Here is a 72089-nt window from a genome sequence, read left to right on the forward strand (position 1 = left end):
CATCACCCAGATATCTTCTGTCACTACCGACTCCTTCAACTTTGCCTCACATGAAGAAGTAGTCCTCCTCCTTGCCCAGACAAAACCATTTACATGCACGAGAGAGCCCTTTCTGTTATCCCTTTCTCCAGCCGACTAAACCCTCTATAATCTTTACTCTCTCACTTATCTTAAACCTCTTCCTGACTGCTGGGCTGCTTCCCTTCTGCCTACAAACATGCCCATGTCTCCCACACGTGTTAAAAAAAATTCTTATTTGATCTTTCTATCCCTGCTAACTACCATCTCTTATTTCTTCTTCCTTCTTTGGCTAAACTCTTTAAGAAGGCCATCTACAATAGGTGCTTGTACTTCCTTTCCACTTAATCTTTTCCTAATTCTGTATAGTCTGGCTTCTAACCTCTTCCTTCAACTGAAACTGCTCTCCTCACAGTTGTTAATGATGTCTTGATTGCCAAAGCTAATGTCCTTTTTTTCAATCCTTGTCCTCCACCCATCTTAGGCCTTTGACACTGTTGATAATCCTCTTTTTTTTAATACTTTCTTCCCTCTAGGTTTGTGTGAGACTATTCTCTCCTGTTCCTCCTCTAACCAGTCTGAATACTCTTTCTTAATGGCCTTTGTTAGATGTTAATCTAACCATAGGTGTCCCAAAGCACTCTGTTCTGGGGCCTCTTTTCTTTATACATTTTCACTGGGTGATCTTGGCTCCTATGGATTCAGTGATCATCTCTATGCTAACGAGTATGAAATCTATTTATCTAGCCCTAAACTCTAACTGAACATCTCCAACTGCCTGTTGGACATCTTTACCTGGATGTCCTGAAGACATTTTAAATTCAACATGGTCCCAAACTGAACTCCTTATATTTTCCCCCAAAACTTTCCCCACTTACTAATTTATCTATTACTACTGAGAATACCACTATCTCTCCAGTCACCCAGGCTTACAAATTAGGTGTTATCTTTGACTCCTCACAATCTTTAACCCCCACCCCACCCCACCCCACCACTGCAAATATCCAATCATTGTTGAAACCTATTGTTTCTACCTTTGTAAGGTCTTTTTTATACAGCCTCTTTTTCTTCAGACATTGCCACCACCCTAGTAGGGAGTTGAGAGGTTAATTGGCTTGCTTAGGGTCACACAACTAATGTATCTTAGAAATAGGACTTGAACTCAGGTCTTAGTAACACCACCCTCTGCTCCCTATCCACTAGACCCTACTTTCTTAAACTGTGACTTACAACTCCCTATAGGGTCACATAACTGAATGTAGGAGTCACAAAAAATTTGGTGACAGTAAAAGGTTATACATACCTATTTTATATATCTATATACCCAGTGTTGCATAAAAATTTCTTAGACAAAAAGGAGTTGAGAGTGGAAAAAGTTTAAGAAGCCCTATATCAGACCATGTCACCTCTCTCTTCCTCTTTCTGTTGTAACAAGTGCATTGTAAATGTAAACTTACATTATAATAATTAAGAAATTGTTTCCTATCTTTTTTTTTCCTTTTAAGATCAGCAAATTGCATTATTCCTTACTAATGGAGTAAAAGAGAATATTATAGTAAATCAATTAATCAATACAATTGACCTACTATCTGCCAGGCACTTTCTAAATGCTGGGGATACTAAAGGATGCAAAATATTGTCCCTGGCCTCAAAAAGTTGACAATCTAATGCAAACAAATATATGAAAACATGCTGTATACAGGATAAATAGTAAATAATTAACTGAGGGAAGGCACTAGAATTAATAAGTGTTGTGAAAGGCTTCCCACAAAAGATGAAATTTTAGTTGAGATTCCAAGGGTGCTAGGGAAGTCAGGAGATGGAGTTGAGGAGAAAGAGCATTCTTGGCATAGGGGACAGCCAGGCAAAATGCCTGGAGCCAAGAGGTGAAGTGTCTTATTCATGAAGAGCCAGGAGGCCAGTGTCACTGGTTAGAAGAGGATGTAAGAAGAAGATGTAAGAATATTGAAGATCTATAGGTGAGGACCTCCTCTGTTCAAATATACTACTCCTGTATTTTCCATTGATCCTTTTTGTAGACAGTTGAACTTATTGGGTTTGCCTAGAAGTAAGAAGGATAAAGTGCCTACCACAGAGTAGGCACTTAATAAGAGCATATTAATTCATTGATTTTGGCTCAATGGAAGGAAAAGCTTTCTAATAATTTGAGCTGTCCAAAAGTGGAATGGGTTGCTTCATGGGGGAACCAACATCTGGATCATTGGAGGACTTTCAGCATATATTCAGTGAATTATTTGTTAGGAGTATTACAGATAGGGTTCATATACTAAACAGTTAGACTAGAGCAGGGCTTCTTAAACTTTTTTTTCCCACTTGTAACCCCTTTTTGCCCAAGAAATTTTTACATGACCCTAGGGTATATAGGTATATAAAATAGATATACAAATCAAAGATTTACTGCCAAATTTTTTGCAACCCCCACATTCAGTTAGGCAACCTCATATGGGGTCATGGCCCAAAGTTTAAGAAGCTTTGGACTAAAGAAATTCTGAAGTCCCTCATAGTATTGCAGTCTTATGGGTCTTTGTTTCTGTGACTATGCTATTATTGCTGCAGAATTACAAGTTAGAGGCATATTCCCACAATTCAGTCTGATATAAGTGCCTTCTTGACTAGTATCAAGCATTTTCCATAATAGTTGGCCCTGAAGTAGAATGTTAAGGGGAAATCTAGCCTGTCAAATAGAAGTTAAATTCAGTGTTGATCTGGAATCTTTTCAAATACGGACTTCACCTGGGCTCAGAAAGTTGTTGGGATCCAGATTCTCCATCTTTAATAAAATGAATATACTAAAGGTCTAAGCTACAGTGATTCTTTCTCTCCATGATTTATACCCTGCTTAATAAACTCCAGAGGTTCCTTAGGACCTCAAGGATCAAATATAAAATAAATATTTATTGACTGAGTAACTATTGTCAGCTGATTACAAAAGAAAATACTCTGCATTTCTTCATCTGATCCCAAATATCTTCCTCCTTGTCTGACATCTTGAAGTCTTCCCTCCCACAAAACTCAGAATTCCCATTTGGTACCACAATGAATAGTGTTCTGGAGTGGGAGTAAGGAAAACCTGCATTTGAATCCTGCCTCTGACACTTATAAGGTTTGTGACCCTTGAGAAACTCACTTAATCTCTCTTTGCCTCAGTTTTCTCATCTGTGAAATGGAACTAATAACAACACTTAGCTTTCAGGATTGCTATGAAGACCAAATGGTATTTGTAAAATGCTTTGCAAACCTTTAAGCCCTGTATAAATGCTCGATATCATTATGGTTGTTTGACTACTATCCTTTGTGCTAGAAGAGGACCAAAATGATAAAACTATGTCTAGGTCAAGGTAGAATGTGTCTGACTGTGGCTAATCAGATCAATACAAGCTTGGAAGGCTCTACCACAGGTCAGGCACAAATAGTCTGTGTGAACATTTGGAGTGGATATCTCTCTAAATTTGAGCATCTCAGATTTCTTTTGATTCTACTGCAATTCTCCATTGCTCATAGAACATGGCACCACCTTTGAGGTGGGCATGCCATGATCAGTGGTCCTGTGTCAGTGTCTCCCATGTCTTTCAATTGATTCCAAATTTCTTCAAAGAGACCTTGTTATATTCAGTAAATAAAAGAGGAATATTAAATTTGGCGTCTTCTGTTTGAATTTGGCTTCTACTAATAGCTATGTGACCAGTTTTCTCATCTATAAAAATTAAGATAATTCCTATAGTATTTACCTCACAAGGTTACATAAAGGGGGATAATTCTTTTTTTTTTTTAACATTTTTATTTATAGTTTTGGATTCCAATTTTATCCCTCTTTTCCTCCCTCCTCTCCCCCCTTGATGAGGTAAGAAATAATGAGATATGGGTTATACATGTATAATTATGTAAAATATTACCATATTTGTCATTTTGCACAAGAAAAATTGATTAAAAGAAAAAAGGAAAGAAAGTGAAAAATAGCACGCTTCAGTCTATTCCATCAATATCAGTTCTTTCTTTGGAGGTGGATAGTATATTTCATCAGTAGTCCTTTGGGATTGTCTTGGATCATTGTATTGTGAATAGTCAAGTCATTTACAATTCTTCACCAAACAATATTGCTATCTCTGTGCAAAATGTTCTCTTGGTTCTGCTCACTTCACTATAAATCATTTCATACAAGTCTTTTCAGGCCTTTGTGAATCATCCTGCTTGTCATTTCTTATAGCACAATAATATTCCATCTCCATCATATACCACAGTTTGTTTAGCCATTCCCCAATTGATAGGCATTCCTTTGATTTTCAATTCTTAGCCACCACAAAAAGAGCTTCTATAAATATTTTTGTACAAATAGGTCTTTTTCTCTTTTGGGGGATGTCTTTGGGATATAAACCTAGCAGTGGTATTGCTGGATCAAAGAGTATGCACAGTTCTATAGCCCTTTGGTCATAGTTTCAAATTGCTTCCAGAATGGTTGGATTTATCAACAGTGGATTAGTGTCCCAGCTTTCCCATATCACCTCCAGCATCCAATATTTGCTGTTTTTGTTATATTTGCCACTCTGATAGGTATGAGGTGATATCTCACAGTTTTTAAAAAACTGTTATTCTCTGATCAATAGTGATCTAGAGCATTTTTTCATATGATAATAAATAGCTTTGATTTCTTTGTCTGAAAACTACCTGTTCATATCCTTTGACCATTTATCAATTGAGGAATGACTTGTATTTTTAAAAATTTGACTCAGTTCTCTATATATTTGAGAAATGAGGCCTTTATCAGAGATATTTGTTTTAAAAATTCTTTCGAAAGGGGATAATTATTAATAATAATATTATTAGTAAATAAGAACATTGCTAAAATATACCTATTATCTCTGAGGGAAAGAAGGGTCCTGAGCTTTCCTTTAAACTCCCATGAGTACTTAAGCCTGGATGCACTTACCAGATTAGTGGAAGTCATAGAAAACTTGTCAAGAAGGTATGAAATATAGGACAAGTAATTTTAGCTGGAAAATATAGGTGACCAGAGAATGAGTCCTATTGCATAAAAGAGAGGAAGTCTGGTAGCAACAGTCTGCTCAGGATTCAGCTAGGATGCCCTACTTTGGTCTACTCAACCTGTTAAATGTGTTGTGCTGCCATCTTGCCACCTCAGGTCAGGGAGAGCAGTCCCTGGGGTTTGAATATTTGGGGTGTATGCTAGAGGGTTAGGGAGGACAATATTACAAAGAAGAAGTTATGGTAGGTAAGCTTTTACTAACCCTGCAAAAAAAGTAGGAAAAAGGACAATAGTGTACATGAGTTGTCAGTTGTCAATTCTCCTCCATTTTCTCCACCCTTGGCATTGTTAGCCTCTCAAGCTGGTTATCAGGTACGGTGTTTCTCCCTTGGTTACACTAGTATTATCCTCGGAAATCAATCTCCTGGGAACTCTAAGTCCCCGACCTTCTAATTAGGTCCTTTTCTCCTCCTTGAAGGATGCCATTCTTTGTGAAGTAACTGCTTTTGTAGGCACAAATGGAAAAGCACAATGAGGGGAATCAGAACAATGATTTCCATTTAATGGCCTCTCTATTTTACCTTGTTCACCCTTTTGACCCAGTTGGGAGAGTGCAGGAGCCCCTTCATATTCCTTCCTTAATGAGGGTATTTTCCTTGAATACCCAATGAGATCATGCCTATGCAAGAGATTCTTTACGCTGTGCAGTGCAGCTTCTTGGTCAAATGGCAAATTAATTGAAAATTAATTTTTTAAAGACTATCATGAGTTCTTTCATATTAAAAGAAAAATCTTTTAACTGAGATAGATTCTTTTGTGGGGATTACATTTCATCTATTTGTTTTCTACATTTAATAGTATTACAGTAATAATAAGAACTGATAGTTACATAAAGTTTAACATTCACAAAATGCTCAAAGTATATTTTCTCAAATGATTTTAAGAACTGAGCCTTGAAGTAGGTACTATGGATATTTTATGCAGCAGGAAATTCAGGCTGAGGTAACTTGCCCGTGGTAACTCAGCTACAGAGGTGGGATTTAAGTAACTCCTGATTCCAGAGATAATGTTCCTTTTTACTACATCATTATTTCTCATAAAAATTTCAAAAATATATTAGAAAAAAAGTCTTTGGGGGGGCAGCTAGGTAGCTCAGTGGATAGAGCCCCAGCTCTGGATTCAGGAGAACCTGAGTTCAAATCTGGCCTCAGGCACTTGACACTAGCTGTGTGATCCTGGGCAAGTCTCTTAACCTTCGTTGCCCCTCCCCCCCAAAAAAGTCTTTTAATTTTTAAAAGATTTGCATTACTCTGTGTGGCCTTGTGCTGGTTTTGAAACATTATTTTGTCTAAAGTAATGTCATCCTAGTCTAAATAAATCATACTCTGCCTCACACATATGTACATGCCTACTAAGGAAATGAAGAAGCAGTTTTTGAGAGGAAGTAAAGGGATCAGAAAGAAGGGCACACAGTTCTTGATTCTTAGGCTACAGGATTGTCTTTATACTCAATTAAATGATTGACATGTTTTATGTGCTTATGATGAGCAAGGTACCGGGCTCTGGGGATTAGAGACAAAAAACAAAATGTTTACCGTCCTCCAGTAGCTTACATTTGACTGAAGGCTAATGGAAGGTCTACAACATAGACATAAATAAGTAATTTCAAGGTCATTTTATGAGAGAGAGAATATTAATTATTAGAGGATTCAGAGAAGTCTTTACAGAGCAAATGACAACTAACTTGGTCCTCTATGAAAAATGAGGATTGTGGGAGGCCGGGATGTATTTCAGATATAAGGGGAAACTTTTACAAATGTACCAAGGCAGAAAATGGACTGCTCTGTTTAGGGAACAATTTGGATCAAGTAATCTGAAATATGTCTGCAAAGGTAAATTAGACCCAGACTCTGAAGAGCCTTAAATACCAGGCTGAGGCAAATGAAGGGGAAGCCAGCTCCTGTTCCCCTCTCCAAAGACTGTCAATCTCCTATCACACTCAGAGAATATGGACAAAGGATAACAGATGATTGGGAGAGTACAGAGATGCTCATTTATTACTTGATTTGTATTTTCTCTGTCACAAATAATTATATTTTGACTAGAAAAAGAAAAAAAAAGCTAATAGCCTGTCAATAAATATTAAGTACTTTCTATATGCCACGCACTATAAGGGCAACTAGATGGTGCAGGAGGCAGAGCACAGGGTCAGAAATTAGGAAGACCTCAGTTCAAATGTGACCTCAGACATTTAATAGCTGTGTGTCTCTGGGCAAGTCACTTAACCCTATTTGCTTCAGTTTCCTGAGCTGCAAAATTGGCTGAAGAAAGAAAAGGCAAATCACTCCAGTATATTTTTCAAGAAAATCCCAAATCAGGTCACAAAGACTAGGGCATGACTGAAAAACAACAACATGCTAACCATGTGGCCTACAAAGAAAAGGAAAAAAACAACATGATCCCTAACCCCAAGGAACTCACTTTAATGTGGTGGTCTACATGCCAATAATGTACTCAGATAATGGATACAGATTAGATGGTAAGTATTCACAGACAAGGAAAATAACGCTTGGGTGGGGAAATCAGTAAAGACCTCCTGTAGAAAATGGGATTTGTTGATAGCCAAGACAAATAGGAAGCTAGTAAAAAAGTATCTAGATGCCCTTCGTAACAGGCTCCCACGAACTGCTTGGGATATTAAGAGAACTGGCAAATGATTGATAATCCTTTGAAAGATTGTGAGAAGAGAAGAGGACTTTAAGATTTTTGGGGGGGCAGCTAGGTGGCGCAGTGGATAGAGCACCGGCCCTAGAGTCAGGAGTATTTGAGTTCAAATCCAGCCTCAGACACTTAACACTTACTAGCTGTGTGACCCTGGGCAAGTCGCTTAACCCCAATTGCCTCATTAAAAAAAAAAAAGTGTTTTTTAAAGTGTATAAACTATAGACTAATTCATTTTTTGACAGATTACTTAGGATCAGAGGAATTCTATAGAAATAATTTGCCTAGATTTTAGCAAAGTACACAAAATTATCTCTTGTATTATTTTTCTAGAAAAGATGGGAGATGGTTGAGCTAGAAAGTACTATATTTAGTTTGATTTGGTAACTGGTCGAATAGCTAGATCCAAGGGATTAACAATGGATTTTTTTGGTGTAAAGTAAAGGTTTACGAAAATGTTTTAAATATTCTCTTCAGTGATGCAAATAATTTACTCATCTCCCCATGCACCCAACTAGACAGTCAATTTGTCAAGGAGTTGCAGCTGAGCACAGGATATTGAAAGTGTCATTTTTCTCAGATGCACAATGGGGCATTGATGGCAGATGGGGATGAGGTAGGAAGACGTCAAGGACACTTGGGTACAGGTGAGAACTTCAGGACATAACAAGAGATGGTACCTCTCCTAAGAAAGTTAGAACCAAGCTAACGGAAACTGGTTAACAACTTCCAGTAAATGGGGATCCTCCAAAATTTTCTGCAACTCACTCATTGTCTTCAAGCTGTTTGTTCACTGTATCTTCTGAGTCATATGTCCTGTGAACATCCCTCTTGCACCTTTCAGTCAAGGACTGAATCACCTTGATTTAGATATATAGGGTGATTAATACTGCCATCTTTAGTGAGAAACTGTGGGAGTAAATTCCATAGCCATCGTATTCTTGTTGTCAACTTTCATCAAGACTTTTTCTACCATATTCAGTTACTCCATGGTGAGTAGGTGCTTTGAATCATTAATGGCATGGATTATATCTAAAATGCCTCATTATTGACTATCAGAGACCTGTTGTCCCTCTTGTCTGTAGTGATGGACCACTCTCTAGATCAATCAAACAATCCCCATTCTGTAAGATGCTGTTTAGCCCACTTTTACTACCTAAATCCATAATCTTTCAATGTAAAGTTTGAATGAAGCCTATATTGGAGAGGGGTATGATATAGCCATGGTCCTATATTGTTTAACATTTGTTAAAACAAGTAAATATGTGTGAAGGAATATTTAATATGAGCATGTCATGAACTTCTTTGGACCCTACAATATATACTCCTCACATGAGGTATGGCCAACCTATTCAAACTTTGAACTCACTCACACAAACCTGCTCTCACACTGGATGATCTGGTTTCTCAAAGAAGAGGGACTACCACATGGTTGTACTTAAATTTTCTGTTAGTTCAAGAAGTAACTGTCATCTATGATAAATAACCTCTTAATCACTATTGTTCTCAAGACCCCACCAATATACTACCATTTACACAAACTTAGCCCTTGATAAGGATGATACCATTTGATGTTAAACATGTCTTATCAATAAGGTAAGAGCAAATAATCCATATATCTCAGTCATTTAATATAATAAAATACAAAAAAATACCCAGTAAAACATAATCCACTAGGTTGCATTCTCCTATTAATGTAGAACAGTAGATTAAAGTGGCAATAATTACAGAAACCTGGCATGAAATAGTTGAGTGCAGAAAATGCATATGCCTAATTCAAAATTCTAGACTGCAGGTCTTGATGTCATTTATCTATTCATGAATATCTGCACCAAATGAAGTTGTTTATTTGTTAACTGCTATTTTACTAATCCTCACCCCTCATCTGCTGGACAAATCCTCTTTTACTCTAGAACTGATGAAGCATTATCAAGCTAGGTATACAGTCGACAGAAGACTCAATCTGGAGACAAGAAGCCATGAATTCAATCTAAATTGATACACTTAGTACCTGTCTAACCCTGGAGAAGTAACTTAATCTCTGCATACCCCAATTTCCTCAAGTGTATAATAGGTGAAAAATAATAGCATCTACCTTATAGGGTTATAGTGATGATCAAATCAGATACTCTTGTAAATCACTTGGCATAATGCCTGGCATGTAGTAGGTACTTAATAAATCTGTTTTACCCTCTACCCCTTCTTTGTGTGTATGTGTGTGTGTGTGTGTTTGTTGTTGAGGCAATTGGGGTTAAGTGACTTGCACAGGGTCACACAGCTAATAAGTGTCAAGTGTCTGAGGTCCCATTTGAACTCAGGTCCTCCTGAATCCAGGGCCAGTGCTTTATCCACTGTACCAACTAGCTGCCCCTCTTTTTTTTAAAACTCATAATCACTCTTTTTTCATAAAAATATTTCCAGTTACATGTAGAGATAGTTTGCAACATTTATTTTTTATAAGATTTCTAGTTTCAATTATTTTCCCTCTTTTCCCTCCCTACCCCCTCTCCAAGACAGATAGAAATCTGATATAGGTTACATATGTAAAATCACATTAAACATATTTCTGCATTAGTCATGCTGTGCTAGAAGAATCAGAGCAAAATGGAAAAACCTCAAAAAAAGGAAAACGAAAAAATAGAGATAGTATGGTTGAATCTGGATCTAGATTCCATAGTTCTTTTTTTTTCTTCTAGATTTGGAGAGCATTTTCCATCATGAGTCCTTTGGAACTATCTTGGACGACTGTATTGCTGAGAAGAGTCAAGTCTATCACAATGTTGTTGATACTGTGTACAATGTTCTCCTGGTTCTGCTCATCACACTCAGCATCAGTTCAAGTAAGTCCTTCCAGGTTTCTCTGAAATTCACCTGCTCATCATTTCTGACAGCACAATAGTATTCCATTACATTCATATACCACATCTTGTTGAGGCATTCCCCAATTCATGGGCATCCCCTCAATTTCCAATTCCTTGCCCCCACAAAAAGAGAGCAGCTATAAATATTTTTGTACATTTGGGTCCTTTTCCCTTTTTTATGATCTCTTTGGGAAAAGTCCTAATAGTGGTATTACTGGGTCAAAGGGTATGCACAGCTTTATATCCCTTTGGGCATAGTTCCAAATTGCTCTCCAGAATGGTTGGATCAGTTCACAGCTCCACCAACAATGCATTAGTGTTCCATTTTTTTCCACAGCTTCTCCAACATTTATTATTTTCCTTTTTTGCCATATTAGCCAATCTGATAGGTGTCAGGTGGTACCTCAGAGTTGTTTTAATTTGCATTCCTCTAATCAATAGTGATTTAGAGCATTTTTTTTCATATGACAATAGATAGCTTTGATTTCTTCATCAGAAAACTGCCTGTTCATATCCTTTGGCCATTTCTCAATTGCAGACATAATCACTCTTAAAAGGGCTTTAAAAAGCATTAATGTATTGTATAGGCTAGCAGTTTCCTTTTAAGCCAGAGAATTGTAATGTCCATCAAGCTGGTTGTCTTTGGGCAATGGCCAGTCAGCTTTTTACTCACTAGGATTTTGCCTCTTCCAATCAGCTATCAACCAGCTAAAGTAAATCAGTTTCTAAGCTTGTATTTCTGATTTCTGCTTTCCCCTCCTTCTATACCCAAGAAAAGGAAGCAGGGAGCGGTGAGGGCTTTTTCAGTGGCTTAGCTTCTTTCACAATCCCAATTGTCTTCCTATGAGAAATCACCTTTGTTCAGCCAATCAGTAATTAGGCACTGAAGTCTTTGTGTGAACTGACTCCTTTCCTGCTGGTTTTGCCACAAAGCAATGTATTCTCCATCCTTGTTGAATCTTTACTCTTCCTCATTTCTCCTCTACAAATCTATTCCTGGCTTTCCACTAAGATTCTTTCTACTCTTTTAACGGATCATCTCAGGGTCTCCTGGTATCAGTGACTCATTTTTTTTCCTTATAAGGTCAAAAGAAAACAAAACAAACAAAAAACTCACGAAATCTAATATCCTTATTTAATCATCCCAAAGGTAATTTGATTTACTTTGTGTTTCAACCTTTGAATTCTTTTTAAAAGTTATATGCAAATGAACCAAAGGTCCACAATGCCCTGCAGTCTTGGCCATTTTTCAGTAACCAAACCAGTCCTACTATTATTATGTCTCTGAATACTGTTTCTTAACATTTGCATCATGAGTTTTTAGTAAATACAAGTTCTTTTCTGGTCTTTGAAGCACCAAAACACCTATAAAAGGGGCATCAGCTTACACTCATTGTATTTTTTTAAAGTTAATTTTTCTTCCACTTTTGGGAGTAAAACTGCTCATGTCCTAAATGAACACTATTTTATTTACTCATGGATATTAGCAGCATTTTAATTAACATTAAGAAAAAAGTCCTTTTTTTGCCCCTTCCAGCCACCAAACTATTCACCTATGAAGCAAATTTATTTTTCTTCTTTATGAAAAAACCCCCTACTCATTATTTTTGCCCCTTTCCACAAACAGTTTAATTCTTAAAAGGGATAGTACCTTATGCTAGATGACATGTTTATAAAATTTGCCGATGACACAAAGGTGGGAGGAATAAATAACATAGTGGATGACAGAGTCAAGATTCAAAAGGAACTTGACAGGCAAAATATTGGGCTGAATTTAATAAAATAAATTTTAATACTAATAAATGTAAATTTTTACATTTACACTTAAAATCAATTTTACAAGTATGACATAGGAAAGGCAGCATGACTATCTCACACACACACACACATACACACACACACACACACAACATTCATGTAAAGTCCAGCAGGACAGATTTTGCAAGACTAACCTTATTTATTTTATTTTACAATGCTACTAAATGATTAGTTAGGGAAATGCAGTAGACAAACTTTATATTTTATCAACATCTTTAATTATCTCTCATGATATTTTTGTGTGGTGAAGAGATAAAAGACTAGAATTTGATTGCTAAGTCCAAAGGAGCCCATGAATCTCTGCTTATCTCCAGTTCTTTACCATTTTTGTCAATGAAGTACAACAGTGAAATACAACAGCACAGATGACATATAAACTTATCAAATTTACACTAACACAAAGCTAATGCTGGATGCTAGGGTCAGGATCTTGATAGAACACATACTGGAAAAAATAAGATCAAGATAAAAGTCTGAGTTACAGGTGCAAAATATCAACTTCACCAGGACAGAATGGGTGAGGCACAGCTACATAGCAGGTCTTGAACAAGATCTCCAGGGTTTTATTGTACTAGAAGGTCAATATTCATCAACAGTGTGATGCACATCACTATGCAGAGGCACAGAGTCCATGACTAGGAAGGTGGTAGTTCTATCATATTCTGCCCTAGTAAAGGCCACATTTAAAATACTGTGTTTAGTTTGGGGTGGGGGCACATTTCTGGAAGGATATTTGTAAGCTCTTGTGAGACCTGAGGAGAGCAACCAGTATAGTATAAGGCCTCAAATTCTAAGATCTGAGAAATAGAACAAGAGCTGGAAGGAACCTGAGTGCTTATCAGTATTCTTATTTCAGAGATGAAGGAAATGAGGCCCAGAGAGGTGATGTGATTTACCTGACCCCACAACGGTAGGCCAGAATTCAAAATGAGGTACCAATACTCTTAGTCTATCACCTTAAGTCCAACTCTGTACTGTTTCCCACTGCTTTCTTGATATTTAATAATTGATTGAAGGAATTGGAGAAATCTAACCCTGAGAATAGACTCAGAGGGATTGTGATGTCTATCTTCTGGTATTTGAAGGATTGTCACATGGAAGAGGGGTTAGACTTGTTCTGTTTCACCCCAGAGGTATAGTTAGGATAAACAGGAGGAATTTGAAAAGAGACAGATATAGGCTTGATGTCTAAGAAAAATTTACCAAAGATTAGAGCTATCCTAAAGACAGAATAGATTTCCAGGGCAGCTGGGTGGTGCAGTGGATAAAGCATAGGCCCTGGATTTAGGAGGACCTGAGTTCAAATTTGCCCCCAGACATTTGACACTTACTAGGTGTGTGACCTTGTTAACTCTAAGAACAATATGACCAGTTTGAGCTAGTCCCTTCATTCTTTCCTACTACTGACAGTCAGACACAGTCTAACAGAACCTTTATTGAGTATCCTCTACATTCCTAGGAGTAAACAGAAACAGCATATCTCCCTGGGCCATTCCTGAATGCGAGTATCACAAAGACAACACATTAGTATAGAAAATATATTAGTAGGGTTCAAGGTCCATGGAAGGTGCAGTTCGATAATTGCCTAGGGTATTCAGCTTCGTTCAAGCTTTCCACCTGCAAAATCCCCCAGCTCCTCATGGTGTAATAATACAGTTTTACTTAGGCTAAGATGAGTGGCCAGATAAGACCAACTGTGCCCAAAGTGTCTCTGTCACTGGTTCTTAGAATCTGCCCTTGACTATTTCCAATGGAAATAGCAGATGGTGAGGAGATGCTTCAGTTCTATTGTCTGAGTGATGATGGCAATGCACCTGTGTACTTGGGCTTCATCTATATTTGACAGCTACCTCTTTTGTATGTTATTTCATGGTGGGTATGGCCTTTGTTACAAATGGGCTTGTTTATTTCCCCACTTAGCACCTGTGTTTTGGCCTTAGGGGGCTCAAGCCACTGATATTTTAGGAGAAAACCACTCTGCAAGAGAGGAATGGGAACAAAGGGAAATTCATTCAATCAATTTATTGAATCTGTATGTGAGTTTACAATTGGTAGGTAGAAGAGGGCTACAAAATAAACTGAAGACAGACTCCTCTCTCTGATAGCTTGTATTTCTTTGGGAATACAAGAAATAAATACATGAAACAAATTGACAGAGGAAGCAAGGGATTGCAAATGTCATACAAACAATTTTACTAAATGTGAGAGAAATAGAAAATCAGAGTGCCTTCAGTATGTGAGACAATAGTATGTGTTTTCTGTATCTGAAGATCAGCTGCTACAAGTTTGGGCATTACTGCAAACTGGGAGGCAGTCACCATTATGCCTCCTGTCTCCCTCCTACCATCCCTCTGGCTTGGCCAAAACACTGGGACTTCATCCAATGTCCTAGGGGGGTGGTCCAGAATTTTCTCCAAAATTCAGTTGGAAAGATTGATGCATTTTCAATAGTGGAGGGAAAATACTCCATGACTAAGGACACAGCCTGAGGTGACTGATCATTTCAAGTGGCTTCATTTGCTATTATTTATTTATGGGGAAACATCATTTTCTAAAGGGAATCTTGAGATGTAACATTAAAAATTAACTTGAAAACTTGACTTACTCAGAACGGTAAAGAAGATAAATTAAGTGACCACAGAGATTTCTTAGGGTATATTCTAGCAACATGCTCTCATTATCATTACTAAATAGGACAAGAAAATGTTCATCTCTTCTCACTAATAGTAGGGGAAGGGAAGAAGGAAAGGAATATACATTTATGTGCCAGGCATTGTGATAAGCAATTTACAAATATGCCATTTGAACCTACAGCATCCCTGAGAAGTAGGTGCTTTTATAAGCGCATTTTACAGTTGAGAAAACTTAGTCAGACAGATGTTAAGTGGCTTTCTTAGGGTCACATAGCTACTAAATATCTGAAGCTGGGTTTGAACTCAGGTCCTCCTAAATCCAAGTTGAAAATACAATTTATTATAAAGTATCATTTACTGAAAAAAGATACATGGGAAATCCGAAAGGACTGAGATTCATCATAGGATTTAAGACAAAGGAAATATTCTTTTTCTCTTTCTTCTTATTTTAAATTCATATACCATGGATGTGTCTGGGCCCCATAGGCACTATTGCTATCCAGACATTAATGTATTATAAACTTTTTTTTTCCAGGGCAATGAGGGTTACTTGCCCAGGGTCACACAGCTAATAAGTGTCAAATGTCTGAGGCTGCATTTGAACTCAGGTCCTCCTGAATCCAGGGCCAGTGCTTTATCCACTGTACCACCTAACTGCCTCCCAGTATCATAGACTCTTTTTTCTTTTTGCTGGGCAATGAGGGTTAAGTGACTTGTCCAGGGTCACACAGCTAGTGTCAAGTGTCTGAGGCTGGATTTGAACTCAGGTCCTCCTGAATCCAAGGCCAGTGCTTTATCCACTGCTCCACCTAGCTGCCCCCTATCATAGACTCTTAAAGCTGAAATGACCCTTACATATTGTCTACTACAACCTCCTCATTTTACTTATAGAGTAAAAGAAACTCCAAGAAGTTAGGTGTCTTGCTAAAAGTTTCACATATAGCAAGTAATCAAGGTGAAAATAGAGTTTTTGGTGTGGGATGCTCTTTCCTCCATACCAGCCATAGATAGTAATGATAGCTGGTATTTATATTGCATTCCAAGGTCTCTAAACTGTTTTTCTCATGACAACCCTTTGGGGTTGGTAATGCAAATACTATTATTCCCAATTTATAAATGAGTAACTAAGGCTCAGAAAGACTATACTTACCCGTGATCACATAGCTAGTAAATGTCAGAGGCAGGATTATGAAGTTACATCTCTTCATGTTGAGTCTAGTACCCTTTCTATTGCACAGTAGTGTGCCATTCTTGGGGGAGAAACCTAAGAGAAATTAGGTAGCCATTTTTCAATCTTATACCAATTATCTGAACCCAGAAAGTTCACGTTAATTCATGTCAACGAACCTTTTTGTTTTTCACTTTACATTTTACTCTTTTATCAATGTTTCATGTAGACATTTTTTGTGGTGTGTTTGGCTGGGTAGGGTGTAAGATTGCTTACAATAATGTCTGTCAGGGGCTTTTTGACTAATTCCATTATTTATTCTTTCACTGGTTTAAAAGACAATGTAGGGATCAGTTTATCTATCTCAAAAAAGTACTTAAAATGCAAAAGTTAGCTAATTAATTAATTAATTGATTTTATTTAATCCCCTCCCCCCAACTCTGGTTCATAAAAACTGAAGACAACTTTAACCATAAGCTTTGTCAATGCTCTCATTCTAAAATTCTGAAATCATAGGCTTAGACCAGCAATTCTCAACCTTTTTGGATTCAGGATAGCTTTTCATTCTCAAAAATTATTAAGGACCCCCCCAAAAAAAGATTTCATTTACATGGCTTATATCTATCAATATTTGCTTTGTTCAAGATCAAAATATCTGGGTAGCATCTTGGTATTATTTAAGTAGTTTTGACCTTGATAATCTCCTGAAAAGGACCTTACTTTGCCAACCACTAACTTAGACAAACACTAATATTGTTTGCCATATAATTTACTAATGGTAATCCATAGTAGAGAAATATAGAAGAATATTTCAACTTTCTCTTAACTGTGGGGAAGATCATAGCCAATCACCTTTTGCTTGATGCATCTGCTGACTCATCTAAAACATGGGAGCCCTAGTCCGATAATTCTGTACTCCAGGGATGTCAGTCAACATCTCTTAGGAATTCTCCTCTATCAAATAAAAGTTAAACTTAGTTCTCCCAAAATGTCTCTTCAGACTCTCAGAAATGACAGTTAACTTTCCAAGACTTCTCAAAGGAGTTTATATTTTCTTCTTCATTGGATGTGATAGAGTTACTGGGGTTGATGCATCATTAAAAATACTTCCATGATGCCCACAGAAAACAATAACGTATTATTCTGCCCTGACAAAGTATGGGGCCTACTCGGGGTTAATGTGCTGAGTGAGCACATTAGAGATTAGTGATTAGTTTTCTCCCCTATTATTTTATGAGACTGTTACTTCATTAGACTTCTTGGTGTTTGAGCCAACAGAGAGAGCTAAAATTACTTAACTGCTTTTGCATAATTTTTATTTTCAGGAGTTTTGAAAGATGTGAGAACTTGAAAAAGGTTTAGTTTTCTTGTTGGTCATGTGAATCCCCAACTAGAATGAAGATACTCAATCCTTTTAGAGTTTTGTTTTTCCACTTATATTTATCTTTTCACCTTTCTCTTGACATTTGTATTTTATTTCAAAGTTTCTACTCAACTGCGGTCTATTTATAAGGAATATTTGGAAGTTTTCTATATTATTAAAGATCCATTTTTTCTTTTATAGAATTATATTCAATTTTCCCAGGGAAGCAATTCTTGGTTGTAAACTTATATTTTATGCCTTTTAAAATATATTCTAAGCTCTTTTACAGTTGTATCTACTAAATTTGTATAATCCTGACTGTGGGACATCAAAACTTTAAGACTTTTTTTTCTGATTTTCATACACACATAGGTATATGTATTTCATATGTATGTACCTATGTGTGCATTCATGGATATATATCATGTATGCACATATATGTATATATATATCATGTATGCACATATATGTATATATCATGTATGCACATATATGTATATATATTTAAACATATTCTTTTTCTTTGAACTCAAAGCTCTGTATTTTGATTATGATATTCTTAAAAGTTTGCATTTCAAGGTTTCTTCCAGGAAGTGACTAGTAGATTTCCTCAATTTTTATTTTTCCCACTTTGTCTAAAAGGTCTCAGAATTTTTCTCTTGTGAGTTCTTGAAATGTGATATCCAAGTTCCTTTTTTGTTCATGGGTTTAAAGTAATTCAATGATTCTTAAATTATCTCTCCTTGATCTGTTTTCCAGGTTAGCTGATTTTGGTATGAGATACCTTATATTTTTTTTTCTATTTTTAAAATATTCTGACTTTGTTTTAGTATTTCTTATTGTCTCATGAAGTCACTAAATTTTATTTAGTCCATTATGATTTTTAAGGTTTCATGTGTTAAGCTGTTAATTCTTCTTTTAAATCTTTCCTCCAAATTTCTCACCTCTTTTATATTTTTCTCTCATGCTTTCATTCATTTGTAATATCTTTTTTATTTTTTTAAACCTCTTCATTTCTTCTAAGAATTCTAATTAACCATGTGGGCCAACCACATTTTCTTTGAGACTTTGTACATAGGTGATTGGAAATTATTTTCTTTTTTCTGGGTTTGTGAATTTGGTATTTTGGCATCATAATAGTTCTTTATAATGGGAGTCTTTTTTAAAAAATCACTCTTCTTCACTTCATGAATTAGAACTTTGTGTTAGGACCTGACTCTGGGCACCTCAGGAGTAAATGTTGGGGCCTTGTTTGGGTTCTGCCACTATCTTGTCTAGATATTTAGTGCTTTAGTCTTCAAAAATCATAAGAATGATTCAGACCAAGGAGCCACAGACTTTCATTTTGGATTAAGTGGTTTGAGCCAGGGCAGAGCCTGATACTTTATTTTTTTGGTAATTTCAGGATCTAGGCCTTTGTTTGTAGGTAATACAACTGTAGACTTGCCCCTGGGAGGGACCCTAGTACAGAGCCCCAACCCTTGCCAAGGTAATTAGAAAGCTCTGCAGTTTCATAATAATATAGCTATCAGGTTTGCCCTTGGTTCTGTTCGGGACATGTCTTAGATAAAGTTCAATGTCAGAGTTATAGAGCTGCCATACTTCCCTTCATCGAAGAAGAGTATGATTTGAGTTCATGATTCACCCTTGGATTAAGATCTGAAGTCCCACCCCTGTTATACAGTTCCTACCCTCTACACTTGCTTTTGAGACAAATTAATGATCTTATGCTTGAAAATGACTCACTTTTGTTTCTTCTTAGTTTTCCTTTTCACTCTTGTCTGATAGTCTTCTTAGATCATTTCTGGAATAGTTGTGGAGAGAACTGGGATATACTGCTTTTTCCTACTTCACCATCTTTGTTAGTTCTCCTCAGGTTGGCTTTCTTTGAAGTTTTATAAACCAAATAGCAGTGACAGATTGAAGTAATCTTCCAAAAAAAAGTTATTTGATGATAAGTAGCATAGGGTTTTAGTAAAAACATTGAACTTGAAATGTGAAGACATATATTTGATATCTGGATTGGCTACTTCCTATGGCAAATAAGTCTTAAGCTCTCTAAGTCTCAGGTTCCTCATCTATAAACTGGAGATAACAATACTTGTTGTACCTAACTCATGGTGTTGCTGGTAATAATCACACAATACATTGTAAGTGTTTAATTGCTTTTAATTTTAAATGAAAGGTAAAAGAATGAATGAGTGAGTGAATGAATGAAGAATGAAAAGTTCCTATTAAGCACTTACTATGTGTAGCATTGTGATAAGCACCAGGGATACAACTATAAGCCATTTGGAAAGACCCTATTGCCCTTAGGATTCAATGGCAAATCAAATGATAGTGCATGTTCTCTCTTGTCAGTTTCACTGAAAACATCCTATCTATTTGTGATATTGAACTATCTTAAAGTGCCAAGGCCTTGGTGGCGGGGGTGGGGGTGGTGGGGGAGGCTAAGCATTTTCTTTCCATATCTTTGGTAGCTGTGGCTACTAAGAAGAAAACACTTAAAGAAACAGTTGTAATATTGTTTGTCCATAGGCTTGCTAGTAAGATCACTCCTGGGGCTAGGATGGAACTAGGACAGGTGGTCTGGGGTATTGTTCTACTCAAGCCATTTGGACTTATTTGTTATTGGTGGCAGTTATTGTTGATGACTGCTCCCATTTATGGTGGCTACAGGGTCCAAGATGAAATCAAGACCAATATTGGTAGTTCTTACCACGGGTTGGGGGAGGAAGGAAGCAGTACCAATATTCCCAAGGTTCTTGTGTTCAGTCCTGAGTTCTTACCATTAGAGTCTGAAGGCAGATCATATGTGGAGTGGTGATGGTAGACTGACTAGTCTGCCTCTTATTGCTCTAGGGTATCTTGCTGCTTCACAAAAAATAATTGTCTCTTAGTTTCTTGGGGGAAAATCCTTTTCATTTTTATTATCACCCAACTAAATATCATCAAATAAACATTTCAATATAGAAAAAACACAGTGTATGAAATTGTCAACTTTTGTAACACAACTATTTTTAAGTACACTTTAAATTGACCAAGGTAGTCATAAAATTGCCCTTTAATTGTGTTCCTTTCTGAATAACATTTTGTTTTCTTTTGAGTGTTTTAATGTTTCATTAATATTCTTTTCTCTTTGGTTTATCTCTATCAACTCTCCTCAGCTAGAACCCAATTGTTATAATAAATAAATACAATCTGCCCTACTATGTGCCAGGCAATGTGCTAAGAATTTTATAAATATCATCTCATTTTTATCCTTACAAAAATGTGTGAGATAGGTACTATTATGGTGCCCCTTTTATAGTTGAGAAAAATTAGGCAGACAGAAGTTAAATGACTTTTTTGGGGTCAGACAGGTAGTAACTGAAATTAGACTTGAACTCGGGTCTTTTTGACTCCCAGTGCAGCACTCTACCCCAAGACAGCTAGATGGGTCATTAGATAAGAGTGCTGGGCTTGAAGTCAAGAAGACCTGAGTTCAAACCTGGATCTAGCTGTGTGACCCTTGCAAGTCACTTAACCTCTGTTTGCCATAATCCACTGGAGAAGGAAATGGCAAACCATTCCAGTATTTTTGCCAAGAAAATCCCATGGACAGTATGTCCCATGGGGTTGGAAATGTTGATGCAACTGAAAAACAACCAGCACTGTATCCAGTGTGCCACCTAACTGCCTTTGCTAAAGAGATAAAGAGAGAGCCATGGAAAGAGATGTGCATGTATGTATATATGTTTCTCTCTCTCTCTCTCTCTCTCTCTCTCTATATATATATATATATATACACACATATATATAGACACACACATACACACATACATATATATGTATATCTATATATTTGTATTTCTATGGAGAAAGATCTACACACTCCGACATATAGAAGACAGACACTGAGACAATCTCTCTCATCCATCCATCCATCCGTCCCTCTATCTATCTATATAATTTATTTGTGTATGTGTGTGTCACAAATATACATCCACACATATATATCCACTTGATTTTTCAAATTTTCTGTTATGAGAATGTAAGCTTTGTTAAGTTTTTATAAAGGTTTCAATATCATCAGTGTGCCTTCCAAAAACTATCTGGTTAAATTCAGACCATCTCATGTTCAGAAGGTCACTTGCCAATTTTTTTGCCCTTCCCCAATGTTGTTGGGGGAGGGTGTGAGACAGAGGAGGGAGTTATGCCACCAACTCAAAATCAGCAACTAGAACAAGGGAAGGTTGTGATTAGTGCAGGAGCACTTTCCCTAGGGAAATCACAGATCTTTTGATGTTTTAAAGTTAAAAAAGTGCCATGCATCTCAGCAATTTCTGAATATTAGAGATTTGTTTTTATGGAGACAATGTGGTGCAGTGAAAAGAATATAGTATTTGAAATTAGATTACCTTTTTTTTAATTATTATTTTTTTTAAGTGAGGCAATTGGGGTTAAGTGACTTGCCCAGGGTCACACAACTAGTAAGTGTCAAGTGTCTGAGGCCGGATTTAAACTCAGGTACTCCTGAATCCAGGGCTGATGCTCTATCCACTGTGACACCTAGCTGCACCCCAAAATTAGATTACATTTTGCACACAATACTCTTTCCTTGCACCACCTGTTTGACATTAGGCAAGTCACTTAGACTTTCTGAACCTTAGTTTATTCACAACCTTTCAGACCTCTTCTAGCTCTAAGTCTTTGATCTTATGATTCTGAGCTCAACTTATTCAAGAGTCTTCATCAGCATCAGTGTAGCAAATTCATGATAATTTGGCATTATTAAAGAATGAAGATCCAGTTGGATATTTTGACCACTCATTGCTGGGAATATTTATTATAGAGATCCTTATTCTTTTATTTCTAATGCACAATAGGCGATGCTACTGCTACTATTTATTGTCTGATAGATAACACAAAGAGAAGTAAGAAAAGAACTATCCCCTCCCAACATTCACACCAGTATTTCTGTAAATTCAAAAAACTACAATTGGTACTACAGGGAATAAGTTCACAGCATGAAACCCACACCAATTAAAAAGTGAGTATGATCATATCAGAAATGTTTTAGATTTTGTTTAATTTCCAAGTTCATGAATTTTATCAAAGTTTCTAAAATTCATCATGTCAATTTCAGGCTTTCTTGTACAAATTTGTGTCCAATTATGTCTCTGGAGCATATTTAACACTTCTTGTCCTTTGCATGTCATTTTCTAGCCTGGTCCTATTTAAAACCCACCCAAATAATTATTGGATGATTTTAAAAAATCTACATCTAGTAGAACATACTGCAAAGGGTATTCTTCCTAGATAATTCACCTCAGTAGGCAACTGTTAGAAGCAATAGAGTCTAATGGAGATTTCCTCCCTTCTCCACAGGCATTCTCAGAACTATAATAGCTACTCCTGGCAGGGGCTCCATTTTTTAATGGCTTCCACCGCATATTGCCACACCTTCAAAATACTCAAACAGCTGTGTCACTGTTTTATGAAAAGCCAGAGGGCTGAACTTACTCCTGAAACTAGACTGAAAAACCTTTAGTGTCTAGGTAGGGTTTCAAAAATTAGGAACTTGCTATTAGTCTCATCTGATTGAAGATCCTATATTTGCCTCTAAAACTGAAATGTTTTGCATTTCTATGAGCCTCAAAATAATCTCTCTAAGCATGTGTGTCTGGAAGCATTTCCATTTCATTATAGCTTCAGAAGTCCCTAGGATACGTTAAATGCTTTAACTTTCATTTGGTTTACAGATAATGACCTATGTTCTGTGTATTCCTATATATATATATATATATATATATATTTTTTTTTACATGATCTGGCTCCGTTGTGAAATTTCCTTTCATATTATCCTGTAATATTATTTTGGAGTAAATACATATTCATTTCTTTGATTGCCATTGGAATATTCCCCTTGTCAAGAGAGGAAATAAATACCCAACATACAGGCTATTTCCCATGGCAAACTTGTGGGAGGACATTAATGAGAGTTACACAGAATGAACAGGCACTGGGTTGCAATGTGAACTGTTGAAAGGAACAACCCATTGATAATTGTTTGATTGTATCATAGATACATTTGAGTATTTCAGTACATAGTCACTGTCCTTTAGAGTAAAAGGTGCTAATAGAGTCTGATTCATGTGTATGATTGTGGATATAGAGAATTGTACACAACTATTGACCCTCCTCAAATGCAGCTCTTTGAAGTGTAGACTAACTAGCTTCCATACAATTTGTGTCAATAAGCAGCCCTCACTTTACTTAAGCAAGACATTACTGACCTCTTTCTCCTCTGCAATAACAAATTACAGACCTCATTACTAGGTATCTTCAAGCAGGTACTTGAGACTATTTATTTGAATTCTGTAGAGAGAATTCATCTACAAAACAAAGGGTTGACCTAGATGATTTCTAATGTCCCTTCTCACTCTGAAATTAAGTAATACTATAATCTATAGCTTTCCAATTCCCACAGTGCTAGTACTTGGGTTTATTTTAACCAGATTTTACAAATATAAAAATGTTCAGGTATTGGGGAGGAGAATTGACACACTATCGAATATGCTCCTATCCTCCAAAAAAGTTACGAATTCGGTGGGATGACATGACCTTTGCCCCAGAGTGACATAAAGAGGTATGCATATACTTTCCTGGCAAATTTCTGGCCCACCAGTCTCACACTATGAAGCCCTTTTCTGGCTATGTATAGGTAACTTCATTCCCCTATCCATGTCTTGTGCTAGCACTCTACCATTTCACCCCTTTCCTCACTCTCATTGACTCATTGCTACACATCCTGCCTGACTGCCAAAGTTGAGATTGTGGTTGTGGCTACTGTTCATCACTGTACCTCTCTGCCTAGAGTTTGTGGATCAGTTGGCTACAAAGTTGGACATTCTAGGGGACAAATCACCATTCCCCTCCATGCCTGATCCCAAATACCAGTTGCTTCATAGAAGTCACCCATGAATGATAAGAGGTTGCCCAGGAAGGGGCAGCTAGGTGGTGCAGTAGATAAAGCACTGACCCTGGATTCAGGAGGACCTGAGTTCAAATCCAACCTCAGACAATTGACACTTACTAGCTGTGTGACCCTGGGCAAGTCACTTAACCCTCACTGCCCCACAAAAACAAAAACAAAAGCAAAAAGAGGTTGCCCAGGGTGTCCCAGAGGTAGGATGCTTAGGTCTTCCTGTATATTACCTAGCAGCATCTTTAGCTCCTTTCCCTAAGATCTTCATCTTTCCCTCTTGCAACTGCCCCAATTCCTCTTAGCAGCAGAATTCTCCATTTGCTTCTCCAAACCCCCCAAAAGTCAAGAATTCCCTTGTTTAGAGGATTTTATCTACCAACCCAGCTTCTGCCTCACCTGACAGCAATTGTAGATGGGCGATTTTAGCTCTGACTCCTGGGAAGTCAGCAAACCAGGTGCCTAATTATCATCCATCCTCTCTCCATACTGGTTCAGAGGGATTGGGAGGACTTGTTTTCTTTTAGATTCAGTTTTTCTCTTCTGGATGAGGTTTTCTTTCATTCAGTATTAAGAATGATTACACATATTCAGATGCTTAAGAAGCCAGGCATGATATGCAGATCCTGACCTATGCAAAATAAAGAAGCCAATGAAGGTGTTTTGTTTTTGTTATTTTGTCTGTGAACAACCCTCAGCCCCTGCATCTCCCTTATAACACTCTTCTCATTACTCTTTCTGCTTCCTGACTAAAATGGGCTCCCACATTGTAGTGACCTCACAGTGCTGCTCCTATTTTTTTATATATTTACTTTCTGATGTCCCCCATTAAAAACTTTAAAACTGTGTCTTATGTCCTCAGCTGCTTGCTCTGTTCTGATCATGGCTTAACCCAAAGCATTGAATCATGGGAAATTTTTAGATTCCTCCACAGAATACAGAGATAAAGGTTTTTATTTACTGACTCTGGATGGGGGAGGAGAGTACATAAGGCCCTTTTGGAATCCTTTAAGCCTTGTGCCAATCTATAGTACGTATTATGCCTGTTAAAATATATACTAGGGGTAGCTAAGTGGCACAGTAGATAAAGCACTGGCCCTGGATTCAGGAGGACCTGAGTTCAAATCTGGCCTCAGATACTTGACACTTGCTAGCTGTATGACCCTGGGCAAGTCACTTAACCCTCATTTCCCTGCATAAAAAAGCAAAACAAACAAACAACCCAAACAAACAAAAACAAAATATATACCTTGTCCAAGTTTTACATCTATGAAAAGGAATTAAGTACTATTACTACTCTATAGATTATAGATAATTCTACAAGCCTTCACATACTTGACAATCAAGTGATACTGGCCTTGTTGTTCCTTGCACAAGACAGAACATCTCTTGAATCTACACATTTTCACTGACTGTCCCATATACTCAGAGGTATATATATATATATATATATACATATATATATATATATATATATATCAAACTGTCAGATAGTAAGTCAATAGCATTTATTAACTTAGTATGTACCAGGCAGTGTGCTAAATGCTGGGCATACAGAGAAAGGTGAAAAACAATGCCTATCCTCCAGAAGGTCACTTTAGGGTCTGCCCCCTCCTACCTGCCCTTCAAACTGACACCAAAGCAGTCTTTCCAAAGCAAAAACCTGGCCATGTCACCCTCCTGCTCAAAGACTTTCTTTAACTGATTTTCTTAGAACAAAGTATAAAAACCTTAGCTTGGTAATAGAGGCCTTCTACCATATGATTTCATACATTTTTTGGTCTAATTTGACATCCTTCTGCTTTAAGTACTCTACATTCCAGCCTAATGGATTACCAGACTGATGGATTGTTTAGGCACATCCTATGTTCCCTGAACCCTAGGCATTCAAAGAGGCTTTGCTCCACTCTCAGAAAACATTATCTTCACATCTCTCCTTTCTTCATCTTCTCTCCTTTCAAAACCCAGCTCAGCTGTCCATCAAGGCCTTGTCATTCTTCCACCCTCTCCTTTCTAAAACTTTCCTAGAACATTTGACTTGATCTCTTCTTTGCCCTTGCATTTTACCTTGTGGTAGATTTAATGTCCTCTCCCCTTCTTCTTTCTTCCTTTCTTCCCCAACTAGCTTGTAAATATACTGAGGCTATTTCTCTTCTGCATTCCATTATAAAGGACAGTTCCTTATGTACAGTAAATCCTGTTTTAAGGTAGAACTGAATTGAATGTAATTATAGGATAAAAGACACAATTCACCTAATTAAAATTAAAATGTAACAATCTTTTTATAGAGAAAAAAGATGTATTGTTGATGATGATGACAACGGTGATGATGATTATGTTACTAAGCATCTAGATGACACAGTAGATAAAGGGCTGAACCTGGAGTCAGGAAGACCTTAGTCGAGTCTAATCTCAGATTTTTACTAGCTGTTTGATCCTCAGCAAGTAATTTAATCCTTCTCAGCCTCAGTTTCCTCATCTGTAAAATGAAAATATAAATAGTATCTACCTCCTGGGACTTTTACGAGGATCAAATGAGATATTTTAAAGCTTTTTATGAAACCTGATAGAATTATATCAAGGCTACTTATAATTACAATGGTTTGTTGTTGTTGTCCAGTCTTTCAGTCCTGTCTGACTATTTATGACTCCATTTGGCATTTTCTTGACAAAGATGTTTGAGTGGTTTGCCATTTCCTCCTCCAGTTCATTTTACAGATAAGGAATGGAGCCCAACAGGGTCAAGTTACTTGCTCATCTTCACACAGGTAGTAAATGTCTGAGGCCAGATTTGAACTTAGGAAGATGAGGTTTCCTAACTTCAAGTTGGGTAATCTATCCACTGTACCACCTAATTTGCATTAATATAACATGATTTTCTGAATAATTTTGCAAAGTTGTTTTTCTTTTATCTGCAATTTTTCCTTTTACCTATATCCCAAGTTTCATAAGAGACTCTGAAGAGTTTCATGCAGGTGTCAGTCCAAGGGCATCCCTGCCCTGCTGTAGACCATTAACGGGTAAAAAAGGTAATAAACACCTTATCAATGCAATTCACCACCTGGAGTCTCTGAAAAGAGATGGCCTTTACACATCAGCACATTACCAGGTAGCACTTAAAACTCATTCCTATTCTTATAGATATTCATTTTGTTTTCATGTTCCATCAAAGACTATCCATGCTTTTACTTAAAAACTACTGATGTACAAATTTCCAAATTTTTTAATCTAGAAGAATTAAGTATCAAGATTTTGTTTGCAAAGTGAGTCACCACAGGACTCTTCTAAATGACAAGTTTTAAATGGTATTCAAAACATACTTGATTTGCACAGAACTTATTAGAAAAATACCAGGCATGTTGGCAAGTAAAAGTACATTATACTTTAGTTAGGAATAAAAAAGCATTCTGAATCTGTCTGAAAGTTGCTCTTTTCTGACATTTGATGCTATCCTTTTCTATTGAAACCTCAGGAAGTGGACTGTCATCTGTTTTCCTTTGAAGATATATCATTTTTGAATAGTTACTCTATGATTCAGAATATAAGCCATACTTCTAAACCACCCCCCCACCACCTCTGAAAAGATAGCTAGCTCATATAAGCCTAAATGTGATATAGAATCAAGGGTACATTTTTTGTCTTCCAAACATATCACATTTTAGGGTGGTACCCCATATTTAGTGACATCCTATATTAATATCAATAGGGGGAATTCCAGGAACTTTAGAGAAAAAGGACTGTACTAGCTATTCATGGGGATACAAAACCAAAACTTAAATGACTTCCCCCCTCATTCTATCAGATTATACAATGTATACATATGTAAATCCATGTAGAATAAATGTAAGGTAGTTTTGGGGAAGGAGGGCACTAGCAGCTAAGGAATCAGAATAGGACTAATTTTTGAGGACTGTATTCAAACTGAGTATTGAGGAAGTGGTCCTAAGAACTGGGGATGAGGAAGGAGTACATTCCAGTTTTGAGGGTTGGCCAGTGAAAAGGCACAAGGATTAAAGATGGGAGATGGTCATGCATCCATAATAGCAAGAGGGTCAGATTGCCTGATCCTTTTGGGAAAGGCAATAATGTATAATGAGCTTGGAAAGAGAGATTGGGGGCAGGTTGTAAAGGGCTTTAAAAGTCAAAGTGAAGAGATTATATTTTGTCTTTGAGGAAACACTGAGATTCATTGAATGGGGAGGGGTGACAAGGTCAGATATATGTTTAAGGAAGATCACTTTGACAGTTATATGGAGGCTTCAGTAGAAAATAGGGAATTGAAATCAGGAAGACCCATTAAAAGGTATTATAATACTCTAGACTAGAGGAAATGAACATCTGAATTTAAGTAGTGGCTTCATCAGCAATGAGAATGGGATGCATGTGGCAGACACTGTAGTAGGAATAGAATGATTTGGCAACATTATCTCATTATAAAAGAGTCTGTCATCTCTCTTCACTGTCATCTCTCTATAGTGGGCAAGTAGGCTATGGCTTTGGTAAGGTATCTTTTTGATCTCCTTGTCATAGCAATTGAGCTAGTGTTTGAATGTCTGTGGAAAATTATTATAATTGGCATCTATGCAAAGTTTCTATCAATTTCCCATATTTCCTAATCAATCACTAGCTTATTTGAGGTGCTTAGTAAATGTTTGTTGAATTCAGATTGAATATTTTCCTATGGCACTTAACAAATATTAGTTTCTCTCATGATTATGTGTATGTCTCTTCATTTCTCCTGGATTATATAAATCACTTAAGGTTGAAGAAAATAGTATCATCATCAACAACAACAACAAAGAAGAATTATTAAATAACAACAACTTAAATTAACTAGATATTGAAAGGCAATACATGAGTTACATCTTACCATTCTTAAGTGATTCTTACTTAGGGAGTTTTGTTCTTGATAGCTTTGGCCTCCCTAATGCCTTATATACTAGATTAGTAATAATATACTTTCTGTGAAAATATAAGTTTCTGATCAGGTCTAGTTGCTACATTGTAGGAATCTTCCCAATTTCTTATGATAAATAAGATGTCCTTCACTGAATTTCCAAAGTTTGTCAAATAACAATGTTTGCAGGAACCCTTCAGAGCTTCATTTTAGCCCCTATCTTTTTGGTCATTTTAGTCTTCAACTATTTCTTCTAGTAGAGAAACTTACCATTATATTGAACTGGTTGTTTTTCCTATGTTTTTATTTAATTTTATACTCATTCAATTCTTTTTTTTTTTTTTTTAGTGAGGCAATTGGGGTTAAGTAACTTGCCCAGGGTCACACAGCTAGTAAGTGTTAAGTGTCTGAGGTCGGATTTGAACTCAGGTACTCCTGACTCCAGGGCCAGTGCTCTATCCACTGCGCCATCTAGCTGCCCCTCAATTCTTTTTTTATCAAGTGATCATAAGGAAAGAAATGCACCTATCAAAGGGATTTGAATATTTAGTCATTTTGGTAGCCCAAGAAGAAATAAATAAATGCTACATTTATTTAAATGTTTGTCCTCTCCTTTCCAAAATGTTAATTGACTGATTAGTTATTTCATTTGCTTGATGGAAGTTTACTTCTATACATCACACACTAGAAATGCCATCTACCCCTGTGTGATGTTCCTTTGTTTGTTTTGTTCCTACCAGAACTTTGATTCCAAGGAAGAGGCCTAGGCTAGCCACATCTTCATTTCTCTCCAGGCTACATTCTGTTTTTTTTTCCCCCCAAACTGTTTATTTACTTATTTTTTTTTAATTTAGAATTTTTCCAAAGTTACATGTAAAAAAAAAAGAAAAACAATTTTTTTTCAAAGTGACTTTTAAAAACTTTGTGTTCCAAATTCTCTTCCTCCCTCACTCCTAAACTCTCCCTATGGAATCAAACAATTCAATATAAGTCATACATGTGCAATTATGCCAAGCATCTTCACAATGGTCAAGTGGTGAAAGAAAATAGACAAAATGACTTTAGAAAGAGGAATTAACAAATAAAATTATACTTCAATCAGTATCCAAATACCATCAGTTCTTCCTTTGTTAATGGTTTGCATTTTTCATGTGTCCTTCTAATAGCATCTTGCTCATCTTTTCTTTCACAGTTACTATTGCTAACTGTATTACCTTCCATTCTATTCCCTTCCCTTGGTATTTTCTGTCTTCTTTTACCCTATCCCTCTTCAAAAATGTTTTGCTTTTTACTGCCCCCCTCCCCCAATCTGCCCTCCCCTCATCTCTCCCCCTCCCTTTTCCCCTTCCCCTCCCACTTTCCCTCAGGGCAAAATATATCACTACACCCATTTGAGTGTTTATTCCCTCTTCGAACCAATTCTGATGAAAAAAAGGCTCACTCATTCCCACTTTCCTTCCCCATCTTCCCTTCCACTCCATAAGCTTTTTCTTGTTTCTTTTATGTGAGCTACTTTACACCCTTCCACCTCTCCCTTTCCCTTTCTTCCAGTGCATTCCTCTTACCCCTTAACTTTATTTTAAAGATGTCATCATGGGTCAGCTAGGTGACACAGTGGACAAAGCACCAGCCTTGGACCTAGGAGGCCCCAAGTCCAAATCCATCCCCAGACAAAAGCCACCCCACCCTGCCTGCCCCACAAAAATAAGGATAAATGCTGTGTAGATAACATCCCTTCACCTTCCATTCACACCTGTGCCCTCTGTCTAAGTATATTCCTTTCAGCTGCCTTGATATTGAGAACATTCTTATGAGTTGCAAGTATTATATTCCCATGTAAGAATGTAAACAGTTTAAACTTTTAACATCTCTCTTAATTTCTTTTTCCTGTTTAACTTTTTATGCTTCTCTAGGGTCTTGTATTTGAAAGTCAATTTTTCTATTCAGTTCAGATCTTTTCATCATGAATGCCTCAAAGTCCTCTTTTTAACTGAAGTTCCATTTTTCCCCTGAAAGATTATAATCAGTTTTGCTGGGTAAGTGATTTTTTATTGTAGTCCCAGTTCCTCTGCCCTCCTGAATATTATATTCAATGCCCTCTGGTCCTTCAAAGTAGAAGCTTCTAGATCTTCTGCTATCCTGACTATAGCTCCACAATATTTGAATTCCTTTTTTCCATCTGCTTGCAATATTTTCTCCTTGAACTGGGATCTCTGGAATTTGGCTATAATCTTTCTGAAAGCTTTCCTTTGGGAATCTCTTTCTGGAGGTGATTTGGTAGAATCTTTTAATTTCTATTTTACCTTCTGCTTCTAGAATATCAGGGCAATTTTCCCTGACAATTTCTTGGAAGATGATGTCTAAAATCTTATTCTGATGATGGTTTTCAGATAGTCCAATGATTTTCAAATTATCTCTCCTGGATCTATTTTCCAGGTCAACTGTTTTTCCAAGGAGATATTTCATATTGCCCTCTATTTTTTTTATTCATTTCGATTTGTTTTTACTGTATCTTGGTTTCTTACAAAGTCACTAGCTTCCATTTGTTCAATTAGTTTCTTCAGGGAGCTTTTGTATCTCCTTTTTCATTTGGCTTTTCAAGCTGTTGACTTTTTCTTTTGACTTTCCTGAATCGTTCTCATTTCTCTTTCCATGTTTTCCTCTTCCTCTCTAAATCTTCCCTGTATCTCTCTTATTTTCTCTTCAAAGTCCTTTCTGAGCACTTCCATGGCCTTAGACTAATTCATATTTTTGGGAACCTTTGGATGCAGGAGTGTTAACTTTGTTATTATCTTCTTCTAAGGGTATATTCTTGTCTACCTTGCTCCCAAAGATGCTTTTGATGGTCTGCTGTTTTCTCTGCTTATTCATCTTGATTGCCTCTTTTTTTGGGTTTTAACTCCTTCTTAAAGTGTATTGCTGCTTCCACGATACACTGTTCTGAGCTACAGCATGGCCAATGGGGTGATTAGGCTTGTTCTTGGCCTGCCTGGCCTGTGAGTTACCATTGCCTGCTTTATCTTTGACCTGGAAACAAGAAGTATGATTGAAATTGGATTCTCTGTGTTCTGAAGCTTGGCAAGCCTGTTCCCCTCCCCCAGTGTGTGTCTGCCACTGGAGTTTGCTTGCTGGTTCAGAACGTGGGTGCCCTGCCCTAATTCCAGCAGAGACCACAGATATTGCCCCCAACTGCTGGACCCCTTTACTGGTATGCAAGCCAAGCTTCAGAAGAAGCAGCTGAAGATTTCAAGGCTCTGGAGGCGCTGCCTGCCCAGGGCTTGTTCTGCACCATGCTGCACTACTCTCTCAGCCTGAACAGCTGGTGATCCAAGTTGCCATCTTTGGCTAGAAAAGAGTCTCACTCTGTTCTTATGTGGGTTATGCTACTCCAAGAGTTGTATTATGACATTATTTTTGGAGGTATGTGGATGGGTTTGTTGGGATCAGGGAGAGTCCCAGCCTTTCCTCTGCCATCTTGGCACCGAGTCCCTGCAGGCTATATTCTTGACAGTCTAGACTTTTTCTACTCTGCCTAAGAAACTTCTCAAGCTCAGAAGTTCATTGTATCCTTGCATTTTTCACATTGGAGGATCTAAGTGACCTCTTCCTTTGATTGGCTATTTCTTCCCCAAACCTCCATTCTAAGGAGGATGCTTAGTCCATCTATGTCCTTATTCTCTGCGCTCCACTCTTGGCTCTTTGGACTTTCTCTATTATGCAGGTGTCTCCCCTCCCTGACTTCTCAAGTTTTCTTGTAATTGTATTTTCCCTGTTAGAATATAAGTTCCTTGAAGGCAGGGACTGACTAACTTTCTGCTTACATCTGTATTTCCAACAGTGCTAAAGGTTTAATAAACACTTGTTGAATTGACTTAAATTTCAGGTGCTTTTTTGGTGATACTATTTTGTAATTTCTTATTTCCTTTTGATTTTGTATCCCCAGCACCTATGTGATCTAGCAGTAGGTAGATAATTATTAATAATTACATAGTAGGTACTTAATTATCAATAATTTTCAAGAGCCTTGGGAATAACAATGCTTCCAACCTAGTGCTCTGCCATACTGGGAAATAACCCCTGTGGGAGATGCAGCCTGGCAACTAGTCCTGTGACATAGCTACTAAAGATTCAGAAAAGAAAGTTCTTGTAACCAAATCCTTGATACTGTCAAATGGCTCAACCTCAGAATATTGCTATCATTTTATCAATGAAAATGACGTTGAAGAAAAGGTGTTAGCATCTGCTTTGCTGCTCTACCTTAAGGACTCTGGGATTTTTCCATCTGTCTTACAGCTGAAACTTCTATATGTGTTGCCTCTCCCATCGGGATGAGCTCCTCAAGAGGATTATTGTCTTACTTTTCTATTTATATTCCCATATTTGCACATAGTAAGCATACAAATGCTTTATTCTAAGCACTTTACTCACACATTCATCCATTCAGAATTGTTGATTAATTACATTACTGCTTATTCATGCAATTCTCATTTCAGAAAGACATCAATAGGATCATCCTTAAATTTCCATGGTGTGGACTTTTTTTCCCTTCATGTGCAATTGATCCCTTGTTTTACTTATTCCTTTGTGCTTTTTGGACAGTGCTAATATTAATCTACATTACATTTGTTACTGTATAAATAGTATAGTTCTCCCTTTGAATGGTCATACTAAGGGAAATTCTATAGTACTAGTAAAATGAAGATTCATTTGAATTTGTGCATGGGGTTGGGGGAGAGGGCATTGATTTTCAATGACTGGGACCTTGTGTTGTTGAGCTTCCTTAAAATATACTTAAGTAACAATACATTTTCAGAGACTTCTAGAAAAGGAATTCCTACCTGTAAATTCTCTTCTCTTGGGCCTGAAAGGTGACCATACTCTTAAATAACTTAATTTTTTATTATCGCTCTTTCTCAGGGAACCAGGAGGAGGGCAATCAAGACTTCTCCTTCATGGATCCATAGATTTAGGATAAATTTCTTCCTGAATGCAGATTCCAAGATTATTCTGGATGATAAAATCTTGTCAGATTGTGGAATTGAAGGAACAGTTCAAGAAACAATATATTTTTAAAAAGTTGGCACAGGGATATAATATATTAGTGAAGAAAGGACTTGAACCCTGATGTGTCTCTCTGATAAAAAAGAGAAACTGAGGCATGTTGGTGGCACATGTACTATGTGTGGAGTGAGGAAAACCTAAGTTGAAACCTGACCATAGCTACTTACTAGCTATGTGGCCTTGAGCAAGTCAATTAACCTTTGTTTTTCTCTAATTCTAAAATGGGAATAATAACATCTAACTTTGATGTTTGTTTTGAGGAGCAAATGAGATATTCATAAAACACAGCATAGTACACAGCAGATTGGGGCACTATCTAAATAGTAGAAACTATTAGCTATAAATCTGATACATTTCAACTTGCCTTGATAATTTTTTTCTTCAAAAGTTGTACATAAAAGTAGGGTGAAATATTTTCTTGGTTCAGATTCTAACCAATAAGGAGGAAATGGTTGTCAAAAGGAAAATGATGGGAACCTTGGGAAGAGAGACCAAATAGCCTTAGATTTTATAATGCAGTAAAGAGTTAGCTTTGTTATGATGTTCACCTTGGATTTTGAGCTAGTGAAATAATAGTTTAGATAACCTAGCCTAAATTTATATATGCAAAGTCAGCCTAAAAGGGGCAAGACATCCTTAGAAATGAAATTCTTATGGAACATGTACAAATGATATATTTAAAGGGAAAAATGGTGAACTATCCAAAGAGAAAAACGCAGGTGCACAAAGAGCTAATACTGCTTGGATTTTTAAAATACATGTACAATAGAGGGAAACAATTACAGGTAACCAAAAATGTAGATTAGTGGCATGATTTGATAAGATTAACCTGAGTAATACCAAAGCTAAAAATTACCCAGGACTGAACAATACTAAGGACAACATGAAAAACCTTTTAGGTCAGAGAAGGGATAGAAAATCCTATCTTTATTGTCACATAATTGACTGCAAGTTATAGGGAGTAAAAGATCTCATTGTATTTATTGTTTGTTGAATATAGTGAAAGCATTTGATACAATAAAGCCACATACCTCCTTAAAGGCTCTCTTCCATCAACTTATCACCCATTCATGTGCAAAAATTTTCAGACATATAACTTTTTTGACCTTTAGATTATAAAGATTAAGCAAGACCTAAAACAAAGAGGTGAATACTCACCAAGGTGTTCATCATTGTCATTGTGGAGGTTCAATTCAGAGTTCAAGTCTTCGAAGGATTTCCTCTAGATGATGAGTTCTTCTAGGTGGCTTCTGTTAATGGATGATATGTTGTTGATTACATCTATCTCTGGAACATTGAAGAGTCTCCTAAATGATCATTTTAAATAATCATTTTAAATGTTCAACTTAACAGTTCACACAGAAAATAAGTAGATGAAGCACTTAATATATACTCTTTTGTTCAGTCTTTCATTCATTCATCAATGATTATTGGTTTATTTTTGTCTTTAGTTCTTGAAGAGGACCATGACAGATGTCTTATTTGCAAGGAATTGGATTTAAGTGAGGAAGAACTGTGCAAAGTCACCAGCCTCAATTTCTCCTCTGGAGCCATTTGTGTCCAGTGACAAGATAGATTATCAGTATGACTGGAGATAGCCCTGGATTTTTAAGGCAATTTAAGTTGAATGAAAAGCCCAGAGTCACACACCTAGTAAGTGTCTGAGGTCAAATTGGAACTCAGTTCCTCCCAACTTCAGGGCCAGTACTCTATCCACTAAGCCACATAGCTCCTTCATAAACGATGAGTACATTAGAGGTCTATGTGAATAGAAAAGATGAGCCAGTCATACAATGAGACCAAAGGCTAATTGAAGTATAACATATGTATGCTCCAAGGGTGTCTACATAATGTTAAGAGAATAGCCTCTACCTTCTTGGTCAGACCTCCTTTTATAAGATTTATAGAAGAATATGGGCAGGCACAAGAGTTGTACCAAATGAAAGTGAATAATTGATGGGCTGCAATTTATATTGTTGGATGAAATACCTATAGGGACAGTATAAGATCAACTTTTTCTTTGTTTGGCTTTATATGGTTCATTTCATATGGAGAAGTTAATAATGACAGGGCAGAAAAGTCTTTGGGGGAGGTAAAGGAAGAGATTTCTATTGTCAAAGGATATCACATATTGCCCCCTATGATGAATGACCATTTTGCTAGCTAATATAAGTAGAAACAAAGAATTTTTTAATATACACTGCTAAAATATGTATAAGGCAAAACAGTTTTTAGATGGGATTTTGGAAAATTTGGGAGAGAAATTGACCTCTGATGTAGGTTTGGACTTGGATCTCTTTTTAACAATGTGCAATGATGCTTTGTTTGTGTGGATACAGTTCAGCATTATAAAGAGGTAGAAATAGATGTTGCATTTATTTTAAAAATAGAGAAACATGAGTGTGAAGAAATAAGTTCATGGGCACCAAAGAGACAACTGCCTCACTGGAGTTAAAAAAGAAGGCATGATGGTTACTTCAACTATTGTGCCTATCACTATATTATTATGAAAGCAGGTAAATCTAAGAAAATAAGAAAAAATAGGAACATTTGATGACTGAGGTATTATTGAAAAATGTCTGTCAATTTGAAAGAAGAAATTTGAGAAGTCGTGAAGTTTTATATAAAACATGAGGCACTGAGAATCAGGAATCTATCATGTAAGCCATGGAACTACAACTATTTCAGGGAGGGAATGGTAGGAGAAGAGATGGCCTGAAGATGGCAGAAGAAGATGCACTGGAAGAAAACTAAAGACAAAGGAGAGAAGGATGAAAGGCTGCTATGTTGGAACACTGGTACTTTGAGGTAGTTAAGTTAAAGAATACTTTAGTGGAATGATTCCCAGCTTGTTAGAGAGAATTTCCATCGATGGCCAAGAGCACCAGTGACATCTATTGCCTCTCAGCACAAGTTAGAGTTGGTAAAAGGTAAAGCTTTGCATCAAGGATTGCTACTCTTTGCTATCATGTCTGACTTGAGAAGGAAAAGTGAGTTTTGCACCTGCTTTGCTTTCCTAGTTAGCAGAGCAATGAATATTGATGTGAGCTTCATTCTGATTGGACAGCAACCATCCAGGTGAGTAAACAACTTGCTGGTCTGGTTCATATAGCTGAGAGGTGGCCAGTTTGATGAGCCTGATTCCTGTCTGGCTTAAAAGAGAACTGTTATTTGTTTTAAGTGCTAACACATTTTAAAGTCTATTTTTGAGGAGAGAAATTAAGATGGTTTCTGAGTTGTCAACAGTCAAATAGTGAACAGAGAACCAGTGTAGTGTAGATGTTCCTGAATGAAATGTCTAGAGTTGCATGTTGTCCTAAGCATGAGTTTTCTTCATGCATTTCCTTACCAGCTTCCAAGAAGTATGGGCCCATTCTTCATGATAACAATTGTGTACATTCATGGAATAATGTGATCTAGGTTTGCATGTAAAATCTGATGCATTTTGTTATTAATTATTTGCTTTAATATATTAGTATCTGTCTTTGCCTCATCATTAATTAAATGTTTATATTTACCATCTAAAGTGTCATTATTGAGTGTGGCTGGTTGTGTGGATAAAAAACATATTGGATGGGGGCTCAAAAGAAAGAATGATAATTATAAGGAAGTATTTTTTTTTTGCCTCAACAGGGTTACATGTAGGACCATGAGAGTGTTGGAATATAATTGTGTTGTGGTGGTAGATCTTTTTCTTTTCTAAATGAACATTTATTTTATTTATTTAGTTTTTTTGAAGGGCAATGAGGGTTAAGTGACTTGCCCAGGGTCACACATCTAGTAAATGTCAAGTGTCCGAGGCTCGATTTGAACACAGGTTGTCCTGAATCCAAGGCCAGTACTTTGTCCACTGTGTCACCTAGCTGCCCCTGGTAGTGGTAGATCTTTAGGAACTTAGACCTGTTGGTGTGAAAGCAGTTTAGAGAAGCAAGCTAAATGCAGAAAATGATGGAGATATTTGTAAACCCCACCAAATTTGTCTATGTTCCTTCATAACTCACTTCACAATGATATCACAGATCACATTGACATTTCTAATGGTATATAATGTCCAATACTTCTGATTCAAAACAAACATAAAAGCAAAACTTCACAATAACTCAATAGGGAACATGAGGGTTTTCCATGTAAAAAAGACCTGAGGGTTTTAGTGTATTACAATGTGAAGATGAGTCAACATTGTGACATGACATCTTCCCAAAAATGAATGTCTACTTAGACTGCAGTAATAGAAACAAAGACTACACAATGAAGAAGCTATAATCTTTTCTCCTCCAATAACATTTGGAATACAGAGTTCTGTAAAGGGCACTATATTTTAGGAAAGACTTTGGCAAGATGGAGTATACACAGGAAGGCGAACAAGATGTTAAGGATTATCCAAATTAAACTATAGAATGGGCAGATGAAGTAACTATTACTGTTTCCCTTGGAGAAGAGAAGGCTTAGAAGAAACATGATACTATCTTCATTGTAGGTGCTTAATAAATGTTTATTCACTTATATGACTCTTCTCTCAGTCCCTCCCCCCCCAGTCTAGTTCCTTCTCTCTACATTGTAGAGTACAATTAAAAGAAGAATTAGACCTATTTTACTTAGTGCTACAATGTAGAACAAGGACCAATGGGTGGGAACTGCAAAGGGAATAGATTTTGGCTCAATATACTTCAACAAAACTTACTAAGAGTTAGAGATATACAAAAATATTGGATTGGTCTGTCTCTTGAGCTAGAGATTTCCACAGTCCTGGAGGTCACCAAATGAAGTTTAGATAAGAATTTTTGGAGAATTTTTGTAGGTCCTTTGAAGTCCCCTCTAGCTATGGGGGGATATTCTATACTTAGGTGTTGACTAAGCATGGGTCATTCTTCAATCTTCCTGTGAAGTCATCATTCAAAAGAATATTTGTCAAACATTTACTGTTGTTTAACATGTGTTAGTTGCCTTGCAAAGAGCTGGATGTGTCTGGTCACTGCCTTCCAGAGTCTAGTCTCAGAGTTTTATAACTGAAATCAGAAAAAAGGAAGTGATGTGGACATATATGTAAAGGAGAAGCAGTGGGGTAAAATATTTAAATAACATGTATAAGTAGTAATGCATAATCAAACTTCCTTTAAATTATCTAATTACGTTCAGAAAATAGGAGTGAACAGTGAATAGAAAATTCAGTGCCATCATTCTAGACATGACAAACTGTGTCATTATGGAAAAAGGGATTCATGTCTTTAAAAAATGTACTTGTGGCATAAAATGTACAATAAAATATACAGCGGGCACTTCAAATATTACCAATAGTGCTTTGCTTCTGCTAGTGAGCAGTGCTTGAATTCTGTACTCTTATCTCCTAACTCTAAAACTGTCTCTCCTCCATGCCTACAATGATCCTTCCTCACCTCTACCTCCTGGTTTCCTGGGTTTCCTTCCAAATTCAGCTCAAATTCCATCTTTTGTAAGAGGACTTTCCTCCTTGCATGTTGCCAGAACTTAAAAAATTGAGTGACTGGCTGGTTCTGTGTTGTCTAAAATTATTGCTACTATTCTACTTTATAAATTAATTGATTATTATTTATATATTAATACTATTACACCAGTTTTCATAATAAGCACTTATTATTTGTTTGTTTGTTTGTGGGGCAATGGGGATTAAGTGACTTGCCCAAGGTCACACAGCTAGTAAGTGTCAAGTGTCTGAGGCCAGATTTGAACTCAGGTCCTCCTGACTCCAGGGCTGGTGCTCTATCCACTGTGCCATCTAGCTGCCCCCATAAGCACTTATTATTAATTAATATTGGATATCAGTAAAGTATTTACTGCATGACTCCCTAACTTCTCATAGTCCCAGGCCTTTATACCTACATAGTCCTAAGAGGAAGAGTGCACGGCAAGAGAAAGCATTCCAAGCCAAGGGAGCTGGTCAGGAGAGTGGGGCAAGAAAGCGCAAAAAACGAGGGACCTTGGTTGGCCAAGGGTTTTATCCTCTTTAGATAGAGGAAGTCCATTACACATTGATCAAAAATAATTGGTTAGCATCATTCAATTCCATTGGTTGACATGACTTGAGGGTGGTCTAAATTAAAATGAATTTACTGATGACATAAAGGAAGAGTATGCAAAAGTCCAGTATCTAGGTGTGATTTGAGCCCATCAGTGCACTGAGCTAGACAAAGAATCTGTCTCCATTTCTTTTATTCCCTTGGGTTTTTCCCAGGCAAGAGATGAACTTTCTGAAGTGGGGGGGTGGGGAGAGAAAGGACTGAAACTGATCTCTGGGTACTCCCCAGGAAATCTACTATTAATAATTATTTTCTCACAGTTCCCTCTCCCAGTCTTACTCTCCCAACCCTCCAACCCCCAGGTAATCCTGTATAAATTAATCCTTCCTTCTGAGATTACCTCCAATTTTAACTATATATCTGGTGCCTATATATTGTTTGCCCCTTGTCTCTTCCTTAGAATGTGAACTTCTTCAGGACATGGGTTCTTATTGTCTTTCTTTTTATCCTCAGAACTTAGTATAAGGCCTGACATAGTTAGTGTTTAATAATTGCTTGTTAATAGACTAACTCTGATTGGAAAAGATAGATGAATTTTCCAGAACAAATCTTTTAAACATGAGAATCTTTAAGAAATTGGTTATTGCATATTTTTCATGGTTTATACCTTAAGTATAGATGTCTTAATAATAGTAGTAATAACAAAAACAGTAATGGCAACAATAATAATAGCGAGTATTTATATTATGTTTTTGCAAAGTTCTTTAAAATAAGACCTCATTTTATACCAAAAAAAAACCCAAAAAACCTTTGGGAGATAGGTACTATTATTATCTCCACTTTACATATGAGTAAATTATGGCAGACAAAAGTTAGGTCACTTGCCTGGGGTCACAGTTTATGTCTAAGTTAGAATTTGAACTCAGGTCTTCTTGACTCCAAGGCTAATGCTCTATTTGTAATACCCAGCTGCTTTCTTGAGAAGAGATGTATACATTTACCTAAAATACAAAACCAAATGATAAACTTTCTATTTGGGAATATCTTAGTATAAACGCACATACTGGGGCAGCTAGGTGGCACGGTGGATAGAGCATGGGCCCTGAACTCAGGAGGACCTGAATTCAAATTCAGACTCAGACACTTGACACTTACTAGTTGTGTGACCCTGGGCAAGTCACTTAACCCCAATTGCCTCACCAAAAAAAGATAAATAAAAAAATAAAAGCATATGCTAATGTACCAAATAGCTTCTTTGTGTGAGGAGTTTAAGGGGTGATACAAATCTTAGCCATGAAAATATACACTGTACTTAGACCTTCTCACGTGGTAATGTCAGCTAAGACCAAGGACAGACCAAAACATTTGTTAACAGAAGTTTAATGAATGTTCTTTCCTGTGATTCATTCACGTTGTTTAAGTGCACCTATCTTGAAACCCTTATTCTGACTCTGTGGCACTAAACAACTTGACTGAAGCAAGGTTTATACCAGGCATATTACCCACAATTGTTACATAGACATTTTTGAGCACCTTGGCAGAGTTATAAGAAATAATTGCCCTTACTTAAACAAGCACTGGTTTACCATAAAGTGGGCTGATGCCACTGGGCCACAAGCACAGCACTGGTTGATCTTTTCTACCATCATTGTCTTAGGTGACATGATGAATGAAACTAGAAAATGTAATAACTGTCAAGTCCTCAAATAGGGCAGAATTGAAAACTGACAGAAGGGCACAGGTATACCAAGAAGAAATGAATTGAATGGATCTCATACATAACCAGGTCCATGCCACATGAGTTGCTTTGGACTTGAACCAGTATGCAATTTTAAAAGGGCCTCATGGGCACCGGGTAAATTTAGTAACTGAGGGAAGGTCATATTATATCAGAACTGCAGTGTACTGCATCTTCATGTAGCAATACTTAACTTTGTACATATATCTCTTATCTCTGCAATGGAAAAATGCATGAGTTCCTTGAAATAAAGGCTTTGTCATATAATTTGTAACTCTAGCATCATGTTCTCCTCATAGTAAGTGTTCAATGAACATGCATTAGTGATATTTTTATATTGGAGGTGAGAGTTATGTACATTTAGAGTTCACAAATTGTAAAACAGCTGAAGCCTGTCTTGGTCTAATTTAGCTCCCCTTTCATAATTGATTTCTTCACTCCTTGTATCAACGGAGTCTTTGTTGGACCACTAATAATACCAACAATCAACAAATTCCTACTTGTATATAGCTGGTAACTCTAAAGTAGTAATCCTCCCAGGGATCTTCTTTTAAGTAGGAAACAAACATTCAGGAAGATTTAGGACCTTTTAAGATTCAAAGGAATTATTCTCTAAAGAAGTAGTAGCAGAGGGGCAGCTAGGTGGTGCAGTGGATAGAGCACCGGCTCTGGATTCAGGAGGACCTGAGTTCAAATCTGACCTCAGACACTTGACACTTACTAGCTGTGTGACCCTGGGCAAGTCACTTTACCCCCATTGCCCCACAAATAAAAAAAAGAAGTGGTAGCAGGTACTTGAAAAACAGGAGACATAATTTTTGGGGAAAATAATCTCTTCTCATGTCTTATTTGTCCTATTTTAACCCCAAGTGGGCTTGAGACCTGACAATTTCAGGTCCAGACTGAGACAGGAAAAAAGGCAATGTGTTAGGTCATCTCTAATCAAGTCAAGTGATAAGATTTTCATTACGGAAGTCCTTACTTTTCTTTAACTCTGATGATTGTCAAGGCATGACTCAACATAGGTAAAGATCTTTTAAGATGAAATCTTTGGTAGTAACAAATTAATAATATTCTTATCACTGGAGAAAAGGTACTGCTTCAAACCCCCAGACCACCTGCCAGCCCCAGATGGATGGAACAATAGAATATGCCATCATTTTCTTGTCTTTTTTCTCTTTTCTTTTTTCTTTTTAGTATTTACATTTGTTTTTCTTAAAATATTGTTCATATGTTTATGATCTACTGTGATGGTCTAATTTTATTCTTAATGCATTTTAAACCATGAAACGTTTTTGCCTTTGTTAGGACATCAATATATTCATTAGTGACCTCTCACAGCACTGAGTCTAATTGTCATTCTCTATAGTTTTACAGCAGCCTTATTAACAGTAGGTACTGACCAACAAATATTGGGTCTCTGAAATATAAAGACATTTTTACTGGTTCAGCACTAGGTGTCACTAGTATACTCTCAACAACAATTATCTACCCTTTCAAAAGAATTCTGCATATAGAAAATAGTGAGTCTGGCTTAGCATTCAGCAACTAGTTAAGAAATTCTAGGGACTGTGGGATGAATGGATTTGGGAGATTGCTGAAACAACTATTATTTATTAGTTTAAATTAAAACTTTTTTTTTTTACTTTAAATGCATCCTGAGGGAGTAGTATTTAAATAATATTCAAATATAAAACTTTGCCTCACATTAATATTAGATTATATTCCCTAAAATTGTATGTTAATCAAATATCTATATATTGAATCATACTTTCCCACTGTCTTCCCTTTAGATTTTCTGAAAATGCATTGTACTTTGCTCCTATACTCATTCCTCCAGAAATTTTGTCCTAGAATAAAATAAGATGGATACCTAATCATTCAACAAGCATTTGTTAAGCACCTACCATGTGGGAGGGGTTTATTTTAGGCATTGGGGATAGGGATACACAGTGAATAAAATGGTTTATGCCTTCTGATACAACTAGTAGGTCTGTACCTCAAAGAAATAAGAGAAGAAGGAAAGCTCTTTTTATAGAATTCCGAATTTGGCAATTAAAAGGGTGTCCTCAATTAGGGAATGGCTAAACAAATTGTAGTATATGAACATAATGGAATATTATTGTGTCATAGTAAATGACAACATCAACAATTTCAAAGGAAATTGGGGAGACCTCTACGAACTGATGCAGAACAAAGTGAGGAGAACTAGATGAACTATTTATTCGATGCTAATAATATCAGAAGTAAAGGGAAAAAAGTAAAGAAAAATAACTTCATAAGACTTTAAGGCTCTGATGAACACAATGATAAACCAAGTGTTTAAAAGAATAAAATAAAAACCATCCACTCAATTCCTTACTGAGAAGTGCTAAACTTAAAATCCAGAGACATACGACATAGCTTATGGGAGAAATTGTTTTGCCAACCTCTACAGGCATGTTTTGAGGGATTTTTTGAGGTGGGGAGAAAGTATTGTTTTAAAATTTTCTCAAAGGGGGGAGTAGTGGGAGGGACAGAGTAATAATATATTTTTTAAAAGAGCCTATGGCTTCAAAGAGCTAAATTTTTATTTAATACCAGTAATACACATCAATTAACAATTTTCTATCCTCAGTGTGGATCGTATGTATTTAGTTCTATTATTTATCCTCTGTAAAAGGTTATTTTTTAACTAGACAATTTTAACTATACCTGACTTTTAGAATCTTTAAATTAATGCAATCTAAAATTTTATTTAAACATTTAATCTTTAGATTAAATTTTTAAACATAAAAATGTAGTGCCTTCTTAATTTTAATTTCATTGGGAGGGCTCACCAATATCACATAGGAATTGAACAGTGAATGTCTGAGCAATCCTCATGAACCTTCCATAGCATTAAATATGCATTTTTGTTGGCTCTGAGGACTAGATGATGAAAAGATTATAGTGACTTTTGCCAGTAAGGCAGGAATGCAAGGCAAAGGTCACCTCTCTAGTGCTATTAAGTGGCTTATGAAATTTAGGATTCCTGCCTAGTCTGTTAGACTTATGTTAATAGAACAACAAAGATGATTTTAAATCCTTCTACCTCATTAAAGAAGTATGGCTAGGGGACAGCTAAGTTGCACAGTGGATAAAGCACCGGCCCTGGATTCAGGAGGACCTGAGTTCAAATCTAGCCTCAGACACTTGACACTTACTAGCTGTGTGGCCCTGGGCAAGTCACTTAACCCCCATTGCCCCACAAAAAAAAGAAGTATGGCTAGATCAGGACTCATGTTTAGACAGTGCCTTCACACTCACAAAACTTTTTCAAACAACAACCCAGTGAGGAAATCAGTATTAATATGACCATCCATGAGAGGTCATAAGATTATAGATTCAGAGCCAATGGAAACCAAAGAAGCCAACTCGTCAAAATCCCTCATTTTACAGATGAAGAAACTGAGGCTTGAGGAAGTTAAATGATTTGCTCAGGGCCACACAACTAGAGTATCACATAGCAACAATTCTTACTAGGTTTCTGGAGTTCAAGTTCATCACTACTTTATCAGTCTCTCTTTACTTTAAGTGCTATATAATCCTATTTGATGAGTGAATAAGGAACTCTAACAATTGTTTATTCAGCTCTGGAATGGTTGTTTTAAGAGGCAGGCATCAGAATAGTTACTATTTAAATCCAGTTTATTTGAGCTTCTTAAAGCAAGGTTTTATATTTAAACTGAAAAGTTTTCTAAAGCTAAAATATTCCTCAACCTAGTTTCTAAATTCTGGAATAGGTCATGCCACATGTCTTTAGAAAAATGAGGTCTGTATATAAATTAGGGAGTTGTCTATTTCACTAGGGATTAAAAGTCAAGATATCAAGACTTCTTAATTTGTGTCTTTTTTCCCCCTTAGACATACAAGCATCCTGTGATTATCTCATAAATCTGAAGTGAATAGCAGATTAAAAAGACAATATCTGATAATAATGATAGTAACAATAATAATAATAATAACAACCTACATTTATATTAAACCTTAAGGTTTGAAAATTTTCCTCATATCTACCTTGTGAGATAGAAAATAGAGGTATCATTATCTTCCTTTTGCAGAAGAGAAAATGAAGGTTCTGAGAAATTAAATGATTTGAGTGTGATTGCATGGCTAGTAAGTATATGAGGCAGAATTTGGATCCAGGTCTCTTGACTACAAGTTCCATGCTCCAGTGTGACTTAGATTTTTGGCCCATGCCACAAACATTGACTAGTGAAGTTTGTTTGTAGACAATTACCTTATGATATTTGGTAAAATATATATTTGCCTCATCTTTCAAATATGATGAGTACTTTAAACTTAAAATGGAGGGATAGAAAACTAACCACATACATACATTTTAATTTTTATATTAAACTTAATTTTTTTTAATTAATGAAAACCCACCTTCTTTCCTCTCCCCTTTACTCACTCCCTGCAAATAAAAAAGAAAAAACAAAGCCCTTCAAGTATATATATATATATATATATATATATATATATATATATATAGTCAAGCAAAACAAATTGCACATTGACCTTATTACAAATATACATTTCATCTAGCACTTTGAGTCTATCATCTGCCTGTCAGGAGGTGAGTAGCATATTTGGAATCTTGGGTGTTCATTACATTGATCAGAGTTCTTACCAAAAAAAGCCTGTCTTTACAATATTGTTGTTATTGTAGACATAATTCTCTTGGTTCTATTTGGTTCTCTTCACGTCAGTTCCTTCAAGCCTTTCCAAGCTTCTCTGAAACCTTCCCTTTCATTATTTCTTTTATCACATTAATTTCATTACATCATTCATACATCATCACATATTCAACCATTCCACAATTGATGGTTTTTTAGTTGTTTGTCACTAAGAAATATCTTTCAAATCAGATGTAAAAGAGTAGCAATAAGCATGGCATGAAACAAGAGTGTCAACTGATACAACTAATTATTCACATGATAAATTATCCAAGAAAAGAACCATCAATAAAACCTATTAAATCAAATAACTATGCACAAATGCCCAAAATATGGGTAGGAAAAAGTGAATTAGAGATATTAGTGAAGAGACACATTTAACCTCATACGTATGATTAGTGAGGCTTGGAGAGATTGGATTTATGATTGTAATATAACTGTGGAATAAAATACTTTCTTGAAAAAGACTAGAATACACATACTAATGTGAATACATCTAGGAACTTGGGGAAGAATAGTGGAGTTTATTTGAATAAAGATAAATGGAAGGGGAAATGAGAACATTATAGAGGGAGTATACTACAGATCATGGACTAAAAGGAGGAAATGGATAATGACTTAAGGAAATAAATTATAAATATGGCACAAAGGAAAGATATAGTAGTACCAGGGGATTTCAACCATCAAAATATCTGCTGGAATTCTGACTCTTAACCAAGTAGAGCAGTGAATAAATTCTTGAATATGCTTAATGATAATTTCATTTTCAGAAGATAGAGGAAACAATAATGAAGATATTTACCTGATTCTGATTCTGTCCAAGAAGTAAAGACTGGTTGCTGAGGTGTAAATGATAAAAAGTGACCACTCCAACCTATTGGCTGATAGCTAGGAAGCAAAACAGACATAGTCTGACTTGCAGCATAGATTTTAAGAGGAATCATTTCAGAGAGTAAGGATAGGTAGAACCCGAAGGAGTAAAATTCTATATAGGTGGTTCACTGAAGAGGCAATAGAAGAGTTCACTGATGAAATGCTGACAACACAAATGATTCTATGAAGAAAAGTACAAGCTCTCTGAAGACACAATTGTGAAAACGTAGGAAATTCATCAACCAGTAGTTTAAAACATACACTCATAAGGAATAAAGAAGCAAGGATATGCAATCGAACATGAATACAAAAGTGGCACGTCCCATGAGGGTAGAGACAACAGCACATCATGAGCTGAAGTTAGGGATGAATGCTAGGAACATTTTTAAAGTTTGTTTGTTATTGTTTCCCATATGCTAGGAACAAAGTGGATATGAAATAAGCTATAGTAACATAGTTTGTGATAGATTGATAAATGATAATGAAAAACAAACAGAGCAAAACTACTGTGAGATTAAAATTGGATATTAGATCATAAATCTCCCCTACTTAACCTTTCCCTTAATTTATCTCCCAGACTAGTAAATGGAAGAAGCTTCTGGTTTTCTAGTTAGAGCTTTTATTGTATGGTAGTCACAAGGTGATGTTGATTAGAAGGATAGGAAAGTAGAAATACAACACAAATCATCTTAAGTCTAGGCTTAGTCTATATTCCGTATAAAACTCACCAAAACCCAAGGCCACCTTTGGGGAGAGAGACTGAGTCAAGCGGGTGCTGTTAACTGAGAGCCGGGCCGAGTCAAACTCCAGTCAGCGTCTGTCTGTACAGTGCAGCCAGGAGACCAGCAGAGCAGGAAAAAGGGCCCACTTCCGTTCTCTCCTTGCCTTTTAAGCTCGCACCCCGGAAGTCGAGTGCTCAGCAGGCAATCTGGCGTGTGTCGCAAGTGGACTGGTGTGCATAGCTCATGCTGTTGGTCTCCTCCCCAAAAGGGTGGTCCTAAAAAAAAACTGGCGTCTCTCCATTATCTAAACAACTGTTAAAACTTTTTACCACATTCCCCCCTTTTGTTCCTCAAGACTACTAAACTTTTTTTTTCTTTCTTGCTCTTTTTTTTAACCTAGGAGAATGAACTTCAGATTGGGAAGAATAGATGAAAAATGACAAAAAAGAAATTTGAAGGAAGAAACACAAACATTCAGCTAAATTAAATAAGTCAAGGGAACCAGAGAAACAAACTATATCATAGGATACTAAGAGAACTGGTTATTATTGAGCTGCTGTCATTGCTCTCTGAAAAATTGTGTTGAAGAGGAGGAATGTCACAGAACTGAGACAGAAAGCCATTGCTCCAGTTTTCATAAAGTGGGAATTATTCCTGTTATTGCACTGGCACAAAGAACTGAGAGGAAGAAAATTCTTCCCCCAATGCAGGTAAACACTTTCTCCACAATTTAGATTCTTAGATAGTTTCCTAGAATGAGAGATTAAAAGACTTGCCCAAGGTGACGCTGCTAGTTCAGAAAGGGCTTAAACCCAGGTTTTCCTTGTTCCAAGACCAGGTCTATTATAAAATGTTATCTCTACTTAAAAGAATGTAAAGAAGGCAAAATATTCAAACTAAAGGATAGGGAGTTTAATTTTGATTTTTTGTGAAGTTTTGAAATATACTATTAAAAGGTTGATGCCCAAGTATTTAGAGAGTTAATGATAACTGAGATACAAAATAGTTTCACCAAGAATAGGTCATGAAAATTTGATGTTTCCTTTTCTAACAGGATGACTTGACTGGTAAATTAGAAAAATGCCTTAGATACAGAATACCTAGATTTCAGCACCCCATTTGACAGTATCTCAACTTATAGATAATTAGAAATAATGGTGATATGTGTACTACATCATAGTACAATGAGTTGGATTCAATACCAGTTGAATGCCTGTACCCAAAGAACAGTGATTAAGATCTCTTTTAATCTGGAGGAATATATCCAGTGGAGTGATATAGGGCTCTCTCTGTTCCTGACCTTCTTCTCTTTAACATTTTCATCAAGGACTTGGATAAGGGTATGGATGGCAAGCTTACCAAATATCCAAGAACATTTTGTTTCTTGGAATAAAAATCAAATGATTTTTGCCAAACTAGGAATTAATAAAATGAAATTGAATAGAATAAATGTAATGTCCCACACAGGAAAAGGGAAATAGTAGAGATTCTCTCTGTCTCTCTTTCTTTCTACATATATGGATTTCTATCTATCTATCTATCTATCTATCTATCTATCTATCTATCTATCTATCTATCTATCTATACATATCTCTAAGTAGATATCTATATAAATATACATATGTGCATATATAGATGTGAGTGAGTAGATACACAAATATATGGTGCATGGATGGATATGCATTTACATATTTATGTCCATATATATATTTACTTGTACACACATATATACATATGCATATATTATATGTATATAAGTTTATGTGAAAGAGACATGAAGAATTTGATAGACTTTAAATTCAATATGCATCAAAATTATAGCATGCCAACCAGAAAAGCTAACAGGATACTAGGTTACATTAACAAGGGCATAGAACCTAGAACAAGAAAGTAATAATCTTGTTTTACTCTGCTATGGTAACATTTAGCCTTTTATGTGTAGTTCTCTGTATCCTATTTTAAGAATGACTTTGTCAAATTTGAGAGTATCCAGAGAAGGATTTTCTGGATAGTAGAAAGATTTTATATCATACAGTGAGAGTTTAAGTTGAAGTACATGGACATATTGATAAATTAGAGAGACAACTATTTAGATGACTGAGAGAGAGAGAGAGAGAGAGAGAGAGAGAGAGAGAGAGAGAGAGAGAGAGAGAGAGAGAGAGAGATTTCCCCTCAACCCTTAGAGATAAGGGATTCAACTTCAAATGATCCATTCTTTGACTAAAAGCATGTGCAATTGTAAACTTTCTCCGGATCTGGATAACTAAGTCCCTTTTATTGTGTTCATTGTGGTTAACCAAGGCACTAAAAATAGTATCTTCTAAGCTGAAGGAACCAATCAAATTCAGAGAAAGTGACCAAGCTACAACTAAAAGATTAAGAGACTAGGTCAATACTCTCTGAGATTAGGACTGTACCTTGACAGTACCTCCTGATCATATTGGACCAATCAGCATTAGAGATTGAAGGAGGTCAAGAGGAGGTCAAGAGGACACATGTCTACAATAATGACCTGGGACAAGAGACTGCATCTAGTTCATTATTTCTGTTTTCCTGTACATCATTTCTATCTTTCTCTACATGAGTGTTTTATCTGTTGTGTATTTCGGAGGGGTTTGTCTAAAGATAGTAGTGTATAAATACTTAGAAGCCCTGTAGGGGTATAAAACCTTGCCTATCCCCAGGCTTGGGTCTTTGCAGGCTTACCCCTGCCAGAGACCAGCTTTATTGTGAGATAGGCCCTCTCTCAATAAACCTATTTTGTATGGTTTGTGGCCTTCATTTTCCTTTTCTTCATCGGGTTTAGAAATTTTTGTGACAAGAGCGACAGAGAGAGACAGAGAGAGAGATCTCTACCTATCTCTCTATCTACACATATATGAATATATAAATAAACATGTGTACAAATATATGAATGTTCATATGCATCTGCATGCATATATGTGCATATCTGTACACAGACACAACAAACTTACATATACATATGCACATGCATGTGCATGCATATGCAAATCATATATCCACATATACATATATGTGAAGTTCAGGGGAGACTTGCACCTCATATATGTGCATACACATGTACATATGTGTGTGTATATTTACATGTATGTGTGTGTGTACACACACACACATATACACACTTAGATGAAGCTTAAGTTTTCCCCTGAATTTCAATTAAAGGGCCAGTTGCCCATTGGACTTTTCAGATTGCATGTTCCAGAGTCATTCTAAATAAAAAAAACATAAAACTGAGTCAATTACCATTCCCTTAAACTGTCCTCTCTTCAAAGTTCCCTTGTGTTTTTGTGGAAGGCACCACCATCCTTCCAGTGTTTCAGGTTCATAATCTTGGCATTATCTTAGACTCCTCTCTCTTTTTTACTCCACATATCCAAACAGTTGCCAAATTTTGCCATTTCTGGCTACACAGTATCCCTTGCATTTGATCCCTTCTCTTCATTCATATAGGTGCTACCTTGGTTCAGGACCTCATCACCTCTTGCCTAGATAATTGTAACAAGCTTATAATTTATCTCTGGACTCAAGTGTCTCCCCCATTCCAGTCTATCCTTAGAAACTGCTGCCAAACTAATTTTCTTTAAGTGTATATCTGAACTTGGGGCTCCTTTACTCAACAAACTCCAGTGACTTCCTACTGCTTCTAGGATTGAAGATAACACTCTCTGTTTAGCTTTTTAAAGCTTATACAAACTGGACCCAGATTATCTTTCCAAACTCATTGGGCGTTATTTTTTCTCCTCCACTCTATGACCCAGGCAAATTTGCCTTTTCTCATTGACCATCCCCAGTTCTTGGAATTCATCTTTTCTTTATCCCCCCTTCTTTTAAGATGGAGCCCATACACCATCTCCTGCATGAAAATCTTTCTTTATACCTCCAATTGCAAGTGCCCTACTCCCAAACTACCTTGTATTTAACTACGTCACAAGATATATTTAATAATCATGTATTTGTGCTATATGTATTTTATATGCATTTGTTTTCTCCTCTGTTAGAATGTAATCTTATTTACATTCTAATATTAGTGTATGAGTAAAAATTGTCTCAAATTTTTTGTGCTTGAATCCCCATTCAATTCTTGGAAATTTATGAAATACTATACAATGAAAAGGCCCATACCAGAATCAAAATTTCTTTGGGCTCTATTTTATAGGTATTCTCTGTGAATGGTAGCTCAATCAATCAGTCATTTACACAACAGCTATTTTTCTAGTGTTGCCAGGGGAAGGATTAAAACAAAAGGAATGATATGCCCCAAACTGAAGAGAGGCCTGTGATGTTCAGTTCCATGAGCATGAGTAATCTAGTTGGGGAAATTATACCTGAAAAAGTATCAAAATCTTATTCAAGGAGAGATAGAATGGACAGTCTCTGAAGCAGTCAGTAAAAATGTCAGGTGAGCAATTGGACATAGGAAATAATTCAAGGGAAAAAATCAGATTTAACAGGATCTAAGGAAAAAGTTTATGGAATGAACAGTTTTCGAATGGTTCCTGCAAAAAAAGAAGTTGGAAGAGGAGGAGGAGGAGGGAGCAACTTTAGCTGACCTTCAAAAAATGTGCAATCTACTATGGGAGCTAGTTGGAGAAGAAAATCATATACTCATATAGCTTGAGACTTTGTCAAAATGTACTGCAAGCATCCTGATCCAAGTGTGATTTGGAAAAGAGGCCAGGTTTGGTGGCACAAGTCTGTAGTCCTAGCTACTGAAGAGACTGGGGCTGACAGATCTCTCAAGGCTGGGAGTTCTGAGCTTCCCAGTGGGTTGTGGGGGAAGCAGGCAAGATTGCCTAAGGAGGAGCAAATCAGACCAGGTTGGAAATGGAGCTTCTGTACAGTGCATGCAGCATGTCAGTGGTCACTGTTCTTCCAGCATAGTTGAGATGGACACTTTTTGTGGGGCAATGAGGGTTAAGTGACTTGCCTAGGGTCACACAGCTAGTAAGTATCAAGTGTCTGAGTCCAGATTTGAACTCAGGCCCTCCTGAATCCAGCACCAGTGCTTTATCCACCATGCCACCTAGCTTCCCCTGAGATGGACACTTTCTAGGCAACCTGAGAGATGAGCAAGAAAAAAGATGTGGTTGTTGCAAAAGTATGATATACACACTGTCACATGTTATATGCTTAATAAATGATTGTTGATTGATTGATAAATAACAGAGAGATAGAAATAAGGGTCCCAATTACCTTAAGAGTAGGAATGTTAAATGATTCTGGATTAAGGAATGCACACCTCTCCTCCCATGACAATAAAAGTCAAAATACCTCTTCATCAAAGTGCACCATTAAGGTGTAGCCTCCTCATTCTGGATTCATGAAATCCATGTGTGTAGTTGAGAATAAGGAGTGTTGAAACATTTGCCTCACTGAAGAAAAAAACCAAACAAATCTCTTCCTTGATGGTGCTGGTAGACTGAAGAAAAAGTGACTCATATAAACTATTGGCATTTATGAGAGATCTCTGTTAAGGTAACCAAAAAAGAAGTAAGAGATTGTGAATATCATCCAAGGTGTGCAAACATACAGCAGGGATGCAAAAGACAAAGGGCACATATAAAGTACTACCTCTAGCTCTTTGTATAAGGATTGTGAAAAGCAGGTTTTATTTCTCTTTCCCAGGAGCCTGATTACTTTTGACAAATACTTCCAGTCCTGTTCAATTCAGGAGTGTATTATAAGAGAGAAAAAATGTAAAAGTATTTCTTTCTTTCTCTCTCATTTGCATTTTCTGACTGGATTTCCATCTGCAGTCCACTCTGAAGAGAAACAATTAAGATAAAAAACAGCAAAGAGTTGTTTTCATGGATGGTGAACAAGATGTATTATGGAGTCAGGGGTCAAAGTTGTCTGGTGCAACTACAGATGGAGGCACCCCTCCATGTGTTTGGGAAGGTGCCTGCCATCCCTCAGTGAACCTTTGTCTGTTCTGAGCACAGCATGAATCCCTGATGCTACTATATTGTCTCACTGAGTGTATTACTAAATCAAAGGCAGGCCCAGAATAATGAGAGGGAGAGGAACATTTCAAGTATGCAGTGTGGAAGAGAGGCTCATACTTGGTGTTAAAACCAAGAACTAACTAACTCTAACTCACTCTCTCTCTCTCTCTCTCTCTCTCTCTCTCTCTCTCTCTCTCTCTCTCTCTCTCTCTCCATTCACACACACACACATATTTCAATATCATTTATCACCAACTCTATCAAGAGAAATACCTTATATATAGGCAATAGATTGACCATTATGAGGTAAAAATCTATCCTCCATAGTACCTCAACACATAAAAATTCCAAATGGAATGAACATCCCATCTCCAAGCACAGATAGTGTCAATGTGAAATTAGACTGACCTCTGAGTGATCCTGAAGGGGCAGTCTACTGCCACAATATCTCTTACAGCTTCATTCTCATGCATGGAGGTGAGAGTCACTCACTGTTATTTCATTAATGCACAGATTTTGTATTTTTTTCTTCTACCTGGAATATAGACTCCCATTGTTTTATGAATTTCTGTGAGGAGAGTTGAATTGAATTGAACTTAATTGAATTGAAATAGGTACTGAAACCACAAAATATTAGAGCTTAAAGGGGAATTAGAAATAATCTAGTCTAAGATCCTTATTTTGCAAATGAGGAAATTAAGAAATGGGGGATCCCCAATGTATAAGTGGTTAACTATGTAACAAACACATGAAATAATACTCTAAATTACAAATAATAAGAGAAATGCCAATCAAAACAAGTCTGTTTTTACCTTACACCTAGAAAATTGTAAAAGATGACAAAAGCAGCATATAGTCAATGTGGGTGTATCTGTGGGAAGTCAAGTACACTAATGCAGTATTAGAATTGTGAATTGGATCGATCGTTATGGTAAGCAACTTGGAATTATGCTAAGAAAGTGACACAAATATCAATTCTTTTTTGACCCAGAGATCCAATTATTAGCCGTATTTCCCAAAGTCAATGATAAAAAGAAAGGCTCCATTAACAACCCTAATTTTATAGTTACACTTCTTATAATAGCAAAGAACTGGAAAGAAGGACATTGATTAGGGAATATGGTGCAGCTAAGTAACTTAGTGGATAGAGTGCCAGGCTTGTAGACATGAAGATCAGTTTGAATCCTGCCTCAGATACTTATTAGTCATTTGATGCCAGATACAACATTTTTCTCTCAGCTTTACTTTTATCATCTGTTAAAAAAAGGGTTAAATACCTATTTCATAGGATTGTTGTGAGGATTAGATGTGATAATATATGGAAACACTTTTCAAACCTTAAAAACATATATATATATATATATATATATATATATAGTGTTTATATAAACACTAGGTATTATTATTAGTAATGTAATAGAATATTATATGTTGTAAAAAAGGATGGATATGAATACTAAAGAAAGACAAAGGGAGATATATGAATTGATTCAAAGGGAAGTAAGCTGAATTAGTTAAAATATACAATGAATACAATATAAATGGAAATATAAATAAAACAATTGAAAATGAAATAAAATTATCATGACCAAATTAGTTTTCAAAGAAGAAATATGAGAAGGAACCTCCTTGCCTTAATTATAGAGGCTATTAATGTTGAAACTGCATATGATGCCATACTTTTTCATGTTGTGGTTAGTCTTTATATGAACTGTGTCCCTCTTCCCCTGAATTTTTATTATTTTTATAAGAAATGGGTCTCTGGGATAAGGAGGAAGATGAATATAGCAGGAAACAGGAGATATAAAAATAAGGTTTATAAATTAATATTTATTTTTATAATAATTTACTTAAATATCATTTGAAAATTAAGTATATAACACTTGAACACTATTTAATTGCTTAGCTGGGGAATTTTATCCCTTTAATTTAAAGGTTCTTTCAGTGGGATTGTCTTAAGTAGAATTGTGGATCTTAAAGTCTGGCTTCCAACCTTATCCCTCAACTATTCTTTCCAAAGCTACCAGTAATATATGAATTGCTAAATCTAATAGCCTTTTCTCAATCCTCTTCTTTCTTCCTCTATTTAGTATTTGGCATGAGTGACTACCCTTTTCTACTAGATGGCTTCTTTCTAGGTTTTCATTACATTGTTCTCTCCCTCTTAGTTTTCCTCTTGGGCATTTCTTTATTGACTCATCATCCATAGCCTGCTTACTACTGTAGTAATACTCCAAGGCTCTATTCTGTGCCCTCTTCTCCTTTCTCTCTCCTCTTTCTCATCATCTTTCATGGGTTCAATTATCTTCTCTATACAAATGGCTCCCAGATTTTTATATCCAGCTCTATCACTCTACTGAGCTCTAGTTCCATATAATCAACTGCCTATAAGTTCAAACTGGATACTCCATAGATATCTCAAATAAAATATGTCTAAAACAGAATTTAATGTCTCCCCCTCAAATCAATCTCTTTTTCTGAACATCTCTATTTCTGTCATGGATACAATCATCCTCCTAGTCACCCTAGGTTAATAATCTCAGAGTAAACATTGATTCTTCCATGCTTCTTGCCCCATATTTCCAATTAGTTGCCAAGTTTTATCTATTATGCTTTCACAATATCTCTTGCATCTGTCATTCTCATCCTATTTAAGGACATTATCACCTTTCAACTGGACCATTACCATAGCTAATTGATTTCCCTGACTCAAGTATATTTTCTTTCTTTACACAGCTACCCAAGGGTTATCACTGAACATGTTACTACCATTTTCTTGGTAACTTTGGTTCAAATTCTATCTCCAATTATACTAGCTATGTGACCCTCAACAAGTTAACTTTCCTGTGTCTTGGTTCCTTCATCTATCAAAAGTTAGGGTTAAACTAGATAGGCTCTGTTGTCCCTCTTAACCTGAGATCTATGATTCTATGAAACTTCACAGTGGCTCTCTATTACTTTAGAATAAAATACCATTTATTCTGTTTGACAAGCCCTTCATAACTTGGCACCTACCTGCCTTTCCAGCTTTATTATACATTACTTCCTTTTATGCACCCTCCAGCCTTGTCAGGCTGTGCTTCTTGCATAACATTTCAGCTACCATCCCTGTGTATGGCAGCAACTTGATACTATATTTTTTAAAAAATAGGAAAAGGCAGTAAACAAGGCTTCAGAAGGAAGGGGGGGGGTGGAGAAAGAAGTTCATTTTCTAATGGGAGAAGGGGAAAGGGTGAAGAAACATTTGAGAGTACCATGAGACAAATTATTTGTCCCATGAAAACAGCAGAGAAATGATAGTTCTAGCTGATAAAGGGAGTTAAGGTAGATTTACCTTATAAGAGAGAGCTTTGTCTGAATTCTTTCATGAAAGAAATGGAAGTGGAGGTGTGAGTAACTAGAGAAATTATTGGAAGGAAATATGGAAGATGCTCAAGCTAATAGGTTTACTATATATGTTGATGGTTGGTCCCAGAAGATGTGGGGATTTAAGAGGGAATAATTCAATTTGAAAAATATGCATTAGAATAGGAATTGGCAGGCAATGCTTGGACCACATTCTCATTGGAATTGGTCAAAAATGGAAGAGCATATATGTATGTATATGTATAGAAATGTAACATACCTGATACGCAAATGAGGGAAAGGGGGTAAGAGAAAGATTGTGTGTGTATAACAAAACGGAAGTCAGATTAAGGGAGGAAGTGGTTACAAGCAAAATAGATTTTTGAGGAGTATCAGGATAAAAATAGAGAGAAATAGAGGAAGAATTTTTTAAAAAAGTAATGGAATAAAATACAGTTAGTAATCATAGCTGTGAATCTGAATGGTTTGAGCCCACCCATAAAATGGAAGCAGATAACAGAAGGTATTAGAAACCAGAATCCAACAATATGTTGTTTATTTTTTTTTCTTTTTTGGATGGGGCAAATGGGGTTAAGTGACTTGCCCAGGGTCACACAGACAGTAAGTGTCAAGTGTTTGAGACCAGATTTGAACTCAGGTCCTCCTGAATCGAGGTCTAGTGCTTTATCCACTGTGCCACCCAGCTGCCCCGACAACAATAAGTTGTTTAAAAGAAACACACTTGAAACAGAAACATACACACAGTTAAAATAAAGGGCTGGACCAGAATCTAATATACTGTAGCTGAAGTAAAAAAAAAAAAAAAAAGGAGAGGGTAGTAATTATGATCTCAGACAAAGCAAAAGCAAAAATAGATCTAATTAAAAGAGACAATCAGAGAAACTACATTTTGTTTAAAAAAAAAGGTATCATAAACAATGAAGTAATATCAAAAATTTTACAACAAGTTTCTCTAATAAAGATATTTATTAAATATGTAGTGAGCATAGAACTGAGTCAAATTTATAAAAATAAGAGCCATTCACTAAATGGTCAAAGGATATGAAAAAAGTTTTCAGAGGAAGAAATCAATACTATTTATATTCATATGCAAAATTCTATAAATCACTATCAATTAGAGAGATGTAAATTAAAATAATTCTAAGATACCATGTCACACCAATCAGAAAAGACAAAGGAATGGAATGAGGGGGAAATAGGTACACCAATGGACTGCTAGTGGAATGGTGAACTGATCTGACCATTCTAGAAAACAATTTGAATCTATGCCCAAAAGTCTATAAAACTTTGACTCAGCAATACCTCTACTAGTTCTATACCCTAAAAGAGATTAGAGAAAAAAAGAAAGGACCTCTATGTTAAAAATTCTTATAGCAGCTCTTTTTCTGGTGGCAAAAAATTGGAAATTGAGGGAATGTTCATTAACTGGGGAATGGCCGAACAAATTGTGTCATATGATTGTGATGGAGTACTATCATGTTATAAGAAATGACAAGGGGAATGATTTCAGAAAAAAAAAAATGTCAAGATCTTTTTGAACTGATGCAAAGTGAAGTGAGGTAAAGTGGAAGATCATTTTGCACAGCAACAACGATATTGTAATAATGATCACCTTTGAAAAACTTGGCTTCTCTGAACAAAACAATGAAGATAATTCCAAAGGACTCATGATTTAAAAAATGCTACTATCTCCAGAGAGAGAACTGATGAACTCTGGGTCCAAATTGAAGTATAATTTCCTCAATTTCTTTTTTTTTCTTGCTTTTTCTGGAATATGGCTAACATGGGAAATATGTTTTGCATGATTTAACATGTATAATTGATATTGTATTGCTTGTCTTCTTAATGGGTGTGGGAGGGAGGGAGAGAATTTGGAAACCAAAATTTAAAAAGTAAGGAATGCTAAACATAATTTTAAAAAATAAAGTAAAAAGTGCATTAGGTACCTAATAGGCACAGTGCACAGTGCACAGTGCACAGTGGGAAATGATGGGACTGCAAAGGTGTCAAATTACAAAGTCCTTTTTTTTTGAGGACTTCTTCAGGGATCAGGAGGAGGCAGGGACTGTGGAGGGAGGGAGGGAGACATACAAATGTTTATGAGACAACAAAATTAGAACATGATGCATGAATATTGGAGGTCAAACAGAAAATGAAGGAGAGAGAGAGAGGGAGGGAGGGAGGGAGGGCGGGAGAGAGAGAGAGAGAGAGAGAGAGAGAGAGAGAGAGAGAGAGAGAGAGAGAGAGAGAGAGAGAGAGACTCTTCAAAAAGGATGATTTTTTCAGGGAAAAAGTAGCCATTGAGGTGGGTCTTGAAGAAAGAAAAATATTTCAACATGTGAAGAGAGGAAGGGAATCCATTCTGGCCATGAGGAATGGCAGCCACAAGTGAATGGAAGCAGGAGAGGACAGGATGGGCATTGGGCCAATAGAATTGTGGGGACATACATAAGAAAAAGTGAGGATTGTAGGATTTAATATAAAAAAGTCATGGTAACAAAAAAGAATTTCAAAACCTAGCAAATTTAGCAGAAATAGAGAATTAACAAAGAACAGCATAGATTTTCTTTTCTGTAGAAAAATTAATGAAAAGCATTGATAGAAAATGTGAAGAAAACAGAAAACAAATATCAGGAAAAAAGGAAAAATCAAAAAAGTCTATACATCTGGGACCAAAGTGATCAAATACAAAGAGTGTCAATGTGGCAGACAGCATCCAATTGTTGAATCTTAGAAAATTTATAGAATAAGATAAAGTAAGGAGTCTTAAGGGGATTTTATAAGTGTGGGATAATAAAAAATTTTTGATTAGAAAAATCTTGGATTTCCATTCAAAACCATGTATAAGTACCAACATTCCTCAAATCATTCACATACATATGGAACTTAAAGATTTACAAAGTGGTTTTCTCACAGCAATCATGTGGGTAGCTAGTACAAGAATTATAACTCCCATTTTCCAGAGGAGGAAACTGAAGACCAGAAGTGAAGTGATTTATCTGATTTGAAGCTAAGAAGCACCATACTAGACTTGAACCTGGGTCTCCTAACTCCAAGTCTAGTGCTCTTTTCATAACATGCTACTTGTAATGGGAAGGGGAAATAACGTGGTTAGGGAATCAATAAGGGGGACCCAATGAACTCTTTACTGAAGATTATTTATTTACAATCTAATATCCAGTAATTCTCCTGGTAGAGGGTGTGTCTTCCTCACCACAGCATCTTGCTTAGTGCTTTATACATGATAACTGTTCATTAAATATTTGTAGTGCAGTGAGAATCTGCTTGCATCTTCCTGTTCTATTTTTTAATATGTGTAACTTTAGACAAATCATATTCTCTGGACATCAATTCCCTCATGTATGAAGTAAAGGAGTTGAACCAGATGATTTCTAACTAACCCTACAGATCAAAATCCTATGACCTTAGGATCCTCTCATAAATTCAGTGATGTCTAAAGGAAGGCAAGTAAAGTGTAAAGTGAAAAAGAGAAACTAAGGTCATGGCCTTGCTGTACTTGGCCTTGGTCAGGCCACCAATGGCAGAAATGGGACCACTAGATAAAGGTGAAGAGAGGAAGTCAGTCATTCAATCAATTAACATTTATTGAGTGCCTACTATGTGTCAAGTACTGAGCTAAGCACTGGGGATACAAAAAAATAGGTCAAAGACAGTCTCTGCTTTCTATAAGTTTACTCTCTAATAAAGGAGACTATTTGCAAACAATTATGTATGAGCAGAGCAGCTCAATGGCACAATAGATAGAGTCTCTGTCAGGCCAGTAGTCATGAAAACTCATCTTCCTGATTTCAAATCTGTCTTCACATACTTACTAGCTGTGGGACCCTGGGCAAGTCACAGCCCTGTATGTGTCAGTTTTGTCATCTATAAAATGAGCTGGAGGAAAAAAAATGACAAACCACTGCATTATCTCTGCCAAGAAAACCCCAAAGGAGGTCACAAAGAGTCCAACACGACTGAAAAACAACTCAACAATACATCTAAACTAGATGTGTACAGGAGAATTTGGAAATAATTAACAGAGAGAAGACAAGTTATGGCTTAATGCAGGGAATATTTTTTAACCAATTAGAGCTGTCCAGATTAAGTGTGCTATTTTGGGAAATAGTGAGCTCCCCCTTACTGGGGATCTTCAGAGTGTGAATGGCCATTAGCTGGAACATGTTATATAAGGGATTTTTAATCAGGTATGACCTACATTAGGTGACCCTTCCTTCACTAAGAGTCCATGATTCTGTGATATGGAGGATGAGCACAGTTATAGCATAAGCAGGATACCCTATTCTGGCAAGAGGAAGGGGGTGGGGCAAGTATTTAAATTTCAAAAAATTTTCACCAGAGCAGCTATCTCTAGAATCATTTGATTGACTTCAGAAACATATGAGTGACTTCAGTAGAAGTAATGGAGTGAAACAATATCTTATGATTAAAATATAGAATTGATAAAATACTTCTGCATGTGCTATCACATTTTATTCTTAAGAGATCTATGAAATTACTATAAAAATTCAGAGAAATTGAGAGACTTAACCAAATTGCACTAATGTAGCAAGTAATAAAAGCACAATTCAAACTCAGATCTTCTAACCACAAAGGTTAGTGCTCCCCACTTCTGGTACACCACATTATCTTATCCAGGGGATATATTGAAATGTGAAAGAGGGACTAGTCAGACATATCAACATCTACTTTGGAAGGGAAGCAGATGCAGAAAAAAACTTGGAAAAGAAAATGTGTTGTTATGATGAAGTAAATTTTATGTTTTTTTTCTTCCAGTTAAAAATAATTTGTTTATTACATCCCTCTTTGAAAGTGGCAATGACACACACACACACACACACACACACACACACACACACACACACACACACAAAGATAAACTTGGGAAGACTAGTTGGACCTAACTAAATATATACTGAAGAAATCTATGCTAAAAGTGGGACAATATAAAAACTCTCAGGAATCGATTTTCAAGGTATCTCAAAGAGGGAAAGATTTGAAAAGAATTGAAAAAAAACACATTACCAGTAGTTTTCCCACGAAAACGATTACTTGGAAGGCATTGGCAACTGTCAACTCTTATGACTACTATTCTGTTAATTATTTCCTATTTATCTTGTATATAGTTTAATATATATATATATATATATATATATATATATATGTCATCTCCTGTATTAGATTGTAAGCTCCTTAAAGGAAAACAAACTATCTTTTCCCCCTTTTTTTTGAATCCCCAGGACTTAGCAGAATGTCTGGAACATGGTAGGTGCTTAATAAATGTTTATTGATTTATTGATTGATTATTTCTACAAAATCTTTAGATAGGAAAATGATCTATGAAAATACTGGGAATAAGCTTGATGAAAGCATGAAAAGGATTCATAATTTTTTGTGAGCTAAAGAAGACCACAACTTCATAGTCACATGCCTGAAGATGAGGTAATGAAAATACGAGAGTCCATTTTATTATGTGTACATTTACAAAGAGAAAGAAGGAAGGAAGGAAGGAGGAAGGAAGGAAGGAAGGAAGGAAGGAAGGAAAGACAGAAAGAAAGAAAGAGAAAGAAGGAAGGAAGGAGGAAAACAAACAAGGAAGAAAGAAAGAAAGAGAGAGAAAGAAAGAAGGAAGGAAGGATAGAAAGAAAGAGAGCAAACAAGCAAGGAAGAAAGAAAGGGAAAGATAGAAAGAAGGGGACAGGGTAGGAAGGAGTGGGGGGGTAAGGAAAGAAGGAAGGAAGAAAAGAAGGGAGGAAAGAGGGGAAAAATAAAGCATTTGGACAGAGCAAAATGCATCCTGAAGATCTGTTTTTAAATATATTGTTTCCCACACATGTTAAAATCATGCAAGATGTTATGACAGATGAGTTACAGAGCTAATTTTGTTCAGTGATCTACTGAATGTCAAATGAAGCCTAAAGAAATGAGAAATATATCCACCTAAGATTTTTACTGGTATTTTTTATAAACATCCCAATTAGAGGCCAGATAGAAGAAGGGTTCTCCGTTGATGATAAGGTTCTCTCTGCCATTGAAACTGACACTGTACTAATTGTAACCAGCCCTAGAATATCTCTGGGCTCCTTAATAGGATCTGTGGTCATTCCAATGGGATTAGCCCAGCTTTTCACATCATGAAAATAAAACAGATGAAAAACATATATTGTCCAGACTACAGTATACATTTAAATCTGAAATTCACTGAATTTGTTAGCAGGTATATCTTAAACAGATGCTGCAGATGTACAATGATTCTGGGGCCAGAATTTTATCAGAGGAGGAGATTAGGCTAAATTACATTTGGAAAGATGCTGTGTTTTCAAGACTCAAGTCTTACAGAAACCCATATAACACCAATATTTTCCTGGTGATGCTATATTGTTGCAAATTATGGAACACTAAGATACCAGAAGTACTAAAATTTTCAGACAATGAAAAGATGCACTGTGGGTTTGAGGGGATTGAAGCAAAGGAATAATGATGGCTTGTGCACAATAAATTTCATAGAAATAACATAAAAATTTGTATGACCAGAAAAAGAGGTAGACTCTTCTACTGGTGAGAAGGAAGAATGATCCACAAATCACCAAATTGCTTCAATGATATAAAAGAATTATTTAAAAAAATGGAAAAACTCTAGAATGCTGAATAAATACTCTATGGAAGATTAATGAAAAATAAGACCAAGAGTCACACAGAGTAATGAATATTGGAGGGATTTGATCAGCATGGATGAAGGGGATACTTATATTTACATGATATAAATAAATATTTACATATTTATTTTCCCAAACTGCCCCTTGTTGATTGTTCAAAATAATACTACTATTTGTATCACTATTGGTAGGGTGGGAATTTTAGGGGTGGAAAGAAAGCTCTTTTTGCCTAATAAAATAGGCCACGTACGAAGAGCTCTAAAACCTCCAGTCTGAGCCAATCCTATCAGCCTGCCTACATATTCATTGTATATATATATATATATATATATATATATATATATACATCCATTCTCACAGCTAAGCAAAAATTGTTAAATTCAAGTTATATGTAAAAGTTTCTTCTAAGACAGTTAATAACCCACTCTTCCAATAGCTAAATGGCTTAGATTGGATTTTCCCCTCAATTTTATTCTTAGAATACAAGTGTCATTTTCTGGAAGGTTAAGACATGCTTTTGATAATTAATACAAAGTATTTTATTATTTGGGAGTAAGTACATTAGACTGCCCCAAGGCTTGGTGATTTTTCGTCCTTTATTAAAGGCTTTTTGTGGAGTCCTTGTTAGATTAAATTACATGATTGCTTGATAGAAATCTATTTCTACTTGTTCTGAATTTATACATTATGTTATTTTTCTTCTTTCATTGCAAATGTGCATTCCATTTCAAATTCTAGCTAAGTTCTGCAGAAATCATTTGAATTAAATAAAATATTACCCTCATTTTCCTCCACAACAGTAATCCAGGCATTTAATCAAAGAGAACACACTGCCAATTCCAGATCCTCACTGTGTCTGTTTTAATTTGCAATTTACACATTCCTACTAATAGCCCATTCAGTTCTGTGTTAATATAGCTAATGATGTAAAACATTAGAAAATCCACTATCAGTCCTAGGTTGAAAAGGCTTATTCTTTTCTTTTCTTATGTCTTTTTATTGGTCCAGTAGAGCCTCTGTCTACTCTGTACTACTATGGGCCATAAACATAATGATAATAATAATAATAATGGAGTAGTAGTAGGAGGAGGAGGAGGAGGAGTTGTCTCCATAATAGTAGTAGTAGGGCAGATAGGTGGCACAGTAGATAAAGTGCTGGGCCTTGAGACAGGAAGACCTGAGTTCAAATCTGGCCTCAGACATTTACTAGCTGTGTGACTCTGGGCAAGTCATTCAACCTTGTTTGCCTCAGTTTCCTCATCTGTTAAATGAACTGCAAAAGAAAGCAGCAGACTATTCTAGTACCTTTGCCAAGAAAACCCCAAATGGGGTCACACAGAGTGAGATACAATGGAACAACAAACAACAAAGTAGCAGTAGAAGCAATAGCCCCAGCAGGAGTTATAAAGTTAGCAAGGTATTTGCATATGTTAACTCATTTGATCCTTACATAACCTTGTGAGGTAGGTACTACTATTATTCCCATTTTACAGATGTGGCAACTTTGAGATATTAAATAACTTGGCCAGGGTCACACAGCTAGTAAGTGTGTGAGGCAGGATTCAAACTCAGATTTTCCTGACTCCACCTCCTCATAAACCTAGCTAAAAACTTAAGGAAATAATTATGTGATTGTTTACTTTTATATCCATCATTCCATCAGTACTTAAGAAATGAGTTTGAATTCTGCTAACCTGTACCTATTATAGTCCTTTATAAAATGAATTTTTCAGTTGGTTCAATAGTATGTTTGTGGAAAATTGGTGGTGGGGGAGGGGCTGAGTGAGTAAAGATCATAATGATGATTCATGTCCCTTTCATGGTTTGGGGATAGATTGTGGTTGGAAGCACAGGGGTTTCCCCTTGAGATCCTTGTAGGTACTGGCAGGGAGGGAATAGTAGGAAGGTCAGGATCTCTAAGTAAATAAACCAAGTTCAAGAATCATCCTGTTCAATTTTGGAGCATAAATGACCAAAGGTAGGAAAAATAAAAAAGGTCAAATCCATGTATCATGAGTTCTGGAGTTTAGGATGCAATAGTTTGGTACTGGACTAGTAATCCATGTTAACTCAGCTAGAAAAAGTCATCTTGATTTAGAATGTTCAGCTGGTCCATGACATGATGTAGGTGACAACCTTCATATGGTTTCTTCTGAAGTCCCTTCAGCTAGAGAGCTCTTGCTGCTGCCCTTATTGTTTTCCTTGGCAAAGAGAACTACATAGAACATTGAACAGTAGATACTTCTCTGCCCAACTAGGTAGTAGTCGTTCTGAGAGAAGGATAATTTCTGTATCTCCATGGTTTGTACAATGCTTTACACCTATTATCCATGTCTCAAAAAGAGAGGTAGCCAGCCTGCTGCCAGTGAATTTCGTGTGAGTCTGTGTAAGGTGCTGGAGAGCTTCCTCATTCTCTACTAACAGTGTGAGGTCCCAGTGGAATACTCTGGATGTCCACCTATCATACCTTACTCACTGCCATGTACCTATCTCCCTGTCATAGAATTCCTTGATTCCTGGTATTACAGATAATTTTCTATTGGTTATGTGAGGCAGCCTGCTTATACTTGCCATATACCTTTCCATTGTCCTCTAAAGGATATTCATCATTAGTTATTTCGAGTCAATGGAGTTCCACAATTGACCTAAACCTTTATTAGGTACATCGAGGGATATACAATTTAAATAATTAACCATGATTCCTGCTCTAACAGATCTTACAGTCCAGTAGGAAGCCACAATCATGTGATATTAGAGTAGAAAATAGTCAACATTTTTTACTAGGGACATTTACTAATTGCTTATTCTCTCTCTCTCTCTCTCTCTCTCTCTCTCTCTCTCTCTCACACACACACACACAGACACACACACATACACACAGAGTATAAGCTAAGTCCTATGTGAGGTTGTAGTTACTGTCTGAAAGGACTGAGGGAAGGTTTTATTGAAGATGGTAAGTTTTAAAGGATGGGTAGGAATTCATTTTTGGTGAAGCTGAGCTGGCAAGTCGTAGAACATTTCTGGGAAAGGGGAAAACATGAAGAAAGACATTTAGGTAGGAATAAACTAAGTATATATGAGGAACTGTAAATCATCCAGTCTGAATACAGCATAAGGGGGAAGAGAATAAGCATTTTTATGTGCCTTCACTGTGCCAGGCTCTGTGTGGAAGCTCTTTGCAAACATTATCTCATTTGATCCTCATAACAATCCTGCAAGATAAGTTAAGTGATATTAGTTTCTCCATTTTATAGTTGAAGAAACTGAAGCAAACAGAAATTAAGAGAGTTACCCAGGGTCACACAGCTACAACATGTCTTAGGTCAGATTTAAACTCTGGTCTTCCTGATTCCCGGCCTAGATCTCCAATCACTGTTCCAACCCAACAGCAAGTAGAGGATAGAGTATAAAGAAAGGAGTAATGTGAGGTGCATGACTTAGATTAACAGATGGATTTTCTTCCTCTGGGACTCTCTGTAGTAAAAAAGAAATCATGGGTCTAGATGTTATCTCTTTTCTCTACTATTATTTTCAGTCTGGAGAAACTTGGTTTTTACATTTAGTAGCTATGTAGCCATGGGAAAGTCACATCCTCTCTTCACCTCAGTTTCCATACCAGTAAGATATAGAAATGATACTTATAGTATATACCTTACAGATCTGTAAGGATAAAATGAGAGTCTGTAGATAAAAAAGACTGGAGGAAAGGACATTATTTAGGATGCTATTGTGATAGTTCAGGCAAGAGGTAATGAGGTCTTGAACTAAGGTGATGATCATAGGTGCAGAGAAGAAAGCATTGTAGACTTGGCAGGACTATGTTACTGATTGGATTGTGGGCGTGGTGAGGAAGAGGGAAGATTCAAACATGGGATTTCTAGCTTGAGTGCCTTGGTGAATTATGGCATCTCCAGAGAAGGGAAGTGAAGGTACAGATTTAGGGGGAAAGTTAATGAACCTTGTAGCTATGTGAAGGATGGATTGGAATGGAAGGAAAGGAGAGGCTGGAGTGACCAATTAAGTTGCTACTTCAAACATCTATGTGGGTTTTGTTGGAGATCTAAGTTAAATAGTTGTAGTAAGAATAAGGAGGATACATTTAAAAGTAACACATTTCAGATTTGCTGCTGCCTGTACCTTGTGATTACATTTGTCACTTAGAATTTGCCTATTATTAGGTAATCTGTAATCTAAGAATCCATGTACCAACAGTGAATACTTTGGGGTGTATAAATGACCTAAGTATGATGTTGCTAATGGCTTGCTTCTCAAGAATGAGATAATATATGGAAAGCAATTAAAGCACCATGGAAATAATAGGTTTTATTAATAGTAGCATTAATTATCTGTTTTGGGGGTATAAAACAGAAACAAAAGGACTAAGAAAGAAGGGGGAGTTCTCTCAAATAGTGTTCTTCAAAATGGGGGACACTGGTGTTACCCCCTAGCGGTTATGTGGCCTGATTCTAAGGGGTATTCAGTCTACCAAGTCAAGGTTAAAAACATGAGTTACATTACATCCCCATTCCCACAGCCCATGTGATAGCCGATCCTGGTGTTCCTTTCTTACACAACCACACCAATTCATATCCCAATATTCCACCCCATCCTTTTGCTAAATAAGTTCTTAACCTCTTTCCTTTTAAACTTGGTTTTGTTGCCGCCTAACAGTTGTGACTTTCCCATGGCTGCTTCATAGATAAATCCCTCCCCCACTCTCTAACCTTAAAATAACCTCAACGGTCACAGCAGACAGCTCTCAGATGGTAGGCTCTGCGTTTTCTGGCAGTGAGTAATGTATAAGATTCCCACTTCCCTCTTTATCTTTTTGAGTGGGAGAGAGTGAGTCACGGAGGATGGGAAATCATGAATGGATTGTGACCTAGATTGCAGATAACATTACATGATCTTTCCTTCAAACTCATTTCTCTTCCAAACAGTCAGAGGGTTCTGCTCTCCCTTTAAGTCACCTAGGTTTTCAGAACCTTTGCATGTCTTTGAATTCTCACTTTTCCCTACCCTGAAACCACATGTTCGATCAGTTGTTCATCTCACTTGGTTCTATCTCTACATGTTTCACATCTGTCCCTTTCTCTCTAGTCATCCATCTATAGATAATCCTAGTTTAGGCCCTACTCACTTCTCACCATGATCATTGCAAAGGCCTTCAACTGGATTCCTTGCTTCAGACCTCCTCAGTTCAATCCAAAATGATTTTCCTAAACACAGGTCTAACCATGTCATTCCCTAATCTATCTATCTATCTATCTATCTATCTATCTATCTATCTATCTATCTATCTATCTATCTATCTATCTATCTATCTATCTATCTATCATCTATCTATCTATCTATCTATCTATCTATCTATCTATCTATCTATCTATCTATCTATCTATTTCTATCATCTATGCATATATGTGTATGTCAATATATATGTATAGCCACATATATGCATACATAAATATATGTATGTGTGTATGTATGTCACTCATACACACACACACATATATATACCTGTTTATTTCATATAGATAAATAAAATTTGAAAATATATGTGGTTCAGATTTTTAGAAAAATATCTATATATGTCATAATTTGAGAAATATATAAATATTTCACATTCAACATGTCATTGAAGAAATTCACCATGCTCTCCATGCTCATTGATATTTTCATCCCATATCTTTGATCTAGTCTTTGAGGATGTTTTCATAACAATCCTAAGCACCTCTTAATGAACTGACGACCACACCTACCTTTTTTGTCTCAGTCTCAGCAATTCCAGGACCATAACCCCTTTGCCTCCCCTGCTGCAACATACCAACCTCCTATCCATTTTGCCAATTTTCCCCACCTACCTTTAAACTCTACCAATTAGCCTATACTCCTTAATCCTTCTTTTCCTCAAACATTTCCTCACAGAATCTGGAAGTAGAATATGGACCTAAAAATTGTTCTTCTTCAAATTTTCTTCAATTCCTCCACAACTTTTTCCCTTAATTCAATTGTTGGCCTTATTCATGCCTCTAAATCCTGTCAAATCTTGTATACTTCTTTCACAGTAAGATCAATTCTTTCTTTCTTCACTTCCTAAATCAATCAATCAATAATCATTTATTAAGTACCTACTATGTGCCATTACCACAGATGTCAGAAGTGCAATCTTTTAAGAAACAGTGATAGATGCAGCTTTTCTAGGTGCATAGGACCTGCCTGAGGTTGGCATGCTTTCAAGAATTCAAGGTCACCTCTGTGCCACAATAAGGCATCAGAGTAGGACTTTTGTGGAAATCATAAAATCAGGAATTAATTCCTGTAGAAATAAAATGCTCCAATAGACAGTTAAAATTTATATTTAAGAGGTTATATGACAGTCTATCATATGCAGTGCCTTGCCTCTTGGGAGTTTTAATTCTTGTATAACCAAGTTCACTTTTCTTTAGCATTTTACCAACCTCATGATCCCTCTTCTTTCACTGACATTCTTAACATCAGCAGGTCCACAAACCCAGCATATGCTATAGGTATTTCTCTCAAGGTCCTCTGATTTCATATTCTCTGCTTTAAGAATGTATTTTACTGTATCTATTTTTGTCTATAATATTTAATATACCTTGTTATTATAATACTGTGTTTTGTAGGAGGAATTAATGTTATAACTCATTATATAAAACTTAAAAGTTGTAAATACAAGTTCACATTGAATGAGAGTCACCAGTATATTTTCTCCAATCATCATTTGTTTACCATACTTATACAGCAGGGGAAATCATGATGGCTCTCTAATTATACCACATAGGCAACAAGTATCCAGGCAGATGGAACTATATATCCAAGGCTTTATTTGGGATCCCTTTGTCTCTTTTAAATTCTTTTGGTCATTGAACATTAGAATATAGGAATCCAAAGTGCCCGGAGGTGCTATGAGGTGAAAGAGGTCAAGGTGTTTGTTTATATGCATCTAGAATCAAGGTAGAGAAGTTTTCTTAGCTATCTATCATAACAATGCACAGCAGAAAGTCAGTTTGTAATGGGTTATATTGTCAAACAGGAAACTAACTCATAGAGTTTATATTAGAATCTCATGTGTTAAGAGGATATTTTTAATAGGCAGAAAGATACTGAGGCACTGAGAGTTGATGCCACCACCTGGGCATCAGGCAGAGTTGAAGCTCCAGATTGGCACAGTTACTTTTATCCCATAAAATGAGATTTGGCTCTATAAAAGAACTGAGATAGCTGTAACCTGAAGCAAAATGAGCATGTCATCAAAATTACCAGGTGCTGGGAGGAAAAAAAAAATTTCCAAAACAAATCCCCTTTCCCCACATCCTGCTAGGAAAACTTAAAAGGAATTTAAAAAAAGGCAAAACCCTCTCTCCAACCTGTCTTAAATTATGCCCTAACAGCCTCACATTGAGGTTGTACAGATCTTAGGGGAAGTATATGCCACAGGAGAGTGAGTCTGGGGAAAGTTGGAGGGAAGAGGGAGTACTTACATAGGCTTTCTTACTGCTGCCAATAAAGGAGCTAGGTTGCTGA

This window comes from Dromiciops gliroides, chromosome 1 (genome assembly GCF_019393635.1).
Source record: "Dromiciops gliroides isolate mDroGli1 chromosome 1, mDroGli1.pri, whole genome shotgun sequence".
In the NCBI taxonomy this organism is placed as follows: Eukaryota; Metazoa; Chordata; class Mammalia; order Microbiotheria; family Microbiotheriidae; genus Dromiciops; species Dromiciops gliroides.